At 43.6% G+C, this 72,089-nt stretch overlaps 1 pseudogene across 1 annotated transcript; it reads right to left on the bottom strand.

The window, feature by feature from the left end:
• Positions 1-3,263: 3,263 nt before the first annotated feature.
• LOC147892589 (ABC transporter F family member 5-like) lies at positions 3,264-55,116 on the bottom strand (annotated as a pseudogene). Its single transcript, XR_015542311.1, has 9 exons — positions 54,307-55,116; positions 53,489-53,831; positions 52,037-52,180; positions 51,858-51,957; positions 50,750-50,826; positions 13,821-13,922; positions 13,510-13,638; positions 13,275-13,379; positions 3,264-3,664 (listed from the first exon to the last, which is right to left on the bottom strand). The product of XR_015542311.1 is annotated as an ABC transporter F family member 5-like (transcript).
• Between the last annotated feature and the right edge of the window lie 16,973 nt (positions 55,117-72,089).

Here is a 72,089-nt window from a genome sequence, read left to right on the forward strand (position 1 = left end):
GATACAGGGACTAGAACCCACTTCTTTTGAGCAAGCCATGGGAAACAGTGTTGGCTCTCGATTCCTCCATGAGGTTAGCAGCAGAGGGAGACGAGCAATGCTGGTATGCACAGACTCACAGATGGTTTATGAGACTAGGGTTCCACATCAATAGGATACCTCCTTTTCAATATAGTTTAGATGCCCCTCCGGTACTCCCACCCACCATCCCGATTGGGCCACATACCAACCAGGTCATTCGAGAGGATCTCCTACAGCTACATACCTTTAGGACCTAGTTGGAGCCGAGGGAGTTTCTAGTGAAGCTGAGTTTCTACAGAGATTACTATCTTCGCATTTCGGAGGAGGGATTCATCACACCACTAGGGTATACTGAGCTTCATATGCCTCACTCACTACGGATCTCCATCGGACAATTTCAGGTATCATCACACCGCCTCCGCAAAGAGAGCGGCAGAGCAGAGGGGATTCCTAGGGAGCATCGCTTATGTATATTGTGCGACTGTCAGGAGGTTGAGTCGGAGGAGCATTTTATTTTCAGGTGCCCAGTGTACTACGAGATCCGAGGTCGCTACCACTGCCTCTTCAGAGACGGCTCCGAGCTCCTTTCCAGATTCCTCGCCTACCTAGATCAGAGATGCCTCACGGCCTTCATTCATGAGGGAGTTCGACATAGAGAGAACTTACTCAGGCGACGGGGCTTGGCCACATCATCAGACACCTCTCAGAGCAGGATCATAGAGTTCTTCCCATTGAGTGACATTGATCGTCTAGCAGTCTCTAACCGCTGACGTGACAAAGACCCCGACCCGACAATCGCAGCATGACACACGAGACATTGAGGGGACACAGATCACTCTGGGGGACCTCCCATCATTGTTTAGACCCGGGATACGTCCCACGGGAGTCACGGTGGCTCTAGTCTTCTATTGAGCCTCGTCCAAGAGACCGAGATGCATGGTACCCCTTGACAGGCACCAGCGTCCCATCACCGGCTATGCACCAACCAGGGGGACATGACATACGGAGGATTCCGCTCCGCTCCAGTCCTTTTCTTTTCATTGTTACATCCAGATATATTTGATTATGTATGATCAGACTTACGATTCAACACGGGTGATGATGCTCGTTTTAGTAGCTCCACCCTTACTGTGATTTGTATCAAGTTTTCTTTTAGTCTCATAGACCCATCGGTCTTCCGAAGACTCTAATACTCTCAATTATAAATGGAATCTTTGTATAGAGAAAAGGATACTTGGGGTTCTAAAAGCCTTAATCTACACATAAAATACAAAATTTCAAAGTTATGGAATGGAAGTATGAGGAAATTTCTCTTTAGTATCTTAGTCTCCTAGTGGTCTTAGATGGATTTCTAGTGTGGGGCACTAATTTGGCAAAGGACTTGAACATTCAAAAAAGGTTTTGGGTAGGGGCAAGAGTGTAAACTACTTATCCTGTGCTTTTGCTTGAATTTGGAATGCTACCTCTTGAAAGGGAAGCACTTTGTCTTGATCACATACATAGTTAAATTTCAAAAAATCGACAACAATAGAATCTTGCTTAAAGTAATGAAAGTCACAAAGGAAAAAGGATGGTTTAGAGAAGCACACGTGGTGGAAAGATGTGGATATATATCGCGCCAATATTTACCTAAGAGAAAAGGGGCTATAAGAGAATTTGGGAAATAGAAAGCCAAGATTTATCCGAGATAAAAGGGGCTATAAGAGAATCAGGAAGTAGAAAGCCAAGATTTACCTGAAAGAAAAGGGGCTATAAGAGAATTTGGGAAGTAGAAAGTGGTGGATACACTATGGAAAGAATGCAAGGGAAGTTGGGGTTTTACAAGAGAGATAAACCGTATGCTGACATACAATGAGCTCCAAGACAACATGTCTATGTACAAGAGATAGGCCACATGTAGATTTAGAGTTAGCTCCCATGACTTGGAGACACAGACAAGTAGATGGAAGACATTCCTAGGCAAGAATGGACATGTAAGATCTATAATGATGGCTTGGCCACAATATTTGGTAGTGTTACAGATACTTAGATATCAGATCGGCATTGGGTATACATATACCTATATACCTAGATGAACCCAAGAACATTCCCAAACTCATCATCTAAAACACAACGATGTGCAGTTTCAATCTCATGATAGTCATAAGGTTGAAAACCATAAACTCCATCACGCAAAGCAGAGACTAGCTACTATGACATCCCCACTAACGTCATCACACATACAAATCCACACACCCACACATACTTAAGCATCCATTTATACAAGTCTTCATACTGAGTTTCTATAGGCACTCCGGAGGTCAAAGGCAAACTTAGCCATGACGAAGGCTAGCACTAAACAACACTAATTTTGATGATCTTTCTCTCCCAACACCACCAATTTTGATGAAGATGGTGGCTCACAGGAGAACACTCCTACCTTCTAGGAGTGAGCATTGCTTATACAACCATTGGAGGTGATGATCATGACCTCTTATAGAATCATCTATTTCATTGACCTCATTTACTAAAGTAGTTTTCTCTAGATGATTCGTTCCTTGTTTTGGCCACGAGGGGTGCACATTTAGAAAATTCTACATACACGAGGGGTGCACTTTTAGAAAATTCTACATACAACGTGCGTTCAAACTCATATTTAAAAACCCATCCGTAACCCCTTGATCTCCTTTTTATGCACGCCTCATGAATTTTGTGGATAATATTAATATCCCTTATTGTAAATGTACAATTTGGAAACATGGTATTTTCCTTACAAAACTCACACACACAACATACCGAATTCATTGCTACTTTTGCTAAAATTGGATCCTTCAAAATACATAAACATACCACAATATTGAAACAAATAAATAAACTCTTGTAAGTTCTATTGGCAATATTAGTGTGAGTGATACTTGCACCATAGGCATCTCATAGCTTAATATGCATTATGGAAAATATGTGTTGCTAATAAATAAGTCAACATCATGGCCTCTTTCAATATGCAAGTATGAATCTAATGTCCTTGATCTAAGAGTTTTCTATGCAATCACATGGTCCAAACTACATATTAATGTGACTTGGGTTTGCTTGCAAGCCTTGTTGTTACTCCACTTGTAAAGTTACTGACTATGACGTGTTTGAGAATCTTCCATTTTGTATCAAACATCACTATAAGAGAGAGAGAGAGAGAGAGAGATGAAATTCTCTATAATTGTGTTTTGAGGTTAAAACCTATAGAATTTGGATTTATCATTGTCCGTACAATAATAAATTCTGAATCATCCTTCAATTTGTAGCTGTCTGCAGCCCAAAAACATTGGAGCACAGCATATAATGGCAGAAAAATGGCAGAGAGAGTTCAGGAAATTGGTAGCGTTGAGATTCTATGTTGTAGAGAAGTACTTCTATCTGCTACCAGCCATTCATTTACATGTAATTGTAATATAATTATGTACAGAAAATGAAATGCTCTGTCTTTTTCTTTCAACAAACTATGTCATCATATCTTTCTAGTACAGTTCCTGTTCCAGATACAAAGATTACAATAGAATCTTATGTTACCCGATCAATTCCACCTCTTTGCATTTTTGCTGACCTTACCCTTAGCTTTACCCTGTTGGAAAGACTGGGCCTTCTGTTTCTTCTGTAGCTCCTTCTCGGCCTGTACAGAGTAGGAAGACCATGTTAGAGTATCTCATCCATCCAATGCATAGACCAAAAACATCAGACACTACTATGCAGCAGCAAAATCCATCAGTGTTTTGAGCAACTAAGTGGAGTCTGACCCATACTTATCAGGGGAACGCCATTCCCCTTCCGGACCGTCGAAACGTTCTTTACTGGAATTGAAGGTGACGTGGGACGTCCACAACATCCACCAGGTCAGGAACTCAAGGGACCACCAGTGTTCCCAGAATGCCTTGGCATTCCAGGTTCTAGGTCTGGCAATGCCATGGGATGGGGGTTAAAATGGCTGAATGTTGAAATGGCACTGTTTGTTGTTGCTCTTTGCTGTTGGACCCTCGTCTCAGCCTTCCCCTCCTCTCAGCCCTCTCACCCCACCCTTACTCTCTCAGCCACCCCTCTCAAACCTCTTCCCTCCTCTCACTGCTCAGCCCTCTCCTCTCAGCTCAAAGCTCAGAATTCCCTCCTCTCAGCCCCATGCTCTCTCGAGTGGTAAGTCTCAAGTCCCTCTTGGACCCTCCCACCTTCCTTGGAAGTTTGCAGGCTGCAGCAAATGTTGGGAGTCCTTTTGCTGCATTCTTTTGCAGCTCCCGACCATTCTTTCATCCTCTCTTTCAATGGCTCGTCCACACGGCATTCAGACCCAAAAGGAGGAGCATGCAAGTGGAAATATCACTTTTATAAAGCAACAAAAAGTGGAGGCACAAACCAATTGCAGGCTTATTTAATGGTTCCAATAGCATACCTTGCACATTTGAAGGTATGTTGGATAGTATTGGATCACCACCTGTGATTTTTGATCCTTCAGGTCGAGCATCACCAGTCCCCCAAGAGCAACATGTTCTTCCATGTGTGGTAGCACACCTGCTCCGATTTCCACATCTATTCCTGCCTCCTTGTTTGGGAGTGAAGTTTCATCTCCATATACAGGTGGGACTACCACTTTGCGAGCCCTGAGAGCCTTACAGGCGGGGATGGATGCATACCTGGGCCACGTTCTGGTCGCATGTGCCAGGGAATCAGCCTGCTGATGTTCTGCATAGGCAGCCCCTGGATCAGTCCTTTCTGCGCACTGTGGAGAGCAGGAGGGGGGCTAGTGTGGCCACCCTTTAGGGCTAGGCCCAAGCAGCCCTTTATAGGGTGAGGGAGGCCTGTTGGTCGGCTCATGGCAGGGCAGTAAGGATCGTCCCTTGTAGAGGGGCAGTCGGGCTAGGAGGCAGGGAGCTATAGCCCTCGTATAGGGCTATGCAGCAGTCCCTTCATTGAGCAGGCCAGGTCGGTCCACCTAGGGGCAAGAGTCAGCCCCCTAGAGCATAGGGTCGGCTCATTTGTACAGCCAATTAGGAAGGGGGAGCCAGGCTATCTATCAGTCCCTTATTGTTTTGGTATCTCATTGTGAGCATGAATCCCTATCTAAGTGCTTCCCATTCCTCAGCTGTCAACTTCTTCCATCCTTTCTGCTCAGCTGCCAAAGCCTTAGGCAGACTCTTATAGGTATGATCTCCAAATCTCTCCTCTTGGTCAAGCACCATCGGGATCCGTTCTTCCCAGGTCAACACATTCATCCTTCCACTGGTTATCAAGGACGAATAGAATCCACCATACTGAGAGGATAGCAGGGATAGTAGAGTTATGGCCAGGTCTCGGAAGATATCTGCTTACCTGCTTGGAGGATCTCCTGTTGAAGTTCCTGTAACTTGTTGATTTGTTACCACATCGATCAATACTTCTTGAGATCCAACAACCGCATCTAGACTTCCAAAGAGATCCTTTTCATGGGAGAGGTTTGATTGTACAAGGACGCCAACTGTTTCCAGATATTCTTGGCCACCATCATCGCCTCCTCACAAACATCTCCGAACAGCAGGTCTAAGCATCCTCTCTGTTGGCTCAACACCCCCTCGACACCTCAGGCCTCTAGCCAGCTGTGGCTCTGATACCATGTGAGAAGTGCAGTGGATCTGAACAGAAATGGAGAGAGAGAGAGAGAGAGAGAGAGAGAGAGAGAGAGAGAGAGAGCAAACCTACACACAAAACTGGAAAGGAGAGAAAGAGATGAGAGAATTGCAAGTGATCTCAAGTAAAACCCATGTCCAGTGGGGAAAACCCTGCTCTATAGCTAATAGCTACTATGATTGGTTTAAAACATAATCCTAGGTTAGATACAAGCTACGCCAAGTTAGCTCCAGAAGTAATAAGAGGTGAGTACAATGCCGACTCTATGTTCTTGTGTTGTCAGATAACTACCCCAGGGCATGAGGCCTGTGCAACATGGCTCCTGACCTTCACCTTTCCAAAATGGGTTATGTTTTTGTTCAACTTGCCCTCTCCCTGAACCTAAGAATAGGTATGCCCAACACTGAATTTGAAGAAATTGAAGTAATGAAAAATAACCAGACATTTTGCAGCCCTTGACAAATGACACACCTATTCGAATCAAAGTTATTTTCCTTCCCACAAAGATCCTTCCCCTTCATTAAGAAAATACATTAGGATCTGATATCAGGTGTCAGATACTAGGGGCTTTATTCTTGAGGCAAACCCATGCTTGTACCCAGGATCACATAGTACATTTCGAAATGTAGAAATGTCAGAGAAATTAGAAACATTACTTTCTGGCCCCAAAAATGATGCTAAGCATGAATAATTCTCAATTATACAGCTCTAGAAAATGGCATACAATGCATAGAACTATAAAAACCTAGGTCATATTCTATGCTTATTTGTCTACACATGTGAATTGTCATGAGATCAAGAAAGAAAGAAAGTTTATTAAAGTCTTCGAGAGACCATGAAGGTCTATGAGACTAAAGATAACTGATACAATGAGCATAACGGTGGTGGTCTCAAAACAGGCCAACCAACCGTTTCTACAAAAAAAAGAGAGGTTATGAAGGACTATGTGTCTAGTCCTGATACAAAAAATATGTGTCTACCTCCAGATGATACAAAGAAGAAGAAGGGGAGGGCACAAAAAAGTGGGATAGAGGGGGGAGATACAGTATACATGTGCAGGTGGTGATCGTCAGAGACCAATCATAGAGGGGCCATCAAATGGGAAGTCGGAAAAAACCCTGCGATAGATGATTGGCCTCTGATGTCACGCGGCCTAGTCGAGCTCGGTCGTCGGGGGCGGCGGGTGGCCCTGTGGATGAGGGCAACGGTAACCCCAGTGGGGCGGGCCGAGAGCAGAGACGAGATGTCATGGACCTGGATGTGTGAATCTGTCCGCTGACGCAGCTGTCGTGTTCAATGATTGAAATTAATGTTAAAAATACAGTGAAACCCAAAAATACAAATCAAGGGCAAAACCCATGCATGCATGCAGAGAAACGTTTCAAAAGGTTTGAAACAGTTCTCTCTCAAAGAAATGTGTTTTGTTTATAACTATGCATTACCGTAGATCACAATCTAACAGCCTACATACAATTAAATCATAGTTACATAGAGAACGCAGCCAAACAGACAGCAAAATCATGCCTCTAATATGTTCAAAAAATGGACAAAGTCATTGCAAAATTGACCTCGAATGGACTCCACACTACATCCTAAAGCTATTACAAATCTAGTAACAAAGTGGGCCTATCTGCTGCTACAACTTTAGTAACATAAGTGGGCCTATCTGCTGCTGCAAATTTAGTAACAACAGGGGGCCTACCTGCTGCTACACTTGCTGTACTCCTCTTGCTGCATGCCCTAAAGGACTTTTTATGGCTCTGTGAAAAAGTTTTTTTTTTAATTATGACTGATGATGCCCAACTGGGCCCCCCACAAGGCCAACCACATGTAATGGGAGAAGGGCAGACCCTGTCACCGACCTGTCCAAGCTACATAGCCGACCTGGCCTATCCTACCCTGTCCAGGGGCCTTTCCCACGTCTGCTTGGCTGGGTCTTCCATGCTGCAAATGTGGCAACCAGACCTGTCCATATCTGTTGCCCACATGCCAACCCATGTAGTGCTTCATGCTTATGCTGATAGATGGTATTCGCCCAAGGAGTTGTCTAAGGGAATGCGTGTGCTACCAAAGGATTCAAAGATGTTGCGGATGGGGTTGGTAGAAGTTATCCCCTAGGTACTGTGGACCGTTCTTAATCTTGAAAGATTAATGAGGTTGGATACAAACTAGAATTGCCTCCCACATGTAAAAGTTCACACAGTCTTTCATATCAGTAGGTTGAAAGAGGTGTTGGGGGCCGGAGATAGCAGTCTTGTCTTGCACCAAGAACTTGTGGAACTCACGAACTTAACCTATGTTCCGCACGAACCTGAAAGAGTTATCGATCTGGAAGTCAAGAACTTAACCTATGTTCTGCACGAACTTGAATGAGTTATAAATCTCAAGGAAACAAAACTCGGGAATACATTAATTCCAAAGTTCGAAGTTTAGTGGAAGGATAGGTCTCAGGAAGACTCAGCTTGGGACTCAATTGTTAGTTTGTAGAAGAACGTTTCCAACTTCGTTTAAGAGTAAACGCTTAAGAGAGGGAAAGAATGTTATGCACCTAGATGCTAATCCTTGGATTAGTGGGCTTTATCTAGGGCCTTGGGATTAAAGGAGACAAAATAACATGGGGCTAGAGGACTTCAAATAATGGCAAAGGGCCAATTTGCTATATCTAGCAAGGACGGTTTCTAGAAGCGGGATGCTCTTCTAGATATGTGAAACCGGCCTCTTGCAAGCTAAAGGGCAGTAAATATATATACCCAGATGAATATAGGAACGTTCCCAAACTCATCCTCTAAAAACACACAACTTAGTGCACTTTCAATCTCACGATAGTCACTCATAAAATTGAAAACCATAAACTTCATCATGCATAGCAAGGACTAGCTACTATGACATCCCCACTGACATCATCAGCGCCCAATAGTGGGTGTAGACCATAGTATAAAAATATGCTCTCACACATACAAATCCACACACCCACACATATTAGAGCAAGTTAAAGGACAGTAAACCATAACTAGCTTGACATCCACACTAATCACAGCCACAATGCATCATTTCCAGCCACTACTATTAGTTAAATACCACTGAGAAACAAACTTTAAAAAAACTGAAAAGGAGGCTAGAGTGCCCCTACTCATGAACCATACACACGAGACGCAGATTGGCCCCAAATGCTTTGGCGCACCTTTTGGTATTTATTTATCCCAGCAATGGAAACACTGATATCAGCCTCTAGCAAGCTAAAGGGCAATAAACCATAGCTAACTTGACATCCACACTAATCACAGCCACAATCATCATTTCCAGCCACTTCCATTACTTAAATACCACTGAGAAACAAACTTTAAAAACTGAAAGGGAGGCTAAAGTGCCCCTCCTTCATTTGCTCGTGATTGTAAGGTCATCTCTGCACTACTGGGGGCCTAGACAGAGGATAGGTGCGAAGCCACATCTCATCCCTCTTCCATGGACGGCAAGTAGAGTCATTCTAACCTTCATTTGGATTCCATTTATCATTTTTGAGGTGTATTATTGCTCTTTTGTGGTTCGAAGTTCTCTCTCGGCCATTCAAGCCGTGGACAAACACCCAAACACAAAGGGTATGCCTAGATTAGTGCGAAAGGGAGAGTGTTGTGGATTTCTTCCTGCCTTGAGGTTACTTGTGCAGTTCCAGATTTGTGTTGTTGCATTGTTGGGTTGTGGGACTGCCAAACCCTCTACAGAAAGCTGGATGCCTTGTGGAATGCATAGTCATCTTTTAGTTGGACATACACAGTGGGAAATGCCTTGCCTTGGCAATTGGGTGGTAGTGTGTGGAATTGGATGCCTATTGAATCCAAGAATTGGCTTAGACAACGAAATTGCCAAGGAAGCAAAGTGCAAGGGTGAGGCAGCATCTTTAGTGGCCAAGGCTATTGCATTGGAATTCTAGTGTGTTGACGCCGCTACAAGGTCTTGTCCGGATCACGAGCTTAAATTTTTGGTGGGAGTCTAATCTCTAGCATGCATGCTTGGGGGGTGTCTAGGAGATAAGTTGTCTGTTGATCTTTATTTTGTTTACCTTGTGCTGCTTGGAGTGTTAGCGCCACTACAAGGTCTGGTCCGGATCACGAGCTTAGAGTTTTGGTTCTATTCTAATGATGTATGTCATTCTTGGAGGCCAATGAAGACAATAATTGGAATTCTAGGACCAGCTCCTAGTGAAACATGGCAGATCACGAGATACTATGCTAAAGTTCCTATTGGACAATTACGGAGGTATGGATGCTGGAGCTATGGCCGTAGCCTTGTGGGAGTCCAATCTCTAGCACGTGTGCTTGGGGGGTGTCTGGGAGGTAAGTTGTTTGTTGATCTTTACTTTGTTTACCTTGTTGTGCTTGGAGTGTGTTTATGGTTAGAAAGAAAGAAAGAAAGAAAGTTTATTAAAGTCTTCGGGAGACCGTGAAGGTCTATGAGACTAAAGATAACTGATACAATGAGCATAACGGTGGTGGTCTCAAAACAGGCCAACCAACCGTTTCTACAAAAAAAGAGGTTATGAAGGACTATGTGTCTAGTCCTGATACAAAAAATATGTGTCTACCTCCAGATGATACAAAGAAGAAGAAGGGGGGGGCACAAAAAAGTGGGACAGAGGGGGGAGATACAGTATACACGTGCAGGTGGTGATCGTCAGAGACCAATCATAGAGGGGCCGTCAAATGGGAAGTCGGAAAAAACCCTGCGATAGATGATTGGCCTCTGACGTCACGCGGCCTAGTCGAGCTCGGTCGTCGGGGGTGGCGGGTGGCCCTGTGGATGAGGGCAACGGTAACCCCAGTGGGGCGGGCCGAGAGCAGAGACGAGATGTCATGGACCTGGATGTGTGAATCTGTCCGCTGACGCAGCTGTCGTGACTCTGGCTCTCGCTCACGTCCGCGTCGTCGGCTAGACTGAGAAGAGGTATTCTGTGGCTGAAAGAAGTCAGTGATAGGCCGTTGGATATCCTCACGCTGTGTGTGCTGCTCGTGTCGCCGTGCTCGGAGAGAAGTATCTCGGTGGCGGGTCATCTCATGTAAGAAAGCAGCAAGGCACCGCTGATCCGGGAATTGTAGCATGTGTGAGAGGGAGCCGAATCCGTTGCGGAAGAGGCAGTGGTATCGGCCTCGAATGGCATAATAGATAGGACATCTGAAAGCAAAATGCTCCTCCGACTCGATTTCCTGTAAGTCGCAAAGTGGGCAAAGGCGGTCCTCTCGTGGGATACCCTCTGCGCGTCCACTCTCGATCCGTAATCGATGTGACAAGACCCTAAACTGACCGAGGGAGATCCGGAGCGCATGTGGTAGATGAAGTTGTGTGTAACCCGGAGGTGTGATGAAGCCCTCCTGTGAGATCTGGAGGCAGTGTCGGCGGTAGAAGTCGAGCTTCACAGGAAGCTCGGAGTGAAGAAACCATGTCCGCCAGGTGTGGAGCTGGAGCAGATCCGCCCGAATGAGCCGGTTGACCTGCTGGTCAGTGGGGGAGAGAGGAGATGGTGGAGCGTCGAGGCTGTACTGAAAAAGGAGGCAACCGGTCTAAGTCGAGGCCCAGTCGGGTGAACCAACTGGAAAGACGACTATACCAGCATCGCTGGTCCCCATCAACGGATAAGGCCATAGAGGAGGGTAGGGCTAACCAAGGTAGGCGGAGACGACTGTCAGCAGAGGAGCCAAAATCCCTGACTCTGTGGAGGTAGGTGATAGCCTGAAAAGCCGCATCAAGCTATAGGGGTGAGGCGCCGAACTCTGCTAGAATGATCTGGTGTGGTACCGATGGTTTGCTACGGATCATCCGAGCAAACATCAGTATCTGCAGGCGCTCAACTCGAGCCCACTCTGTGTCTGAAAGGTCGACTCCCCACCAAGGGCTACCATACATGCCTGCTGGGTGGACCAAAGAATCAAAAAGGAGAGACTTGGTCCGCGGGTCCTGGAAGTGGGAGTGGTAGCACTGTCGCTCCAGCCTGGCAAGAGCGGCATATCCCCGACTGATCCTGGCCTGCATGGCCGGACGCATCGTGAAGATCGGGCCTGAGAAGACAACGCCCAAGTATGTGTAGGAGTCAACTATCTCAACAGGGTCGCCGGCAAAGAGGAACTGCTCTCGGTGCATAGCGGGCCTAGAAGTGTTGAAGATCATCACCTTGGTTTTCCCAAGATTGACCTTCAAGTCATGTGTATCACAGAAAGCCTGAAGTCCATCCAAGTGTCGCTGAAGACCTGTAGCAGAAGAGGATAGTAGTACTACATCGTCTGCATATAGGAGAATCTGAATGGCAGTCCCCACAAGAGAGCAGCCTGCACCTCCGAGTGTCCTGTTGGTGGTCTCGAGCTCGTCGATGTAGAGGCCAAATAGAGTCGGTGACAAGGGACATCCTTGTTTGACTCCGATAGTGCTCGTGATCTCTGGGGTCCAGCTGGTGCCAATCCTGACCTGCCCCGTCACCCGCTCATAGAGAGCTACTATTGCCCAGATAATCGCCGAGTCGTAGCCTAACTCCTGCAGACGTTTGATGAGTCGGACGCGGGGAACGGTGTCGAATGCCTTGCGAAAATCCACAAAGTAACAATATACTCTCTGTCTCCTGTGTCTGGCCTCCTCAATGATCCCTCTAAGTGTAAAAATGTGATTGTAAGTCGAGTGGTCCATCCTGAAGCCGGCCTGTCCGGATGCCCTGAGCCCCTGTATCTCTGCGCGAGCACTGACCTTGCCATCTAGCACTACATCGTCTGCGTATAGGAGAATCTGGATGGCAGTCCCCGCAAGAGAGAAGCCTGCACCTCCGAGTGTCCTGATGGTGGTCTCGAGCTCGTCGATGTAGAGGCCAAATGTAGAGGCCAAATAGAGTCGATGACAAGGGACATCCTTGTTTGACTCCGATAGTGCTCGTGATCTCTGGGATCCAGCTGGTGCCAATCCTGACCTGCCCCGTCACCCGCTCATAGAGAGCTACTACTGCCCAGATAATCGCCGAGTCGTAGCCTAACTCCTGCAGACGTCTGATGAGTCGGGCACGGGGAACGGTGTCGAATGCCTTGCGGAAATCCACAAAGCAACAATACTCTCTGTCTCCTGTGTCTGGCCTCCTCAATGATCCCTCTAAGTGTAAAAATGTGATCGTAAGTCGAGTGGTCCATCCTGAAGCCGGCCTGTTCGGATGCCCTGAGCCCCTGTATCTCTGCGCGAGCACTGACCTCGCCATCTAACACAGCAAAAAACATACATCTAGATGAATACAAAAACATGCTCCTAAACAGAAATAGTGCAGTTTGAACCTCATGGCAATCACACACAATGTTGAATATCATAAATTCGATCACGAATAGCAAAAGAACTCTTCCTATAAGACCCACGTCAACACCAAAAACAGCACCCAGTGGTGGGTATAGACCATAATATAAACATAAGCTTTTACACATACACATCCTAGAGCATTCATTTATACCTTCTATCGACCCAAAAAACATTTCCTCAATAAAAGAAACACCGCTAAGGCACTCCAACTTATACCATTCTCGAACCAAGTCTTTCCATAAACAATTTTAAAAAGAGGAAACATGGAATACATGGCTAAATCGCCATTTCAAAAAGATTTACGAACTTAGAGAGCAAACCTTAGACATTTTGGATTTGGCCTTCACAATAGGAGCTTTCGCATCAAGCTCTGCATCCCTTTCAAGCTCCTTTCTTCGAGCTTCTAAGTTTTGTTTGAGATAGTACTGCCAAAAACAAAGTCCACAGAATTTGTTCACCGGCACTACAGAACTAATTATAACAGAAAACTCTTCCATTACTGAAAAAGTACAATGCCAAAATCAAAATCATGATGTACAAAAGTTGATACTCTACATTATAGTCCCCTGCATAGTTCTGCAACTTTATCTCCTTGACCTCCACTACTCGATTAACTATTTGCCTCAAAAAGTATCTATCATGGGAAACAGCGATGACCGTACCCTGGTACTCTCTTATAGCGTCCTGCAGAAGCAAGTTAGAAAACAGGAAGATTGTATGAGAAAATAATAAGCTCAGTATGTTCTGTAACACTGAAGTCATTGGGAAGTATCTACTTAAAAGGAAATCACAAAATTAGCATTAAATACTATGTCAAGAGAAAGCCACAAGCTTCTTGCATAATAAACATAAAACTTAAACCACACCTCAAGCATTTCCTTTGAAGGGATGTCCAAATGATTTGTGGGTTCATCCAAAATAAGCATAGTAGATGGAGTGACCATAAACTTACAAAGAGCCAATCGTGCCTGCAGCAAATCCAATCAACTTGTACTTAACGGAAGTTTGTTTGAAATTAAAAACATATTGTGACCTAAGTATGAAGAATAGAAGATAAACAATTCCAAGAATAAATTTTGGAATGGAAGACAACAGGCATTCCAAATGAAGAGAGCAGAAATAGCCACACATCTCAACAATATATACCTAGATGAATCCAGGAACATTCCCAAACTCATCCTCTAAAAACACAACATAGTGCAGTTTCAATCTCATGAGAGTCACTCACAAGGTTGGAAACCATAAACTCCATCATGCATAGCAAGGACTAGCTACTATGACATCCCCACTGACGTCATCAGCGCCCAACAGTGGGTGTAGACCATAGTATAAAAATATGCTCTCACACATACAAATCCACACACCCACACATACTTGAGCATCCATTTATACAAAGTCTTCGTACTGAGTTTCTGTCGGCACTCCGGAGGTAAAGGGCAGACTCAGCCATGATGAAGGCTAGCACTAAAGGAGAAGGCTAATCAAAAGGTAGTCCAAAATCTCTTCATTCAAGCTACAACTGCTTGTGAAGTCTAAACATTTTCATTTTAGTCTCTCCTCAACGAGCATCTAAATCTAAATCTAGCTGATAGGGCAACGCACCATTTAAGATAGAAAGAATTATCACAATACCAGCAGGCCGCAACTTGGACGAAAACTTCACAAGGTGAAATTTGCATGTCCGCTAATACGGCAGAAGCATATACCTAGATGAATCCAGGAACATTCCCAAACTCATCCTCTAAAAACACAACATAGTGCAGTTTCAATCTCATGAGAGTCACTCACAAGGTTGAAAACCATAAACTCCATCATGCATAGCAGGGACTAGCTACTATGACATCCCCACTGACGTCATCAGCGCCCAACAGTGGGTGTAGACCATAGTATAAAAATATGCTCTCACACATACAAATCCACACACCCACACATACTTGAGCATCCATTTATACAAAGTCTTCGTACTGAGTTTCTGTCGGCACTCCTGAGGTGAAGGGCAGACTCAGCCATGATGAAGGCTAGCACTAAAGGAGAAGGCTAATCAAAAGGTAGTCCAAAATCTCTTCATTCAAGCTACAACTGCTTGTGAAGTCTAAACATTTTCATTTTAGTCTCTCCTCAACGAGCATCTAAATCTAAATCTAGCTGATAGGGCAACGCACCATTTAAGATAGAAAGAATTATCACAATACCAGCAGGCCGCAACTTGGACGAAAACTTCACAAGGTGAAATTTGCATGTCCGCTAATACGGCAGAAGCATATACCTAGATGAATCCAGGAACATTCCCAAACTCATCCTCTAAAAACACAACATAGTGCAGTTTCAATCTCATGAGAGTCACTCACAAGGTTGAAAACCATAAACTCCATCATGCATAGCAGGGACTAGCTACTATGACATCCCCACTGACGTCATCAGCGCCCAACAGTGGGTGTAGACCATAGTATAAAAATATGCTCTCACACATACAAATCCACACACCCACACATACTTGAGCATCCATTTATACAAAGTCTTCGTACTGAGTTTCTGTCGGCACTCCTGAGGTGAAGGGCAGACTCAGCCATGATGAAGGCTAGCACTAAAGGAGAAGGCTAATCAAAAGGTAGTCCAAAATCTCTTCATTCAAGCTACAACTGCTTGTGAAGTCTAAACATTTTCATTTTAGTCTCTCCTCAACGAGCATCTAAATCTAAATCTAGCTGATGGGGCAACGCACCATTTAAGATAGAAAGAATTATCACAATACCAGCAGGCCGCAACTTGGACGAAAACTTCACAAGGTGAAATTTGCATGTCTGCTAATACGGCAGAAGCATATACCTAGATGAATCCAGGAACATTCCCAAACTCATCCTCTAAAAACACATCTCAACAAGACCAATAATACAACAAAAAGATTACTGCTGGACTCTAGTTTTGCATTGTGCTTAGATTCGCACAAGAGAATAATAAAGACCTATAACCTAATGAAATATTTACCACATGAAAAAACACATTAAGCTATCCAATAGTGAAAATGCAAGACTAAGCCACACCATATAAAACCGAAAAATTTTGAGAATGTGAAGACCAAAATAGAAATAAGTACTGAGATAACACTCAAGATCCTACAAACAGATTCAATTTCAAAGTGAAAATATCTGATAAGAAAGAAGGTATCAACTTGCTTTTCAAGCCTTTCTAGATACTTTAAAATTGCTCATCTAGAAAATCACAAACCACAACCCATGTGTAGCAGCGGGTTGTACTTGCAGCGGCCTGTATAAGACTGCTGGTGAGAATAAGGGTCATTCTTGAAAACCATTGCACAAGACAAACTGAGCCATATACAAGAGTTCAACAGTATTGATATATATTTCTGATATTTCCATTGGCATTTGATCGTGAGAACTTCGATTGCTGCAGTTGATATCGTAAGAGAAGATCCTTTCATTTGATGTGGTATTGATATGTAAACTTTACAAGTTTGTGGTGGAATCTAGGTTATAAGAATGATCTATTACGTGCAAAATACAATCTAAAAGCCAACAGATTGGAGGCTCATTACACTCATGCCTATCATCTCTAAGCTGATTGCTAAGATGACAGTAAAGCTGCGGGCATTCTAGCTGGTGATAATACAAATGAATGGACACTCTCTTGCTCAGTTTGTCAAGGCTGTCTCTCAGTGCCTTGCTTATGTGATAGCTATGCTTCAATATACGGATCATTAAATACCTATTGGTGCATTGTACGGGTTAGAGATAGGTGGAGGAAGGCCACTATTTGTGCAAGCTTTTGCCGATAACTCTTCTTCACTCCTTCGAAGGCTGAAAGAGATATTTCATGCCTTATGTGTGCTATGTTTGGCAGCTAGATTGCGGGTTAACTTCGAAAAGTCCAAGCTTCTTCCATTGCATGGAAAAGATTGGCATCACATTTTATGGCCTTGGGAAATAATTTCACTTACTCAGCTTTTGCGTCATCTTGATTACCGTTTGGGGTGGACATATACTCATCGCAAGCAAATAGACTATGTGCTTTCCAAGATGAAAAGAAATTGGAATACTGGAAGCTAGCTACTTGGCCCTTACATGTCCCTTTTTGCATCGTCCAATCATTTTGGTTGCCTATGTGCAGGTTTTATTTGCCTTTAATGATGTTTACCAAGTACAATATCACTCCTTTCATGTCCACTACTATGGAGCTTTTTTGGCTCTCATCATGGACATAAAGCTCTCACATTACATTCTTTGGATATCTATGCTCACCAAAGATGCATGGGGGATTGAATATTTATATGCATATTCTAGGACATAAGAAAAATGATGATTCAATTCATGCAGGGTGACCAGCCATGAGTGTACATGATACATCACTTGATTTTGCCTTTTATCTACAAAAGCTTCTGGTCATTGGCAACCCACTCAATGGGATTTTCTTCTAGGGCATATTTGATGGCTGGATTAAGGGTTGTCCCTTTGTCACTCGTATACTTTCTCATCTTAAAAACGGGCATGACAAAAAAGGCGAAATCTTCATGGTTTAAGACTTAGGGTCTTTTTCAAACGTTGATTTTTTCAAACATGTGGTTTTTCAAACTTCTGCATGCAAAGCAAAGTTTGATTGAAGTTTCCAAACGCCTTTTTTTCAAACATTTCCAGACGTTTGGTAAATCAATCAAACACGTTTGATAGTAACTATGAAGCACACATCACGGAGAGACATGGACATAGAAGCAATAATCTGAAGAGTCTATTGGAACAGCCAGCCCACAAGCTTGGAAGCTATATGAAAGCAAATACTCGCAACATAGAAAAGATTTGTGAGGATTGTCTATCACAGGATGTAAATGGCTACCATATAGTTTCATAGTGGTCACCAGTCCTTAGATCTTGTAGGGTCTCAAGAGGACTTTAATGCAGCCATATCATATCATCTCTATGTGTGTGTGTGTGTGTGTGTTTGTGAGTGCGCACGCGTGTGGAGAGAGAGAGAGAGAGAGAGAGAGAGAGAGAGAGATTACTCACATTACTATTCCAAAACCAATAATTCAGTTAAAAATAGTAGAATCATAAAACCCCCTATATGATCACCAAAGATTCAAAGACTCGTTAACGTTAAAAAAAGATTTCAATCACACACACAATAAAAAATTTCATAGTGAAAGAAAATACAGTCAAAAACCACAATTCATCTAAAGGAAAAATGAAAAATGAAGTCTAAACAAATTCATTTTAGTCTCTCCCAAATGAGCATCTAAAGGCACAGCAGCCCCAACAAAGGAAGAATTTATTTCTAATGCCTTAGAAGAAGAGAAGAGAAGAAACAATAAAGCTCTAAATGTCCTCGTCAGAGGCGTAGCAGTTGGGGACACTACGATGGTGGATGCCCTAGCATTGAGGGGGTCAATCTTACCTTCGAGGTCTACGAGTAGGATGACGTAACAACAAGACCTATGATAGTGAGATTCCGGACACTAGCAGACACGTCTACCTTCATGAGCACACAGGCACCCTCGAAGGGGACTCGGACATACTTGGATGATGACCTCACGCTTTTGCAACAAGAGCACAGAACAGAAGGGATGACTCGAGTGCTAGCTGCAAGGCAGAAGGGAAAACGGGCAGTATATCGAGACGGTAACCTAAACATTTGGGAGATGGCAGAAAGAGGTGAGAGGGCTACAGATACTGCATGATGGCGTCCCGCCTCAAAGACAGAGAAACACGACAGATTGGGCATGGCCTAATGGTACCCTATGGTCCAACTGAAGAGGTTTCTCAAAGCATATACAGATAGAGATTATTTTCTATGACAAGACACATGAGAGCCCAGAAAGAGGATTGCCTACTGTGAGAGGGTACACCTGGGAGTCAACTTATAGAAAAGAGATGAGGAGAGATACAGGGGCGCGAGGCTCTGGAGGCGTGGCTGTCCTCTTTAGATCACACCTCACACCACTGATATCCCTTATGCAGAAGGAGGAGCATGCAAGGCACGCATGGGTTCAGATTCACCTACATGATGCACAGCCGATATGTGCCGTGTGCTACTCTCCCCAGATACATCATCCTATCCGCGTGATGTCAAAGATCATTGCTCGCTAATCTGATGGTACAGATACTGCTATACGCTAATGACATAGTCCTCATATCCTCCACCACGGCACGTCTCCAAAAGCATCTAAAAGCCCTAGAGGTTTTTTGTAGGGAGAGGCACCTGACAGTCAACCTTGGCAAGACCAAGGTTATCATTTTCAATACCTCACGAGCAGTGCTTCATCGACATAGTTTCAGCTACCAAGGTGAGCGAGATTGTGCAGTCCTACACATACCTCAGAACAGTTTTCTCAGGCCCAATCATCAGTATAGTCCACGCAGCCAGAGGCTCTAGCTCGACTAGAGCGACAATGCTTTCAGGCACATTTCCAAGATCCCCATATGGGATAGCTCTTTGATACACTCGTGAGACCGACATCCATGTATGCAGCACTTTTTTTGGGGTGGTAACCTCTTAGCGACAGACTGGAAGAGAGTACAGAGATTGCTACTGGTTATGAATTCCTGGATGATCCGGAGATACCCCTCATTCCCCATTAAATTATACAGACAAGCAGAGTTCTATTGGCTATGACAAGCAATGGAAGCTCAAAAACAAGATGCTGTAATAGATTGCTGCAAAACTGAGAGTGGAGGCTCAAGGGAGAACCAACATAACAAAACCCTAGGGCTAACTGCCCTAACTGGACTAAGTGTCCTAACTGACCTAGATGGTACATAAACTAGTTGTATCAATAGTCCTAACTGACTATAACTAGGCCTACAAGGCACATACCAAGGTATAAGTGGCATCTATGGATAGCCCATGAGATGGCCTACAGACCCCTCTCCATGGTATGAGTTGAAGTATCCTGGACATAGCTCAAGATACCTAAATTCTAATGTCATGGTTGCACATGTTCGTCCCGTAGGGATATAGCAACCTATGACTGTACAGAGTACAACAGATCAAGTTACAAAAGGTACTAAGTTTAAAGCTTGCTGAAAAGCCTCAAACTTAGGTCGAGGTAGAGCCTTCGTAAAAAGATCTGCCAAGTTGTCTTCAGTGGAAACATAAGACAACTCAATATCACCTGCTGATAATCACTCTCTGACATAGTGATAGTGAACCTCAATATGCTTTGTGCGAGCATGGAAAACTGGATTCCATGCAACAGCCAAAGCACTCTAACTATCAATGAAGATGACAGTAGGAGCAGTTTGGCATGCACAAAGATCTGCAAGTAGCTTCTGAAGCCAAACACACTTCACTGTAGCTGTAAAAGCTACTCTGTACTCAACTTCATAGCTAGAAGTAGCAATTGTACTCTACTTCTTGCTGAACCAAGAAACACATGAAGTAACAAGCATAAAACAGTTGCCACTATGTGACACTCGAGTGTCCAAACAACCAGCCCAATCACTATCAGTGAATCCATGCATGACAAGTATCAGTCCCATAAAGAAGGCCTAAATGCTGAGTGCCTTTGAGATATCTGAAAACACGCTTCACGACATGCCAATGGTGCATAGATGGACTATGATATATCTGCTCAACTGTGAGACAACATACTGTAGATCAGGTCTAGCATGGCATAGGTGAATCAAACAACCAACTACCCGCTAATAGAGAGTGACATCACATGTACTGCTGCCATCCTCAGAAGAGAAGTGAAAACCAGTCTCTAATGGTGTGGATATTGGCTTGCAATCCTCAAACTGAAAACGCTGCAAAAGCTGTCCAATGTACTTGGATTGTGACATCAAAATGCCCCCCTCACTGCTAGCAAATTGGATGCCCAAATAGTAGTGCAGAAGACCAAGATCAGACATAGCAAATGTCTGCTGCAAATCAAGTTTAAAATCTGCAATTTGCTGAGCATGTGTCCCAGTCACAAGCATGTCATCCACATAAAGGACTAAAATCAGCAAATCTGTCACACGCTTGCAGATGTAGAGGGTAGCCTCTATAGGGCTGTTTTGAAAGCCAAGTGTGAGCAAATGAGTATGAATTCTCAAATACCAATCCCGAGATGCCTGCTTCAATCCATAAAGGGCCTTTTTCAAGTCGCATACCTTGCTTTCAAAACCTTCAACCTCAAAGCTAGGAGGTTGGGAAACATAGACCTCTTCCTGCAAATGCCATGAAGGAAAGTTGTCTTAATATCAAGCTGATGTATATGCCAATGAAAGTGGGCAGCAAAGGCAATAACAATGCGAATAGTGGTGATCCTGGAAGTGGGAGCAAAAGTCTCTTCAAAGTCAATGCCATGCTGCTGAGCATAGCCCTAAGCATCAAGACGGGCTTTGTAACGGTCCACTGAACCATCAGCTTTCCGTTTGATTTTGTAAACCCACTTAGTTCCAATGGCATTCTTACCGGGAGGCAAATCACACAACTTCCAAGTGTTATTCTGATGCATAGAATCCAATTCAGCTTGCATGGCCTTCATCCAACAATCCTTCTAAAAGGCATCTTCATGACATAAGGGCTCTTCATTGCATGCTGTAGCAACAAAACTAGCATGCTCTTTCTAGACAATTGCTCTCGTACGGGCTGGTAGAGGAGTGTCTTGTTTGCTGTCTTTTAATGTGTCAAGGAGCCAACCGGGTACCTTTTTGGGCTCCTGAATTTCTGCTCTTTCCTAGTCAAGAGCCCTGTGCAAATGATCCTAATCAATGAGAGGCATATCAGGCTGAATTTCTGGCTGCACATGTGGCTGCAAGACCAGCAGATGGAGGAGGTACTACCTCAAATGGAGCATCATCCCGAGCATTGGACGGAAACAAAGGCATCAAGCTGTCAAATATGTCAGGGGCATCAACAACTGGCTGTTTTTGACAGTCCAACAAAGGCATAGTGGAAGATTCATCAAACATAACATCCTGACTGACAAAACATTTGCCGTGCGGGGCTGATATAGCTTATAGACCTTGCTCTCTGAGCTATACCCAAGAAAAATACATGTGACAGCTTTATCATCCAACTTAGTACGTTTCTTTGAAGGTACATGAGCATAAGCTGAGCACCCAAAAGTCCTCATGTGGGAAATGTGAAGCTTACGACCCGTCCAAGCCTCATAAGGTGTGATAGTCTGCAATGCCTTTGTAGGACATCTATTCAAGATGTAATTTGCACACATGACCGCATCCAACCACAACTTATTAGGCAAATGTTTGCCTTTCAACATGCATCTAGCCATTTCCATCACCGATCTATTCTTCCGCTCAGCCACGGGATTCTGTTGAGAAGTATAAGGCACCGTGCATCGATGATTGATGCCACGGGAAGCCAAAAAAACAACAAACTCCTTCGACATGTATTCACCCCCCCTGTCTCTATTAAGGTGAGCAATGTGCAGCCGACTCTCATTCTCAGCCAAGGCAATAAAGTGCTTGAAGCATGAAGAAACTTCAGATTTGGATTTCAATGCGAAAATCCAGGTGTACCTGGTGAAATCGTCAATAAAAGTTAAAAAATAGTAGAACCCCCAAGCACTGCAACCCTCATGCGTCCACAAACATCACTATGAACCAGATAAAGCTTACGTGAAGCACCAACTCTCCCATCCTTAGGAAACGCAGCATGGTGCATCTTACCGAGCAAGTATGGTTCACAAACATGTTTGGTAGGCATATACATTTTGGGAAGAGCCATAACCATATCCTCCTCTCCAACATTGAGGTGTCCAAACCTCTCATGCCACAAATGAGTATTTGCCATGGTAGAATCAAGAGCAAAAGCATGTGCATCGGCAAGAGCAGCATCATCATCCTAACATCTATCATAAGCACCAAGTCTATAAAGACCTCTAGATAATGTGCCAGTCAAAACCACGGTAAAGGCATGTGTAGCATCATACACTGCACACCTAACACCATCAAAAAGAACCTGAAAGCCACATGTAGCAATGGCTGAAATAGAAACAAGGTTCTTACGATTGCCTAGAACATAAAGCACATGCTCTAGAGTAACAATACCACCAAAGACAAAAGTAAGAGCAACTTGCTCAATAACTTTCACGGTATATGATGCATTATTGGCACATGTGACACTGCCCCCCTGAGATGTAAGCTCCAATGAGCTGAAACTTCCTGCAAGAAATGATGTGCTTGCTAGCACCACTATCAAAGAACCAGGCATCATGAACATCTGAAACTACCATACAAGCATCATGAACATTAGGATTATAGTGACATGTAACCAAGAAAGCCCAATGCTAGTCTTGTGCAAAATTAGCGTACTCATGTCGATCATCTGCACTAGAAGAACCAGATACTGCAAGACCATACTCTTTCTTCTTCTTTTCAGATGCTATGCGCTTCCTGTATTCATAAATATCATGCCCAGGTTTCCTGCAATAATTACATCTATTCTTCTTTTTGTTATCCCCTGAAGAAGAGGCACCATGTGAATGATCACCAAGGGAATGAGAGGGTTTTCCAACTCAAACCTTGCCTTGACCTTTGTGTTTGTAATGGGCAGCAAATGCTTGATCACTAGCCATAGAAGCATTGTGCATCCCAAACAAATCATCTTTGCCACCAGACCATGGTACTAAAATACAAGACAAATGTACCAACTGGCAAAGCAAATGAGAGAAAGGAAACCTCTCAAAATCAAGTAACAAAATCTGCCCAAGCTTCAAAGCTTATGACTGCAAGAGACTCTGCTGTCCCAAAGTGTACCTGTTGCAAAAAAATCCCCAAAGGAAACACGAGGCCTTTCCAAAATGCAAATGAAGCTAAAATTGGAAAGAGCCAATGTAACAACGGCTTACCCAAAGGACAGCAATGAAAGGCTCTGAATGCGAGCAACTGAGGGCGATCCGTACAGTCTGGAAATGACTTGTACATGTCACACATGTGAGCGCAGCAGTTCCGTACAGCATTGCGCATGCCTTCAATGTGTCCGTACAAGTGTACGGATTCCGTACAGCAGGCCATACAGTTGTACAAATCCCGTATCACAACAAAAACTCACACGTGTGGTCGAATTTACTGCAGCGAGCTGAAAGAACCTCCGAAATGCAGCTCCCTTCGCGGAGGTTGCACCAAATGTGGTCTTCTCGCATCAGAATGAGGGTTTTCATGACAGAAGTGCTTGGAGAGGTCTCTAACACTCGTGGGAGTGTGAAAACCAGCAAGACCAACAAGAATGAGGGCTCCATAGGCTGTCAAACAGCTTGGGAAAGTTGTCAATGGCTGAGGAAATGGATTCCCGACCTGCTCTGATACCACTATCAAAATGACAAGCAATGGAAGCTCAAAAATGGGAGCAAGAAGAAGAAAAACAAGATGCTGTAATAGATTGCTGCAAAACTGAGAGTGGAGTCTCAAGGGAGAGCCAACATAGCAAAACCATAGGGCTAACTTCCCTAACTGGACTAAGTGTCCTAACTGACCTAGATGGTACATAAACTAACTGTACCAATAGTCCTAACAGACTATAACTAGGCCTATAAGGCACATACCAAGGTATAAGTGGCATCTATGGATAGCCCATGAGATGGCCTACAAGTTCACCATGACAACTCTCAAGATTAATGCTATCATTCAAACAGTGACATATATTCACATGGGTTTTGACTCTATCTAGCTGGAGATTGCCGAGATTGGCACTAGAGTCGTCGCAACAATACATCTTGGTATGCATGTGTTTTCAGATGGTTTGATTTTGATAGCCAGGGTGTCCAAATGGATCGACTCCCACTCTTTCAGTACATTCTGGATGCCTTGTCCTCTTTGCTCCCACGAGATGAGATCAACCGTATCATACAATTACAACTTTACAGGGCACAGACTTAGGTCCCCACCAAGACCCAATTCTACGGTGACCATTTCCTTAAGAGTATCAAAGGACAAGCTGATCATCAGACCCTCATACCTGGAGGACAGACGCATCTCACATCCATTTAGGACTGCTATTGGACAAATGAGAGTCTCGTCCCGTCAACTGGGATCAGTGTCGGTCTTTATCTGATGGAGATACAACATCGAGAGACTCTTCTAAGACATATTAGACAGTGCCAACTAGAGACAAATGCAATCCAGCGGCATGTCACAAATTTCAATGCCAGTCCCGGGACATAGTGGAGTAGAGGAGGAGGAGAATGATATGCTAGCAAAATGGACTAGTGGGAGGAGACGGCATGGAGCGGTGGAGCAGAGAGTTGCTAGACTACGCACCATGGAGGTCCAGCCTATCACAGCCTTTCTTCGAGGTGAGTGCCAATGTCAAGGGGTCATTCTCAACATGGCGCACCAAATACAAAGATCTTGGAGACGCCACCCCCCAAGCCACTGCGTGAGAAAACACGACAGATGCAGCTTCGAGATATCCCCGCATCTCATAGGAGAGCCACCATGGCACCTAGATATGCTTTTTGAGTCTCTTGAGTTCCATGTGTGTACTAGTCTTAAGTTATCTTTTTCTTTGAGATTTCTTAGAACTCTACAGGGGTCTTAGCGAACCCCTTGCTTCAGCCCACTGCGCTTGTATGGGTCACTCTACTTTGTATCATAGGCCCGCAAGGCCTTCCGAAGACGTTAATGCATCTCTTTCTTTCTCTCTCTCTCTCTCTCTCTCTCTCTCTCTCTCTGTGTGCCTCACACCCACTCCTGGTTTAGAGAGGTTATGCACACTATACCATCATGGCACAATAGAGTGTGAGCAGCACTCCTTTTTGGAAATGCGATGCCTACTCAAGCATTAGATATAATTTCAAGGCTATCATCTCAGTGTAGGCCATCTCTTGGTGATTCTAGTGATGCCCTATAGGCCATGGTATGTGCCTTGTAGGCATAAGTATTAGTGCCTTTTAGGCCACATAGGACACTTAGTTCTATGTGACACCTAGGACACTTAGTCCTAGATCTAGGTACAAGTACTTTGTATGCTTCATTTTCTTCTACTCTAGTTGACGTGACGGCTCATCATCTATCAAATCTTTTGCACCTTGCTCTCTCTCTATCATCTAACAATCCTACAGTGGTATTAGAGCTAGATTTGACTCGCCTTCCTACCCCGGACCTTCATTTCTCCCTGCACTCCTTTCCGTACAATCCGTACGACTGTATGGATGACCGTACTCAGCCTGCACGCAGGACGACCGTACCGCGCCGTACATCTCTCCGTACAGGTGTACGAAAGATCTAGTACATGTTCTGTACTGCATTCTGTACCTGCATCGCCGTACCTGCACGTGGGAGCATACCTGCTTCGTATTTGTGCTGTACAGCTCCGTACCTGAGCAGCTATACAGATCCGTACTTGCGTCGTTGTACAGCCGTATATATTTCGTACAAAAGTACGAAAGGTCTTGTTATTGGTGTCGTACACTCTCCGTATAGCCGTAAGCTGTATTCCATACTTGCGTCTTCGTACAGTCACGTGTGCACATACCAGGCTACCGTATAGCTCCGTACAACTGTCGTACATTTCTGTATACCGTACACTGTGTTCCATACAACATACATGCTCTGTACAATTTTCGTACAGCGTACCTCCTCAATACAACTTCCATACAGCATACCTGGCCCGTACTTGCTTCCGTACATCCGTACATTAGATTCCGTACTAACATTCGTACTGTTCGATACATCTGTTCTGTACCTACGCCGTACATTGTACCTGCACAGTACTTGTTCTAGGATTTATTTGGAAAGCCTACATTTTGAGGTCCATACTCTTGGACAGTACATTTGGGTCAGATTGTAGGACATTGAGTCACTTTTGCAAGACATTGAGTCAGATTTTCAGACATTGAGTCTTTTCTAAAGGACATTGAGTCCCATTATCATACATTGGGTCACTTTTGCAAAAATCTAAGAAAAATTTGGGGGTTTTCTACATTTGCCCTCTTTTTGGCCTATTTGCCCTCATTAAATTTAGGGCTTTTGCCAGATTTGCTATTTTTGCACTGAACATTGCCTGCCACAGTCACATTTGGGTCAAATCTGCATTTGCCCTTTGATTTGGATTGGAAATTTGAAAATATTTGTTGTCATTTTTGGACAGCCAGCTCTTTGCAGTGATAGCCTTGAGGCTTTTGAGTTTTCAGATCTCTTTTAGGGTATCACATTTGCTATGACTAGGAACAATCAAGATTTGGCATTCTTCGTGAAGATGATAAGTTGGATGGCACCCACTATCCGATGTGGTCTTATCTCATAAAACATATTCTTGTTGCAAAGCATTTGTGATATATTGTTTCTAGGGTTGATCTGAGGCCAACCAACGCTACAGTGGTTGCCTCTTCCTAATGCCTTATCTTCTAGCACTCCTACTGCTGCTCCCCCAACTCAGGAGCAGTCAAGATGGGATGCAAGAGATGCAAATGCACATTCATGTATTGCTTTATCATCCAAGAGAATCATTATTCCACACATCCGGTCTTGGAGGACAGCGGGACAAATTGGCTTCTCTCTATCAGATTCGCAATGAGGCACATGTTGCATATTTGAGAAGGCAATTCCAGGAAGTCAGTATGAATGAAGGTGATTCTATCGATGCATACCTGACAAAGGTCAAGGACCTCATAGAACAACTTGCCAAGATTGATGAGGTGGTGCCAAATTCACAGCTTCTCAGTACCACACTGAATGGATTGCCAGTTACATATCAAGGGTTTGCTACAACCCTTCGATTAGTGGCCATGGGTAATCCAAACCACTATTCTTTTGATCACCTAGTTACTTTGCTTTTGCAAGAAGAGCAAAGTTGTGCTAATCGACAAGCCATTATTCCTGATCATGCATTTGCTTCACAGCAGACAGGAAGAGGCAAGCCTTCCAAGCCTATTGACAAGCCTAAATTTGCGCATAGCAGCTGCAATTCCTCCCATGCATCTAAAAATACAGCAGATAAGTCAAAGAAGAAAAGATGCAACTATTGTCGCAAGCCTGGACATGACATTTCAAAATGCAAGAAGCGCATTGCTTCAGAGAACAAGAAAGCAAGATTGACAGATAATGCCTCACATGCTATTGAATCCCATGAGCCAACAGATGCTTCACATGCACATGCTCTCCAGGATGATTGGGCATGGGCTGTCCATTGCTCATTTGATCCCTCCAAAGCTGATGCACTCTTTACTGCTAATGATGCTCAGTCTTGGTATTTTGATAGTGGTGCTTCCAAGCACGTCACATCTTGCGGGCAGTTGTTTCATTCTTTAGCTGATGCACCTCGAGCGGGAATTATCACATGTGCTAATAATGCTTCCTATGCTGTAAAAGGAATTGGAGATGTGCAGCTCACATCCATTTCAAGCCATCCTGTCACTTTGACAAATGTTCTTTTTGTGCCTGGAATTGAAGTCAACTTGATTTCAATTTCAGCAATTGCCACTTCAGGTTTCAGAGTGATTTTGGATGGCTACAGATGCCTAGTTTATGATCTTCGTGATGACAATGCCATAGTTCTCACTGGCACTTTGCAAAAGGGACTTTATCACCTTGATCATCACTCAACTGCACTTTCTATTGAAGCATTTGCTATTTCAGATTCACAGCTTGCTGAAACTCATCTTTGGCATCAGAGAATGGGTCATCTCGATTATAGAGCTCTTGCAAAGCTAAATTCACATCAGATGGCAAATGATGTACCTCATACTCACACAGTTTCCAAACATGTGTGTGAGGGTTGTCTTTTGGGTAAGATGCATCAGTTTCCTTTTCAAAAGAATTGTCCAAAACTCTCACAAAGGAAATTGCAGCTAGTGCACAGTGATGTCTGTGGCCCAATGAGGACAAATGCCATTGGGGGGTACAAGTATTTCATGACTCTCATTGATGACTTCACAAGATATTGCTGGGTATATCCTTTAAAAGCCAAATCTGAAGTTTTCTTATGCTTTCAGAGATGGCAAAATATGGTTGAGAATGAATCAGGATGCAAGCTTGTCACCCTCAACACAGCTAAGGGGGGAGAGTATATGTCAAAGGAGTTTGATGCATTTTTGTCTTCACGAGGCATTGTTCACTCATGCACTACTCCTAACACTCCTCAACAGAATCCTGTTTCTGAAAGGAAAAACAAGTCCACAATGGAGATGGCCAGATGCATGCTTAAGACCAAGTCTTTGCCCAATAAATTTTGGCTTGATGCAGTGATGTGTGCCAACTATGTGCTGAATAGATCACCTACACGGGCATTGAAGACTGTTACACCTTATGAAGCATGGAAAGGCAGGAAGCCTTCACTTTCACACATGAGAGTTTTTGCGTCTCTTGCATATGTTCATGTGCCATCTCAGCTGAGACATAAGCTTGATGACAAAGCCATCAAATGCATATTTATTGGTTACAGCCAGGAGAGCAGAGGGTATAGGTTATACCAAGCAAATACTCGGAAGATTATTGTTAGTAGAGATCTAATCGTTGCTGAACATTCAGCTTCTCCTCTTGTGGACTGCAAAGCTAAGCCAGATGCTGACATGTTTGATGCCTTTGAATCTTGGTTACCTCTACCATCCTCAGAAGAGGACTTTGACCAGCAACATGAGCCTCCTGCAAGCCCTCCAACCAGCAATGATCAGCCAGTACCCCATGCTGATTTGCAGGTTTCTCTTCCAGCACAAAATGATCCCACTATTCATGATGCAGTAATTGAAGAAAGAGCTGTAAATAGACGGCAAAGGCAGGTTCCCAGATGGCTTCTTGATACATTGAGGGACAAAGGCAGGTTCCCAGATGGCTTCTTGATACATTGAGGGACAGCAAACAAGATCAGCCTTTTGCTGCCCGGACAAGATCAGGAAATAGACAGATGCATGGTCACTTTCTTGAGTTTGCACTCCTTGCTACAGCTTGCAATGAAGAGCCTTTGTCCCATAAAGATGCTTTTGTCAACAAAGAGTGGATGGATGCAATGAAAGCTGACTTACAATCCATTGCTAAAAATGACACATGGGAATTAGTACATGGGAATTAGTAGATCTCCCTCCCGGCAAGCATGCAATTGGTACCTGATGGGTCTACAAATTAAAAAGGAAATCTGATGGCAGCATAGATCGATACACTTGTTGCCAAAGGGTATGCCCAACAACAAGGCATTGACTTTGAGGAGACATTTGCTCCCACATCCAAGATTACTACCATTAGATGTGTCATTGCTATTGCAGCCCATCATCATTGGCAAGTGTACCAACTTGACATCAGACTCCTTTTCTTCATGGGGATCTGCAGGAAGAAGTCTATGTCACACAACCTCCTGGCTTTAAGGTTGTTAAGTCTGAAAACAAGGTATGCCGGCTTAGAAAAGCCCTTTATGGTTTGAAGCAAAGGCACCCAGGGCATGGTATGCCAAAATTCATGCACACTTACTATCTCTTGGTTTTTAGAATAGTCCCACAGAACCCACTCTTTATGTCCGTGGGAGTGGATCTGATTTTTTAGTGCTGATTTTATATGTGGATGATATGCTCATCACGGGCCGAGATACTCAGCACATTGCAGCTTTCAAGACTGATTCGCAGCAGATTTTTGAAATGTCAGACAGCTCCACTATTATTTGGGCATTCAGTTTGCTCATGTTGAGGGGGGTATCATGATGTCACAGTCCAAGTATATTGAACAGCTCCTTGATCGTTTTCAGTTCGAGGATTGCAAGCCAATCTCTACTCTAGTGGACCCTGGCTTCAAATTCTCAGCTCATGATGGGAGCCCACCATGTGATATCACTCTTTATCAGCAAGCTGTTGGATGCCTTATTTATTTATGTCACACCAGACCTGACTTACAGTATGCAGTATCTCAGCTCAGCAGATTCATGCACATGCCCAGTTCACAGCATTGGCAAGCAGTGAAGAGAGTCTTCAAATATCTCATAGGCACTCAGGATTTAGCCCTCTTCTATGGTAATCAGGGTTCACTTACCATGCATGCTTACATGGATAGTGACTGGGCAGGATGTTCCGACACCAGAGTGTCACATACCGGCAATTGTTTTTTGCTTGGTAATTCATGTATCTCTTGGCTTAGCAAGAAGCAACCAACAATTGCCAGATCTAGTTGAGGCTCAGTACAAGGCAGCTTTCACCGCTACAGTAGAGTGTGTTTGGCTTCGACAGTTACTTACAGATCTTGGCATTCGCCACATCCTCCACTATGGTCTACACTGACAGCCAGAGTGCTTTGGCCATTGCGCGTAACCCAGTGTTTCATGCGCGTACCAAGCATATTGAAGTTCACTATCATTATGTTCTGGAGCGGTTGTCAGCAGGAGACATAGAGTTGTCCTATCTTCCCACAGAGGACAACATAGAAGATATGTTTACAAAGGCACTTCCTCGTCCCAAGTTCGAAGTCTTCCGACAAGCTTTACACTTGGTTCCCTTTGTTACATGATCTTGTTAGAATTATAGATATAATTCAGCAGTGACCAATGTAATTTAATAAGCTAGTTAGGGGCACTTTTCCCTCTTTAAGAGGTTTTCCCCCCTAACCGCAGTTAGTCCACTAACTATGGTTAGTGACTACTAAGGTTTTGTCACTAGGACAAAACCTTATCTCACTCCTTCAATTGTATCACTCTCACACTCATCTATTTGCAACTAAGCTTTCAGCTCTCTCTCTCTCCCGTTTCTTGCTCTCACTGGTGCTCTCTCTCTTTCTCACATTTGGTATCAGAGCGGGTTCTTCCTACTCTTGCTCCTGCTGCACATTCACCTCCAGCTCTAGCCCAACAGCTCCCTGCTCCAATCGCTCGTCGTCCGTACAGATCGTCCGTACAATATGTACGGACTAATTCCGTACAGTCCCGCACTGTACCTGCGCTGCCTTTTGTACTGCTCCATACAGCTACTTCCGCAGCTCCCGTCCGTACTGCACCAGCCGTACGCCGTACAAAGTGTCAGCTCCCGCCCGTACTGTATCTTCTGCATCGCCGTTCAGCCGCCATACAACCTGCGTCGACTGATTCCGTACCAACCGTCCGTACTTGTACTGGCATTCTGTACCGTCGCACATGTGCCATACTTTCGTTGTACTACTGCCATACAACAATACAATTATTGTACCGTCTGTACTTTGCACGTGCAAACCATACATCTAGTACGTCGTTCGTACCAGTAACTAGTTCATCAGTCGTCCATACAATTGCAGGAGATGAACCGTCTGTACAACCGTACCAGCAGGCCCGTACAAAGAGTCAACGCCATACTGCCCGTACAATGCTGAACCTGCTTCATGCATCGGTTGTTTTCTTTGCAGGGTCTTTTTCAACAAAGGATTCTTTGCAAGTGTAGTTTGCACTTTGCATTTTGTGGATTGGACAAGTGTTGCAGGCAGATTCAGAGGTTTAGCCCAAAATTTTGGGGCTTTCTGCTAAAATTGCAAAATTTGGGGCTTTCTGTGCTTTTGTCCCTTTCTGGTTGCAATTTCAAGCTCGAAATTTGGGGCTTTCAGTTTTGCAGTACAATTTCTTGCAGAAATTTGGGGATTTTGTGATTACACTGCAATTTCGTAGTGAAATTTGGGGCTTTTGCAGACAGAGCGCAATTTTTACAACATTTGGGGCTTTTGGTCAATTTGCCCCTTTCTGGTTGCAATTTCAAGCCTATTTTGGGGCTTTTGTGTTGGGAGAGCAATTTTGGAGATTTCAGTTCACACTGCCTTTCTGTAAGTGTTTTGCAGCACTTTTGGCAGATTTTGGGAGAGTTTTGATGCTTTGACAGATTTCTGACAGAGAAATTGCAGAAATCTAAGTTGCATTTTCAGCCAGTGCTTGGCTGTGTTTTTTGGGAGTTGTGCATTTCATTCCCAACAAGGGAATTCAGTTTTCTATTTGCTGTAATCTCTTTCTCAAACATGGCCCAGCAAAATCAGAATGATTTCCAGTTCAGTGGTCTTTCACAGGAAGACAAGTTGGATGGTACCAACTACTCCCTCTGGAGTTTTATGGTACGCAATATTTTGATTTCTCGTAATTTGTGGGATTATGTGAATGGGGATGAGATCCGACCAGCAAGTACGGCACCTAATACCCCTCCCCAGCAAGGAGGAGAAAGAGGTCGTGCACAGGGTGCAATTGTAGGACAGGTTGGTGGTGCAGCTGTAGCCACCACTCCAGAACAAAAGAGATGGGATTCACGGGATGCCTTAGCTTTGTCACGCATCTCTCTTTCAGTGAAAAGATTTATCATTCTGCATATCCTGTCGTGTAAGACCTCGAAGGCAGCATGGGATATCTTAGAAAGCATGTATGCAGCCTAGAATGATGCAAGGGTATCTTTCTTGAAAAGAGAGGTAAGTAATACACATATGGAAGAGGGTGACTCCATGTCAGTCCACCTCACAAAGCTACAGGATCTCAGAGAGCAATTATTAAACATTGATGAGATTATTCATGATTCAGAGATGATTACCACCACTCTAAATTCTCTTCCTGAGACTTATCTCAGCTTTCATACCTCGCTGAACTTATCATTGAGGGGGGGTGCAAATCCTCTCACTTTTCATGAGTTGATAGGACTTCTGCTTCAGGAAGAGCAGACAAGGAAAAACTTGGCTTCACGTGCAGGTGAACAAGCTATGCTCTCAAAGTTCACGTCAAAAGGAAAGGGACAGGGAAAGACATCACTAAATCAGCCTTCCAGTGGGTCAGGACAGCCTTCACAAAAGGCTAAGAATGATGCTAGTAAGCCCAAGAAGAAGGGTTTTTGTCATTACTGCAAAAAGCCAGGTCATCACATTGCAGAATGCAGGAAAAGGCTTGCAAAAGAGAAGAAAAACAGCTCCGGTATGGCTGTTTCAGATTCAGCTCCTCATGCATCTGACAGTGGGGATGTTGCAGCCAACTTTGTTGGACAGGATTATGCCTTTTTATCTTGCATTTCAAATTCTAGGCTGGCTGCTCCAGATGCTCGGGATAGTACAGCCACTTGTAATGATGATACATATGCCTTTTTGACTTGCAGTTATGATCCTTCCACGGATGCATCAGCTTTCAGTGTCAATGAAACACTGAATGCTTGGTATTTTGACAGCGGTGCCTCCAAGCATATCACTTCTAGGAAGTGTCTCTTCACTTCCTTGCATCCACCTCCCGTTGGTAAGAAAGTCACTTGGGCCAACAACTCGTCATATTCAGTACGTGGTACAGGAGAAGTTGAGCTTACCACCATTGATGGCTCAGTTTTCAGACTTTCAGATGTCTTGTATGTGCTTGGTATCACCAAGAATCTCCTTTCAATGTCCACTCTTAACAGGGCTGGATTTCACGTCATCTTTGAGAATGACAAATGTGTTGTCCGAGACAAAGAAAATGATTATGCCTTGAGATTATCTGATACTCTGCTGCGTGGGCTTTTTTTGCTTGATCTTTCTGAGAAAAGAGCAGCCCATGCTCTTGTAGTTTCTACTCCTACTGCTGCCATGCAGAATGCAGGGTTATGGCATGCCAAATATGGCCACATGCATTACAACAGCTTGATGACACTTCAGAAGCACTCTATGGTTGATGCATTGCCACCTCTTGAGATACCTCCTCCACATGCCTGTGAAGGGTGCATTTTAGGCAACATGCACAGATTCCCCTTCAAAAAGGATGGTTCAGTTAAAGCTGTCCGAAAATTACAGCTTATACACAATGATGTATGTGGTCCCATGAGGACTCCATCATTGGGTGGTCATCTCTACTTTGTTACTTTTATTGATGATTACTCCAATTTCACTTGGGTCTTTGGGCTGAAGCGCAAATCAGAAGTGTTCATGGTGTTTAAACACTTTTCAGCCATGGTTGAAAATGAATTTGGACTCAAGATACAGACATTGCGCACAGATAGAGGTGGGGAATACTTGTCTGCAGATTTTGATGCTTTTCTGAAAGACAAGGGTATTGTGCATCAGCTCACAGTGAGGCTAACCCCTCAGCAAAATGGCAAAGCTGAGAGAAAAAATAGAACTCTTGGGAAGATGGACAGATGTATGCTGAAAAGCAAACACATGCCTCACAAATTCTGGCTTGAAGGTCTAATGTGTGCCAACTACATCTTAAATCGGTCTCCCACTAAGGCTTTGAAAACAAAAACTCCCTATGAAGTCTGGAAATGGGAGAAAGCCTTCAGTGGATCATTTTCGTGTCTTTGGATGCCTTGCATATGCTCATGTGCCAGTTGAATTTCGGCATAAGTTGTCAGATAAGGCAATTAAGTGCATATTTGTTGGGTACAGTGCAGAAAGCAAGGGGTACCGTCTCTACAATCTTGCTACACGCAAGATCATTGTCAGTAGAGATGTGATATTTGCAAAAAATTCAGCTCACACTCAGGCTGAATTTCATATGCCTTCTTCTTCAGAGGATGTTTTTGACGGGTTGCTACCCATTGCCTTGGATTCCCCTGCTGATATTTCTGATGCAAATCAGAATTTACAGCCACCTCCCGATGCTCCAGTTCAGCCACAGGATGTCTTGCCACCTCCACAGGCAGTGGAACAGGTGGTTCAGCAAGAAATTGCAAACATACATGCAGCAAAAACAGTCCCAAACTGGCTGTTACAAACTCTCAGGGAGAGTAAGATTGATGCTCCATTACCTGGCAGGACTCGCAGTGCAGTAAGGCACATGGAAGGTGCTAATTCAGTGGAATCAACATATGCAAGTACTCTTCTCGATGAGGAGGAGCCTGCAACATTCGAAGAAGCAAAGGACAATGTGCATTGGATGAATGCCATGCACGATTAATTGCAGTCCATTCAGAAAGATCAGACTTGGGATGTCATAGACTTGCCACCAGGTAAACACGCCATTGGTACACGATGGATTTTCAAGGTGAAACGGAAGCCAAATGGCTCCATTGACAGATACAAGGCAAGGCTGGTTGCCAAAGGCTATGCTCCAATTTTTGGTATCAAGCTTTGAACTCTACATCTCATTCTTGTGTGACCTAGGGGATGCCGATGCCAATAAACCGTTGCAGGGAAGGTATCCTTTACTAGTGCTATGGGAAAAGGAACAAATACTGGGATTACAATTTTTTGGATTGTCTTGAAGAGAGCATGTTGCCTCTTTTTAGTGTGGACCCTTCATCCCGATCCAAGTTTCTCTATGGTCTTAGCATCCTGTGGACTACCATGCAGGCAGCCACTTGTACAGTAGCAAAAGGGGGAGCTGCTTGGGGCTGGTCCGGCAAGCCCAAGGGCTTGTGTTGGCAATATGGCAGCATAGGGCCAAACACACTCACTCCACACATGCAAGGACTGAGATACAAGAAGAAAAATCACTCTTCATGGTTGCCTCCTAGCAGCCCTAGAGTTGGCTGTTATGCTTAGGCATATGACAAGAACATGTGCCATCACAAGATTCGATGACAAAGCACAAATGTCATTTCATAGGATTACAGTGTTGGCATATGCAGAGCATGCCATGCGTCACAAGCACTGGGTGCGGGTCCCAAACCGCCCCATAGCCACACTGCCTCCTCAACCCCGAAAAGGTTGACCAAGGGATATGAGGAGTGAGAGGGAAGGAAAGAGGGAGAAGTACAACGGGGAGAGAGTGAGAGAGAGGAGTGACACCAAAGATGCGGGTGTGAAGTGATGAGCCACACCACAAACTCATAAGTTTTATTAGGATTAGGTTTTTCACCCTATGACTGTCTTAAGAAGACAGTCATAGGTGTCATATCTTTAATAAAGGGGTGGCAATGTGCCTTTACCCCAACAACCTCCCACCTAAAGGCCAATGTGCCTAAAGGGGAGAAAAGAATAAAAATTACAGCAATATACAATTACTGTATACAAGACCATAAAATAAGAATGGTCTCATCCTAATCCCATGACGTGGCGGCAATGTGCAAACCGCTCTGTAGGCAAGCTCTTAGTGAGCAAATCTGCAGGATTATCATCAGTATGCACTTTCACAAGCTCAAGTCGCTTGTCTTCCAGTACTTCCCTGATGAAATGATATTTCACATCTATGTGCTTGGTCTTTTGATGAAAGACCGGATTCTTTGCCAACATGATAGCACTCTGACTATCACAATGCAAAACTGGCATATCTCCTCTAATGCCCAAATCTCCTACCAGCCGAGTAAGCCATATTGCTTCCTTGCAAGCCTCAGTGGCTGCAACATATTCAGCTTCAGTAGTTGACAGTGCAACGCATTTCTGCAACCGAGACACCCATGATATAGCACCTCCTGCAAATGTGAAAATATAACCGGTAGTAGACTTCCGGTTATCTGCATTCCCTGCATAGTCTGAATCTGTAAAACCATGCACCAATGCATCCTGCCTACCATAGCATATGCACAAGTCTTTGGTATCCTTGAGATACCTCAGGACACCTTTCACTGCTTCCCAGTGCCGCTTGCCTGGATTTGCCATATACCTGCTGATGACTCCCACCGCAAAAGCAATATCCGGACGAGTGGCAACCATGGCATACATCAAAGAACCAACTGCAGATGCATACGGAACCGTGGCCATTTCAGCCTTATCATCATCTGATCTGGGACTGTCCTTACTGCTGAGTTTTAAATGTGGAGGCAACGGGGTACTAATAGACTTCCCCCCCTCCATTTTAAACCTCTGCAGTACTTTGTCAATGTACTCCTTCTGTGACAGAAACAAAAGTCCCTTGAACCTATCACGAGTAATCCGCATGCCAAGAATATGGTTTGCATCACCCAAGTCTTTCATGTCAAAAGACTTATGCAGTTGTTTCTTCAAAGCACTAATCTCATGCTGAGATTTACTGGCAATTAGCATGTCATCCACATATAGAATGAGTAGCATCAAACTGCCATCCTTTGCCCGTTTGGTGTACAAGCAATGATCGGTCTCACATCTATGATACCCTTGGGACTGCATGAAGGCATCAAACTTCTTGTACCATTCTCTTGGTGCCTGCTTGAGTCCATACAAGCTCCTCTTGAGCTTACACACAAGCTGCTCTTTCCCTTTAACAGCATATCCCTCTGGCTGACTCATATAGATCTCATCATGGAGATCTCCATGAAGAAAAGCAGTCTTCACATCCATCTGACATAAATCCATGTCCTCATGAGCAACAAGAGCTAACACTGCTCTCAAAGTAGTCATCTTGACTACAGGGGAAAAGATCTAATCAAAGTCAATGCCTTTCTCCTGCTTAAATCCCTTGGCAACCAATCTGGCCTTATACCTCGGTAAAGCATTTGAATCCACTTTGACTTTGTAAACCCACTTGCATGGCAAAGCCTTTCTGCCTGCAGGTAGCTGCACCAAGTCCCATGTATCATTTTGAAGTAGGGAGTCCATTTCTGACTGCATGGCTCTCTCCCACTTCCTTTTCTCTGTTCTTCCCATAGCTTCCTTGAAGCTGGAAGGCTCACCACAATCTGTCAGCATAATAAAATCAGCCACATTATTGGCTCCTGGAACAAACCTGTCAGGAGGCCGTTGTACACAGGTGCTCCTCCTAACAAAATGTTCCGGATTAGGCTGCTGTCTAGCCTGTTCGTCATGCATGACGGGTGGCTGTACCACCATATCTGGCTGTTCTACAGCCCCATTTGCTGGCATATTCAGTGGTGCATCATTGGCAAAATTATCTAGCTGATTTTCAGCCTGTATACCCTCTTGAACAGGGTTATCTGCAGCAGCCTGCTGCTGCATATTAATGGGCATTCTTTGCTGTCCGACATCATCATAAACAACCCTCCTGTATTCCACAGGTTGCACGGGTTCTTTGTGTACACTATCCTCCTTAAAGATGACATCATTGCTGCGTATAATCTTCCGTTTAACGGGATCCCATAACCTGTACCCCATTTCACCTTCGTCACCATAACCCATAAAGATGCATCTGGAAGACTTTGGATCCAGTTTGGTGCGCAGTTCTTTGCGTATATGAGCAAAGCACTCGCAGCCAAACACACGTTAGTGCTTATATGAAGGTGGCTTGCCAAACCACACCTCCTCTGGCACTTTCAACTCCAAAGCCTTGTTCGGCGACCTGTTAATTATGTGAACTGCTGTTTGCACGGCTTCTGCCCAAAAGCCATGGGGCAATGCAGCATAAGACAACATACATCGAACCTTCTCCTGAATAGTTCGATTCATCCGCTCACTCACACCATTTTGAGATGCATTATGAGGGGCTGTGAGTTCCTGTTTAATGCCCTTAGCTTCGCAAAACTGCACAAAAGCATGTGACACATACTCACCCCCATTATCGGATCTGAGGCATTTCAGCCTGCGACCTGTCCGATTCTCAACCTGAGCGACAAACTTCTTGAAAGCATCTAAGGCATCGCTCTTATGCTTCAAGAAATAGACCCACACTTTGCGTGTGGCATCATCAATAAAAGTAATGAAATACTTTGCACCCCCCAGTGATAGCTGTGGCATCTCACACAAATCAATGTGCACTAGATCAAGCGGTGCTCTATTTTGGGGAGTTCTCCTCTTATGAGGAGTCATAGAATGCTTGCCAAATATGCAATGATCACAAGTAGGCAAATCTGAAAATGAAAGAGATGGCAGATAACCCAAACGTGACAGTTCTTGCATTCCTTTAACGGACATGTGTCCCAACCGGCTATGCCACAATGAAACCTTTGGCAGCTCGGTTATGGCAACAACATGATTACCTACACTGGAAACATAAAGAGGGTACAAGGTATCACTCTTAAAACCCTCAGCCACTACAACCTGGCCATCAGTAATCACCCATTTGGAATCCCCAAATGTGGTGTGGTAACCACTGTTACGCTCTAGCCGAGGTAGCATGACCTCGGAAGAATCAGTCGACATTTCCCTTATAGGATCTATCTCTGTAATATATGTGTTTGCGCTTCATGTAAATGATCGGGAGGGATTTAATGTCAAGGTCCTAGGTGAGGGCTGATAGCACCAGACTAGATAGATCTGAGACCAAGGGCCTAGTGCTAAGATTGTGCCTAGGGGCAAGGAATTAAATGCATCCCAAGAGAGGGGTGAAATGTTGCATTAGGAAGGCCCTATATGGATGACATGTGGCATCTAGATCTATCTAGGGAATTGGGGTTTGCTAAGGCTAGAGAGAGAAGAGAAGAAAATGATTCATGTGATTTTCAACGCAGATCTCTGTCTACCTCGTGAGCCTTAGCAAGAATTGGCTGGGAGGTGAAACATGGTGCTGCTCCCGTGATCTGCAGTAGAGGCTAGAATAGCTAGAGAGTTTAACAATTGGTATCAGAGCAGGTTACGAAGGGGAAAGGTGTGGAGCGTTGGTGGCGAATCACCCGTCGGTGACGACGAATAGCGAGAAGGGATCTGTGGGTTTGGACGAGAAGTCCAACGTGAGCGTGGAGCTGGAGATAAAAACAAATTGGTATCCAAGTACGGAAGCGCTTTCACGTAGGTTTTGTACTGTTCGAATCCGATGAGCAGATTGCGCTGGCGAAAGAGAAGTTGGATGGGCTGCGAGTTCATTAGAAACAATTAAAGGTTGCGGATGTCTCTAACCTGAGCATGGGAGAAAAAACAGGGTAAAAATAAGGCAAGCCTTTCAACGGATGTGGAACGCGGGATTGAAACCGCTAGAAAACCCACCGATATTTGTGACGTCGTGACGCCGCTCAGGAAACTGTCCTATCAAGAGCAGCTAGAAAGGAAAAGGGCTGAGATTGAAAAAGTCCTTAAGAAACTGGTGCGCAATGTCCGAAAAGCTATCTCCCCAAACGTCTCTCTTCCTGCTTGGATTACCGAGGCAAGGATCCAAGGCCTGTGGCAGAGGAAGCCGTTAACGAGGAAGAAGAGGAGACTGGGAGGAAATTCCGTCAAGCATGAACGAAAGCGTGAAGCGGCTAGCAGGCGTGGAGCACGGGGAGAACGTGACATGATACGTGGACTGTTCGTTCGACGTCGGTCTACGCAATAAAAACAGTTGACCTCCAGGTTCTAAGTCGTTGCTGGAACGAGGGATCCCGTAAGAGCCCGTGGAGAGCTGTTGGTAACAGTTGTCGACTGCTTCCCTGGCGCATATGTAATCAGAGATTACGGATGACTATGAGGCTAGGTGACAGGTTGACGATCGAGATCTGAGAGCAGGCCGTACGTGCAGGCTGCAAGCTGCGGGGAGTTTCCAGGGAGCACTTTATCTATTTTCCCCTTTGGTTTTCGTTATTCCTGTTTTGTCAGAAGCAGTTAGACTTTTGTGGTTTTAGCAGAGGTCGCAGTTTATGATGCTATAGCAAGGACAGATTATGCTTGAGGATATGCCTGTATACTTCAGTCTGAGTTAATTTGCAGGAATTTCCCTAGTATAGGGAAAAGCGCCATCTGTGATATATGCCTGCATTAAATGCTAGATTAGTGTGAATGTGGGATTGCAGGAATTCCCTAGTATAGGGAATTGTGCCAGAGTGTCAGTACACTGAATTGTGTCAGCTTGTGAATACAGTGTTCTAGAGGTGTTTTATAAAAAAATTAAAAAATTTAAAAAAAAAAAACCCCAAAACAAAACACCTATTGAACTGAATGGAAGCAGAAGAAGGGGCTTCCAAGAGGGACCCTGGTGAATCAGGAGTCCGACCGACCCAGCAGGGATCGCGCCCAATAGCTCACACTTTATCTGGCAGGATTGCATTGCTGGAGGATGCCTTGCAACAGTTGTTAGCGCAGCAATTACAAGCCAACGCAGGGCAATCTGAACTTAGGAGAGCGTTACAGAGTATGTCTGCCAGACCTTCTCGAGAGGAGAAGGGAAAGGCTCCAATGGAACTGGAGTCTAGTGTCCATACGGTCGAGCCTAGAAAGGCTAAAGTGCCAAATATTGTGAATTACAGACCGGAAAAGTATTCTAGTCGGATGAACGACCGTAGCTCCGATGTCATTGAGACCTGGTTACACAAATGGGACGAGGCGTTCGCCATTTGTGAGATCAGAAATGACATCAAAAAGATCCGCGAGGCCACCCACATGTTTAGTGAGGCAGCGGATCGGTGGTGGATTAAACAACAAAAAGATGGCATAGCATCCACTACCTGGGAGGGGTTTAAAAGAGAGTTCAGGAAACACTTCTTACCTCCTGACGAAGCATCCCGAGCTTGGGATCAATATAGGAACCTTCGTCAGAGAAATTTATCAGTGGCAGAATACACTGATAAGTTTCGAGAGAGTGTAATGAAGGTTGATGAACCCCTGCCTCAATCAATCCAAGTGAAAGATTTCATATTTGGATTGAATGATCGAATAAAAATGGAAGTTCGGGCTAAGTATGCGAACACGCTAGATGATGCAATAGCTATAGCCCTGAACTACGAGGATGCCAAGGGCAGCAAGCCAAGTGGGTTTGCACAGGTCGGAACCCAGTATGGGTATCCGAAGAAATCTGGGTTTAAGAAGAAGTGGGCTAGTAGAGGGAGTGGTTCGCAGCCGAGTGGTCAAGCCAAGCAGGCGAGACCGGCTGAAACTCCTAAACCAAGTACCACCATTGGAGTGAAGAGGAAAGTAACCCCAATGGCAGCCCGGGCTTGGTCTAAATCTCCCTTGAACCCAGAACAAAGGGAAAAAGCGAGGAGAGAAGGCTTGTGCTTTGGTTGCCTTCAACCTCATCAGTGGAGGGATTGTCCACGTAATAAAGATCGTCGGATGGCTGAGATGGTAATCTCAGAGTGCGACGTGGAGATGCAGGGAAGTCCCTGAGCGGAAGAGATGCAGATTCAGCTAGCGGGATCTTCTCAGAGGTTAGTACCTTGTTTGTTCTGTGTGTCTGTTGCTAAGTTAGTGACGAGTGTACCTGATAACATCCTATCTAAGCCCGCAGCAACGGGGTATACAGCCTTCAATGATACGGAGTTAATTAAAATGAAAGGGCAAGTGGCCAGTCATGATGTCATTGTGTTGTTTGACTCAGCGTCGACTCACAATCGTCGACTCACAATGTGATTAACTCCAAGCTCGTGAAGAGGCTGAAACTAAAGACAAGTCCATCTGACTATGCGTACACAGTCAGGATGGCAGATGGAAGTTCAACTGAAGTATGGGACCAAAGGGTTACCCAGTTGGAGCTTCGGATTCAGGACTATGCTGAGAAGCTTGATTTTGAAATGACCAAGCTTGCTCATGCGGATATAGCCCTGGGAATGGCGTGGCATTCTAGGAAGAATCCAGCCATTGATTGGAAAAAGCACGTATATCAATTCAAGATGAATGATGTGCTTTATGTCTTGCGAGGTGAAAAAGATATACCTCAGGGACCGTTGGTTTCCGTGATGGAAATCAGAAAGACTCAAGTAGAGTTTTTGTACCTTTGCATAGCATCGGTAGAGTCGGTGAATGATTCTTCGACTAGCACTGATGTTACGCAAAGTGCTGAGATGGCCAAGCTGGCTAATCTTATAACAGAGGAGTTCTCTGAATGTTTTAGGGATGAACTACCTTATGGGTTACCTCCAGAGCGGAAAGTTCAGCATAAGATTGAACTGATCCCGGGGGCAGAACCTGTAAATAGACCTCCCTATAGAATGAGTTTTACTGAAGAGGCGGAGGTGCGTAGACAATTGGAAGAATACCTCAAGTTGGGGCAGATTCAACCAAGTTTCTCACCTTTTGCTTCGCCAGTGATATTAAAGAGGAAAAAGGATGATACGTTTCGCCTCTGTATAGATTACAGAGCATTGAATAATATCACTGTTAAGCACAGGTATCCGATGGCTCGGATTGATGATTTGCTAGATGCATTACATGGAGCCGTGATTTTCAGTAAGATAGATCTTAAGTGTGGCTACCATCAGATCCGGATTAGAGCCGAGGATGTGCATAAAACCGCTTTCAGGAGCAGGTTTAGGTCATTATGAGTTTTTGGTAATGCCCTTTGGACTTACCAATGCTCCAGCGACCTTCGTCATGCTTATGAACGATTTACTACGTCCGTATATCGGAAAGTTCGTAGTACATTTCATTGACGACATCCTGATATTCAGTAAAAGTGTTACTGAACATCGTGAACACTTAAGGATAGTGTTCAGTACTTTGAGGAAAGCCAGTCTTTATGTGAATAAAAAGAAAACTATACTGTGTATGGTTAGGCTTGAATATTTAGGGTTCATAATTACTCCACAGGGGGTAGAAATGGATCCGAAGAAAGTGGCTGCGATACTAACTTGGCCAATCCCTCAGAGTCTGACCGCGTTGCGATCATTCTTGGGATTTGTCCAGTTTTATAGAAGGCATATCAAAGGATATTCCGGAATAGTATCGCCATTGACTGATCTGACCTCACATAAAGTACCTTTTATTTGGGGACAGAATCAACAGGAAAGTTTTAACACCATAAAACAAGCTGTGGTCTCAGGACCGGTGTTAAAAATAGTTGATCCCCAGAAACCGTTGTTCCTAGAAACCGATGCAAGTGGCATTGCGGTAGGAGCAGTCCTCCTTCAAGAGGGAAGGCCAGTAGCCTTTGAAAGCAAGAAGCTTTCTCCCTCTCAAAGGAATTGGCCAACTCATGAATTGGAGTTGTATGCAGTTATCCATGCTTTGAAAACATGGAGGCATTATCTGTATGGTTCAGAGTTTTATGTGGATGTAGATCATGATACTCTGAAACATTTTTGTAAACAACCTGACTTGAGGGGCCGCCAAGCTAGGTGGGCAGAGCTCATGCAGGAGTTTAATCTAACGATTCGGTACCGAAGAGGAAAGGACAATAAGGTAGCTGATGCGTTGTCTCGCATTATGCACAACCTGAGTTTCACGGTATTAGAGAGTGCTCTAATGACCGAGATTAGAGAAACTCAAAAGGTGGACGAGTTTGTCCAGAGCTTATGGCCTAAAGCTCATGTGTTAAAACCCGGGGAAAGTGAAATGGATGACCTGGCATCCAAGAAAGGCCAAACTTATGCAAGATATACCATAAGGGATGATATGCTAGTTAGAAATGGCAAGGTTGTAGTACCTGGTCAGAATGATCTCAGGCAGAGAGTCATTCGACAATGCCATGATAGCCCGTGTACGCGACATCCAGGAGTCGAGAAGACCTATGATCTCGTGAAGCGAGATTTCTTTTGGCCAAAGATGAAAAAGCATATTCATGAGTATGTGACACGGTGTTTCTCGTGTCAGGTAAGTAAGGCCGAGCGGGTGAAGCCACCCGGACTTTTACAGCCCTTGGAAATACCACTAAGTAAGTGGGAGAGCATTTCCATGGACTTTATTGTAGGGCTACCTGCAACATAAGGAGGGTATAATTCTATCCTTGTGGTGGTTGATCGTCTAACCAAGATGGCTCACTTCATTCCGACTAGAGAGTCTGTTAGTGCCCCGCAAGTGGCGGATTTGTTCATTAGACATATATTTCGTCTGCATGGATTGCCTAGATCCATAGTGTCAGACAGAGATGTTAGATTTACCGATCATTTTTGGACAGCGGTATTTGAGACACTAAGGACTGAGTTGGGAATGAGTAGTGGGGATCATCCTGAGACGGATGGTCAGACGGAGAGAGTCAACCAGACTTTAGAGGATATGCTGAGGGCATATGTGTCATTGAGGCAACATACATGGGACAAGTGGTTGCCATTGTTGGAGTTTGCCTACAATGATAGGAAACATTCATCTACCGGGTTCAGTCCGTTTGAGCTGAACTATGGTTATAGACCAGCCAATCCGACTATAGTTGGAGTACCTCAGAAAGTGCCTAGTGCCGCGAACTTTGTAGTTCAGATGCGGGAGATGCTGCCAGGCTATGGATAGAGCCAAGGTGTATGCGGATGAAAATCGGTCTATAAGAGTATTTGAAGAAGGAGAAAAAGTTTTTCTCAGAATTCCTTCGCACTCGAAGTCGTTGACTTCACGAGAGTGTGCTAAGTTATTACCTCGATACTGTGGGCCGTGGTTAATTCTAAAGAGAATAGGCAGTGTAGCCTATAAATTAGAATTGCCACAAGGGTGTAAGGTGCACCCGGTTTTTCATGTTTCACGTTTAAAGAAATTTTTACATACAGGTGACTCACTAATCGAAGGTGTGGTTTTGTTTCAAGAGATAGAGGATATTGCAAGGCGCAAACCAACAAGAATCCTGGATCGAGGAACAATGCAAATACGAAATCGAAAGATACCCACGGTGTTGGTTGCATGGCATGGTCAGCCTCTATCCGAAGCTACCTGGGAAACCGTATATCAGTTGCGGAGAGTGTTCCCAGACTTTATCATCGAGGACGCTTATGTTTGTCGGAAGAATCAGTCGACATTTCCCTTATAGGATCTATCTCTGTAATATATGTGTTTGCGCTTCATGTAAATGATCGGGAGGGATTTAATGTCAAGGTCCTAGGTGAGGGCTGATAGCACCAGACTAGATAGATCTGAGACCAAGGGCCTAGTGCTAAGATTGTGCCTAGGGGCAAGGAATTAAATGCATCCCAAGAGAGGGGTGAAATGTTGCATTAGGAAGGCCCTATATGGATGACATGTGGCATCTAGATCTATCTAGGGAATTGGGGTTTGCTAAGGCTAGAGAGAGAAGAGAAGAAAATGATTCATGTGATTTTCAACGCAGATCTCTGTCTGGCTCATGAGCCTTAGCAAGAATTGGCTGGGAGGTGAAACATGGTGTTGCTCCCGTGATCTGCAGTAGAGGCTAGAATAGCTAAAGAGTTTAACAACCACTGTCATCCAACAAGCCAGTGCTAATCAGATTTTTCTTGATTTGCGGCACATGGCGAACACCATCAAGCATAAATATGCGTCCATCAGGGAATACTATCTGTATACTGCCAATCCCTGCACTCTGACATGCATAGTTGTTCCCAAGGTGAACAACTCCATGAGTACCTATGTAGGAAGTAAACCACTCCTTATGAGGAGTAACATGAAAAGAAGCACCTGAATCCAAGAGCCAGGTGTGCATGTCATGGCCATCAATAACCAAAGTATGTGCAATTACAGCAGAAGAGCATAAAACATCATGTATGTCACTGTCACTGTCCTCTGCTGCAACATTCACTGCATCCAAGTCATCTACCTTGGCCTTGCCTTTGCCTTTGCTTCCACTACCTGCATCCTTTGCCTCAGTCTTCTTGGCTTTCTGATCCCGTATAAACTTGAAGCACTTAGACTTCACATGTCCCTTCTTGCCACAATAAAAGCATTCAATATCCTTTTTGCCACGGGACTGACTGCGGGATTTGGACTTACTAGCAGATCTCCCCTTCTGCTGAGTCCTGCCTCTTTCCTGTACCTGCAAAGCATTTGAAGACTTGCTGCCCGCATTATTCTTCCTGCTCATCTCCTCCATAAGGAGAGAGCTCTCTACATCAGCATATATAAGAGTGACATTTGAATTAGACAGGGTGGTCTTGAAAGTGTCCCAACTCTCAGGGAAGGTACACAACAAGAAAGTAGCCTTGAACTCCTCATCAAGGTTCAACCCCTGTGCAATCAGCTGTGTAAAGATGGCATTGAACTCACTCAAGTGTGAGGTCATAGCTGTACCTTCCTTCATGCGAATATCAACCAGCTTCTTCAACCAATAAACCTTACTGGCTGAACTCTTTTGGGCATACAATTCTGCTAGCCTCTGCCATAGGCCATAAGAGGTCTTTTCAGCCTGAACATTGAACACAAGAGAATCACTGAGAGTAAGCATGATAGCAGCCCTCGCGGACAAATCTAGCTCCTCCCACTCATCATCTGACATCCCAGATGGCTTGACACCCTTCACCCTTATGGCCTTAGAAATCTTCTTAAGCAGAAGTACATTCAAACACTGTTCTGCCCATAATGCATAATTGTGTGCCCCTTCCAATTTCTTTATGTTCAGAATTGATGATTCACTTCCCCCTGATGCCATATCAGATAAGGAAAGTACTTGACTCCCTGTAAGTCAAAAAAGACTGAATAAAATTCTGATTTCTCAGAAAAAACCTGCTCTATCAAGAGCCAGGAGCACTCACAATAGTGCTGTTTTTACTGTCAAAAAATCTGCAGCAAAACAGAATTGATGATTCACTTCCCCCTGATGCCATATCAGATAAGGAAAGTACTTGACTCCCTGTAAGTCAAAAAAGACTGAATAAAATTCTGATTTCTCAGAAAAAACCTGCTCTATCAAGAGCCAGGAGCACTCACAATAGTGCTGTTTTTACTGTCAAAAAATCTGCAGCAAAACAGAAAAATTTCCCTCCAGTTACTGTACCTTCTGACACACTGTACCGTGCTCAAATAGGCATAAAACAGTAATTTCAGAATGCTGCAGCTGTTCCACAAGTGCTTTAACAGTGCATCATCAGCTGACGAAACACAAAACACTGCTGTCCTGATCACTTCTCCCACCTCAGATGAGGTATTGCACTGATTTTATATGCATAAACCACTTGTCATACACTGTTTTGTTCACTGAAAAGAGGCTCCAGACACTTCAGCCTGTCACAAACCTGCAACAGAAAATGGGACAAATCCCAAGCAATCACCCTTCTGCCAAGGGGATAAAAGGCATCTGAAGGTCTCAAACAGTAACCCAAGTGCTCTCAAGCAAAATCTAGGCAAAAGCCCCTTGATTTGACACCTGTACCAAGTGAAAAACACCTCAACACTGAGGTAGCATACAAAATACAGCGCTCTCCTGGCACTTTCACCTGACAATGCAATGCATAAACAGCCCTGTGTACACAATAACACAGATCCCAACGTACAAACACTAAAGAGAGAATCTTTTGAGCACTGTCAACGATGGACAGTTAGGGACCGAGTAAACTCGATGCGCCCTGGCCAAGCGTGGCTCAACTGAGATTTTTCAAGGTGTCGTACACAAAATGTGACCTGCAGAAATGTCACTGAATACACTGTGGAAACAAGACCAATGTGGGCTCCCTGGCTCCACACTGCCTCAAGGCATACACTGCATAAACTTCCAGGCAAAAGCCCTTTGAAAATGTCACCCAAAAGCTGAGATTTGCACTCAGCAAAAGCATACAAGCCCTCTGCAAAATCAAGGCATTACCTTCCCGAAACAAGATAACTGTGCGACCACCACACACTGTGGTACTAGTCACCTCAAGCATGAGGGACAAGAGTGTACTTGCTGTACCTCAAAAAACACAGTTTTAAGAACTGAACAGCCGGGAATGCTCTCTCTTTTTCTTCTTTCCCCAAAGAAAAACTGCTGTACCAGCTGTACTTTCTATACCTGTGTACTTGTGCAAGGTACCACTGTACCTGCTGTACCTGTGCAGAGTACAGATCCAAAACTCCCTGACGCAACTCCCTGACGCAGAAAAAAAAAATTTGACAGGTACCTGTACGGCTTCCGTACGGACAGTACGGATTCCGTACGGCCGGTACGGATGGCTGTACGGAACGCTCCCGTACGGCTGCCCCGTGTGCTGCCTGGGTGCGCGCCGGTGCTGCGCACTGGCTGCGCCCGCTTGGTAGCGGGTAGCAGCTAAGCTAGCAGCAGCTAGCTGCTGCTGTTGCAGCTGCTAGCGCTACTCCGCGCCGCCCTGCTCTGCCCGCACACGCGCTGCCCCGCGCTGCTGCCCGCGCTATCCCGCTGCAGCCCGCGCTGCCTGCGCAGCAATGCCAAGCTCCGCCCACGTTGCCTGCACGCTGCTGAGGGCACGAGTCCCGAGGGGATAAGGTAGGGTAGAGGGAGAGGTAGGCAGGAGTGGGGAGGGAGAGATGAAGGCTCTGATACCAGTTGAGAGGGAAGGAAAGAGGGAGAAGTACAACGGGAAGAGAGTGAGAGAGAGGAGTGACACCAAAGATGTGGGTGTGAAGTGATGAGCCACACCACAAACTCATAAGTTTTATCAGGATTAGGTTTTTCACCCTATGACTGTCTTAAGACAGTCATAGGTGTCATATCTTTAATAAAGGGGTGGCAATGTGCCTTTACCCCAACAAGGAGGTCTTCATTAAGGCCTTTATATACAAGGCCACCAAGATTCCACATTGCTATATGGGATTAGTCTCCCCATATTACACATCCGCAGCGCAAGCCCCCCTCTTCATTTCTTATATTTAACCATGCTCCGAGGGGTGAAGGCCACCACCTCCAACACCCCCCTGTGGACGAACCCCAAGGTACAACTGACTAAACCAAAGGCAACCCCCAACCAAAGCAAGGAGGGGCCAACCAAACAAGGCACATGGGACAAATCAAAGTCCATGTAGCCACCAAAGATCAGCCTACACAAAAGCCCACGGGAGGCACATGCATGGAGCAAATTGAGAAGAGCCGCCACTGTCAAGTCGCAATTAATTGTCATCGTGGAACGTGATAGACTCCACACAGTGCCCAATGTCAAGCACGTGTGCAAAACCGCCGCCAGAACAGTCTGCACACAATGAACCTGCTCTGATACCATGTTGGCATGCACAAAGCGTAAGCGCCGGGTACGAGTCCCAAACCGCCCCATACACTACCTCCTCAATCCCAAAAAGGTCGACCAAGGGATATGAGGAGGTCTTCATTAAGGCCTTTATATACAAGGCCACCAAGATTCCATATTGCTATATGGGATTAGTCTCCCCATGTTACACGTGTACGTAGCACAGGCCCCCTCTTCATTTCTTCTATTTAACCATGCTGCGAGGGGTGAAGGCCGCCACCTCCAACATTACAGGCTATTTAATTTAGAAAGAAAGAAGAAATACATCAGCAGAGATTTTAGCATGCAGAAAATGATAATAGCAGCCATCAGATTTCACTTGATGAATAAACTCACACTTTACAAGAAAACAGCATGATGAAAAGGAAGAATTTGGAGAGCATACGTGCGCTGTAAGTGTGCATGTGTTTCTACTGCTAAAAGAGGCAAATAAAGTCACTGAAATAAATTGAGCGAAATAGGAACCTCATTTTGCTCAAAATAGTTAGGAACGACTTTGTGCTCACCGAGACGTATGTCACCAGATGTTGGTTCTTCCATGCCTAACAGTAATCGGAGCAGGGGACGAGCATTTTCTGAGCGAAATCTTCCGAGCGTCCGAGCGAAAGAAAAAAAAAGCTTCCAACTATGCATAAATATGGCAAAAATCGATCAGAAGAAAACATAGTTTCACTTAGAAATATGCAAAGTATTATAGCAATGCCTATTTTATACAAAAATCTTTAGGTGAATCTGTAGGAATGGTGAGAGCATAATGGGATGGCTTTTGAAGAAACCCACATGTAGAGTATATTTCTCTATGAAAATTCCCTTATGATCCTTCTTACAACTTTTACGTAATAGGGGGTGACATTGAAAACCCTCTCTCAACCTATCTTCATGAAAGAGTTTCTTCAAAGAAAACTCATTGAAGCAAGCCATCCAGGTAGTTTCGCCAGCGAAACCCCTTTGAAGCAAGTCTCCCAAGGTAGTTTCGCTGGCGAAACTACCTTGGACAGCACTTTTAAAAGTGACATAACTTTCATATCCAATGTCCAAATATAGTCATTCAACCACTCAAATTGATCGGAACACCCCATTTGAGCACATCTATGGAGTTATATTTTGGAAAATCTTTCATATATAGTATTAAATATTACATGTATTTTATGAGAGTGATATATAAGCCCAAGTTAATACTTATTTATAGTAATTTAAACTTCTTTAGAAACATGTCCATAAATATGCTATAAAAACACTAAAAAGATATTGTCATATGATATAAATGTGTTAATAAGTAATTATATATGCATAGTATTATTACATTGAGAGTGATTATGAGAAATGTTTCTTAAAGGAATCAACACTTTTTTAAGGTAATAATAGGGGTACAAAGGGATGTCTCTAAATAAGAAAATTATGTTGTGTAAAAATAAATGAGTGACTAGTCTATATATTTTTATGATAAAGGGATCTAGTTCTAGTGAAAATAAAAGTGTAAAAACCATGTTTCCTAAAGAAAAACATTTTTAAAAATCTCTTGAAAAACATGCTCGGATAAACTTGCTCATAGGTTTTTGCTCGTAAAATTGACGCATCCATCGGAGCAATGTGCTTTTCCCACAACCATTGGGTCCAATGATTACAAGTTTCTCACCTCTCTCAACAAGTAGATCAGCGTTCTTAAACAAGACCTGCATCAGTAAATCATGGCCCAGTTAGCACCAATCTGAACCAAGATGTGTACACCTTCCATGCAAAATGTAGCTCAACTTACTTTCTCTCATACTGCAAGCATAACTTCTTGACTTCAGCAACGATCCTGCCACTGCGCCCCAGTTCAGGGAAACGAAACTTGATCTGTTTGTGCTCAAAAGGCTTTTCGACTTGCTCTTCATTTTGGATCTTATCCAATTGCTACAACACACAAATGCCAACAAAGATGTCATTACCTGGATTCACAAACTCTGATGGGAAACCATACACTCACCTTCCTCGATATGCCGAAGGAAAGGCAAAATTAAGATCAAATTATTAGATCCAGCTTACTCAGCAATTGTGTTAAGGATTCAATATGATATACCTAGATGAATCCAGGAACATTCCCAAACTCATCCTCTAAAAACACAACATAGTGCAGTTTCAATCTCACGATAGTCACTCATAAGATTGAAAACCATAAACTCCATCACGCATAGCAAGGACTAGCTACTATGACATCCCCACTGACGTCATCAGCGCCCAACAGTGGGTGTAGACCATAGTATAAAAGTATGCTCTCACACATACAAATCCACACACCCATGCATACTCGAGCATCCATTTATACACAGTCTTCGTACTGAGTTTCTATCGGCACTCCAGAGATGAAGGGCAAACTCAGCCATGACAAAGGCTCGCAATAAAGGAGAAGGCTAATCAAAAAGTAGTCCAAATCTCTTCATTCAAGCTACAACTGCTTGTGAAGTCTAAACGATTTCATTTTAGTCTCTCCCAAATGAGCATCTAAATCTATATCTAGCTGATAGGGCAACGCACCATTTAAGATAGAAAGAATTATCGCAATACCAACATGCCGCAACTTGGACAAAAACTTCACAAGGTGAAATTTGCATGTCCGCTAACACGGCAGAAGCATATACCTAGATGAATCCAGGAACATTCCCAAACTCATCCTCTAAAAACACAACATAGTGCAGTTTCAATCTCGCGATAGTCACTCATAAGATTGAAAACCATAAACTCCATCACGGATAGCAGGGACTAGCTACTATGACATCCCCAGAACATGTGGGTATGTATAGCATCAAAACTTCCCAAACCACTGGCAGATCCCCAAAACTAAGCAACGTAGCATCAGCACAGCAAAGACATGCTTGCAATATTGACTCTCGCTACTTAAAATGTACATATGACATGAAAAATACAAAAACCATCCCCATACTTATTTATGTGGTATGACTCTCATTCCTTCTGCACACATAAACAGGTCAATCCTGGCAGCAGGCAATAGTCGATGTTGACTGTTATGATGGGTATCTGATGTCACTTATTGAAATATGTTTTGTTAGGAAACATAAAGTACCCGCAAATTTGAATTATGGGGCTTCCCTTGTCAAATTGAGATCCACAATAGCTGCAGAGGTCAGGAAGATAGATCTAATCTCTGAAATTGAACAAGGTTTGGGGCCGTACAAATGTCAAGTGTAGCAGTCCGTAGTATACCTTTTCAGCAGCTGTGGCTCGACCAGAATTTGCCCCACCAACTGAGACGCTGAATGATTTCTTTGGTTCTGGCTATCTCCTTTTGCTGCTTTTCCCATGCCATACGCTGGGCCTCAGCTCTTTCTGCCCTACCCTGCACATAATTACTGTAGCTCCCTTCGAATGTTTGCAACACTCCCAAATCTGTTTCAACAATTTTGGTGCAGAGTTGATCCAAAAAAGCTCTGTTATGTGAAACAATAACCATAGGCACATCCTGTCCTCTAAGATAACCTTCAAGCCACTCTATTGTATCAAGGTCCAAGTGATTTGTAGGCTCATCCAGTAATAGTAAATCTGGATCCTGGACCAGTAGAAAAATAGGTTGACAAGAAATTCTTGTAAGAAAGCACAAATATGAAAACCTTGAGACTTCCTTGATATGATGCCACACAGTTGAGATTCCAAACGTTAATGATTGAAAGACGTCTAGATTCCTAAGAAGCAGGAGCACTCGCAATGCTTCTGTGGACCACATCCTAAAACATACAAGGCACGTCATTTGGTGCAAGTCGCAACCACCTCACTGGACAGTGCTGCGAACCACAGGCTTAAAAGATATGTGTAATACATGACTTGCTGGTGATAGTTACTATCCACAGTCGCAAACCATCAACTCGATCATGCACGGCAGGGTTAAATACTTTACCATGCAATTCTACACAGATCAACATGCTATCAGGTGTAACTAAGTTCCTCTATGATATTGTGATATGTTACTAGCGACCAAATGACGCTTGCAGGAAACGGGACAACACAACGTCAAAATATCATCTAACCTGGAGAAGAATCTTGCCCAAAGACATCCGCATCTGCCATCCACCACTGAATGAAGCCACAAGCCTATCACTGTCTTCCTGAGTGAAGCCTAATTCAGGCATCATCTTGTTGATCTTTACATCCACATCATACAAATCTGCTGCCTGTGCTTTTTTTTGCAGTTCATCCAACTCATCTAAGAGCTTTCCCATGCGGTTCAAGTCCTCGGTAGAGGATTCCAGTGCTTTCTGCACTTCTTCGAGCCTGCCGGCAATGCTCATTTGCTCAGCGAATGCGCTCATGAACTCTTCTCTCACAGTGCGGGTAGGCACAACATCAAATTCTTGAGTAAGAAAAGATATTTTCATGTTCTGTTTAGCCTTCACAACATTGCCAGAGTCCGGCTCTTCTTCGCCAACGATTATCTTCAATTGTGTGGTCTTGCCAGCTCCGTTGACGCCTACAAGGCCCACCCTCTCACCCTTCTTGGCATCCCAAGTCACGTCTTTAAGGACTGTCGCTCCTTTAAAAGTCTTGCTTATATGCTCCAGCTTAACACCAGAAGAAACACTCGAAGCTCCGCTTGAACTTCGCTTCGAGACTTTGTTTTCCTCGTTAGACGAGAGACGAGTGTCGACCGCTGTTTGTACAGCTACAGCAGAAGTGCGAATTCTCCGATTCCTCTTTGTTCGGATCACTGAGACATTTTTCGATTCCAAGTTTGACGAGCTTGTATGGGCTTCCGTTGATCCCCAATGGGAGGATACCAAGAGTAAGCGCTTCCCCTGGAGCCTTTTTTCGTTGGCGAGCAGCTTGTAAAACGTTGGCATCCCATAGGCTCTGAGACTGTGACTATGAACATGAATATTGAATGGTGAGATTCTTAGCTTTGTTGAATCGTATTTTGTTCACCTTTTTCACATACGCGATCTCTACAGCACTATGCATCCTGCACCTCTCCAATTCGTGAGTCCCTTTGCAATTCAACAGTTTGGGGCTCTTGATTACAACTATTTGTGGCTTCTACTAATTTCTTTCTCCAACTGTTACGACTGCGGCACCCATTCTTCATCCCTTAACCTTCTCACCACGATTAGCTCTTACGTTCCTCCACAAGCTTGCTCGGCTACTTGCAATTGCAAGCCTTTGCTATTTGCACTAGTCTTTTCCTATGTTGCAAGTTTGCACGGTGTGTTGGTTTTTAGTTGGATCTTGCAGAGCCGCTCATCGCTGAAAATCATTTGGTTTTTGCATTAATGTTGTAGCACCTTATTTCAGGCAAAGGTGCTTTTGCTTGGTGCCTGGCTTACTGTTGGGTGTGACGAATTCATCGAGAGGCTTAAAACTGATCAAACCATTCATTGTTATACATTGCAATCCCCACATAACAACAAAAATTCAATTCCGCAAAAATGATTCGTCGGAGCAGGCCTATTGAATATAATTTAACTTGTTCTTCCTTTTTTTTTTTTCAAGAGAACATAGGTGATTCTCTAGTGAAAGAACTCTCCGCCTTCTCGAGTTGTCGGCACTCACCTCCTTGGCTCGTGCCTTTTCGATCTGAAAGAACTCTTCGGCTTCTCACGTTACCAGAATACCTTGCTTTTTCGAGAAACGAACGTTCACGCCTCGAAACCGATGTTGTTTTTGCAACTCTTAGATGCAGGCTCTGTTGAGAATGTGTATTGTGCAGCGAGGCAGTAGCGGCAACTTGGGTGGTTTGGGAATTCGCCCACTTGATCCATGTGCCTGTGTTCGATTCCCCTCCTCCCTATAAAGTGTAGGCCACAAGCAATTGTGCCACTCCTAGATGATCATGCTTGCATGGGTGGGTGCATGTGTGTGTGGTGGGGGGTGAGAGGGAAGGGGGGCCAGGTGGGGAGGGGGGGCAAGTAAGGCCCCCAAAAAAGAATATATTCAATGGAGCTCTCTGTGCACACATCATGTAATTTTGGATCTTATTATATATCTTTAACATTTTTCCTTCCATTTTAGCTATGGCCTATTGCAACCTTTCCTACACTATTTAAGACAAGATGAAAAGCATTCATGAGGCCTTCCCGTGGGAATTGGTCTCTTAACAAAAGAACCAACAAAGAAACCTCCAATCATACCCAGGGGAGTAAGGTTACAAGCACTGGGATAAAGTTGTTATTGCAATTTGAGCACCTTAATCACTAGTGCACGAAGTTCAACTTTGCAAGTACACACACTTATACAACCTTAGATGATCGTTACATGGGCTAAAATTTTGATAACTATCAAATCATGTATCTCAACATCTAACAACCTAGCAAGCCAACCTCAATTCCGAATGAACAATCTGACAAATCAAATGAAAAGACCAAAGAAAATCTTTGATGGCACCCACTCCATAGAAAGCATGTAGACTATTGCCACCATAAACTCCCAAGGCCTTCGTTGAGAGAGTATATGCTCTTCCATATCCACCAATTTTTCTTTTCTTTTTCAAGAGAAATAAAAATGCTCGCTCTACTAGAAAGAACTCTCTGGCTTCTCAAGGTTGTTGAAAAGCACCTCTCAGGCTGTTGCCATTTTTGTTGGAAAGAACTCTCTGGCTTCTTAGGTTAACAAATTCCCTACTTTTCTAACAAATGAACATTCACGTTGATAACAAAAGAAGATGGGAATGACTGGACTACCCTCAAGCAATCATAGCATGGCTCTAGTTTGACCAAACTTCACTCAAATGGTCTGCACTTAAACAATTCTCACAATTTCCAACTGAAACTTCAAATTTGAAAATGAAAAGGGACACCAATGGGATTAGTAACACAATGTGGTGCTCATGTAGATAGAACATATGCACCAGTATCCACAGTAGGTATCTAGAGCACGTGGACATCAAGGCAATCTCTCACACAATTTGCCTAAAAAGCGATCACACAAGATCTCACAGACACTTTCCCATCTCACAAAAATCCACGAAATTAGCCTCTTCAAACTGATAGAGTGACCACACGCCTTCTTATCATAGGTCCTATGATCCTCTAGAAACTAGCCCAGACCCCATGATCTTAATCGGCCCATCCTTTCGTTGATGGTGCAACTTTTTGGAAATCAAGCTTGGCCATCTCCTAGCTGTGGTGCAACCCTCAAAACAACCATGACTGCTCTCCAGTCCCTCTCTATTGGAAATAGCAAAAGCTCCCTTGCGGTTGAACTCTTGTGAAATCAAATTGGCATCCTCCTCCAGATTTCTCATGATGTGCCCCAAGATTCCAGCCAGTTCTCTCCAGCTATATCAATTGCTCTCTTGCATGCACGATCCATTCCCTAGAACTCTCCTGCAATTGTAATCTCCACGTGCCATCACCAACTCACAATCTAGAAGCATGGAGATGATAGTCACATAGACATCATGCATGCAATTGGCATGTCATTCTTGATTTTTCAGATTTATAGCCACGTAATCAGATTGATTTTACCACTCTTCCATTCCCTTCTCAAAATCTTAGGCCAAGACAATTAAATCTGGCTTCATAGACCTTAGACACCACCCCCACACACAAACTTCATGCAAGGCAATCAATCCATGAATGTCCACAAATGACCAGACTAAAATCAACGCAATTCCAATACATGGATGTTCACCTGACTCACAATAAGATGGAGCCCACACATGACAACGGATAACAATGATACACATGTCATCCCAAAACCAGCACCATGTCAGATTCGATACCATGATGATCTAGAGTGCCTGGTGCACCCACATTGCAACTCATCATCTCCTATAGGAGTCCTTGCAAAACATATTTTTATAACTTGGAATATTTACATTGGTCCATAATTACTTGCAAAAGAGCACCCACTAAATCCAAAAGCCCCCAGTTACACTAGCTATGAACATCTAAGTGTCTACCCCCTTTATAGATGAAGCCTTCTACTTTTTTTAGCCTATCATATTTTGCCCACCCACAGGTTGCAAACATTCATTTTTTGCAGCTCATTCATGAATATGTGCTTCAGCTCATATGAAATGTCTTCATCCATGAGATTCTCTAGCTTGCCTTCTATCATCACAGTAGGTCGACACAAACTCACTTGCATTATTGGGTGAAAGCATGCTACGGTGCATGTACTATTGGCTAGAATGTGGTAGTACTAAGTAGTGTGCGATATGGAGAGAGTTCTCGAATCGATGTGCAATAATATATTTATTGATTACAGATTCTCATGCACAAGATATTCTCACGTACGCATTCTCATGCTCATGCACACATTTTCACGCACTGCGTCTCCTCTCAGCTATTTCACTTTCGAACCTGCACTCTATCACTTCCACTTTCAAACTTCTGATTTCCAGCTTCCACTTTCGAACTTCTGAACTTCTGATTTCCACCTCGAATTTTCTGGCAGGACAATGCGGGTAGCTCTCTCATGAGTGCTCTCTCTCTCTCTCTCTCTCTCTCTCTTTGTTCTTCTCTTTTTCCCCATTCTCTATTTGTTCTTTGCTTTTCCACCATTCTCTAAATGCTTTGCCCCCATAATTCAATATTCAGACCTGCATGCAATTGTCTTTTACCATTCCTTCTGTCGACATGCAAACTTTTTGCTTTTGTTGTTGCTTTCTCTCTCTCTCTCTCTCTCTCTCTCTCTCTTTGTTATTTTACTCCGTTTCATCTTAATGTGAGTCCTAGTACTAAAATGTTACTCTCTTTGTAGTATAGTTGAAGACTGCCATGTCTCCAAGGAATCCCAAAGGCATCACATCTCCCGCCTCCAAGAAGCCTGTTGTCCTTTCTCCAAGAAGAAACACTCCATACAAGAAGTCTGCAACCAAATAGAAGGCAAAATCTATGGACAACGAAGCAGTTTCTATTCTGACTCCAACCAAAGAGAAGCCAAAGACTAAGGACAGCAAACCAATAGCAATTCCGATTGGAGTCAGTCTTGGATGGAGATTTTTCTTGAGAGCGAAGCTAGACTCGTATCTAGAGTTGGACACCTAGATCTGAGAAATATGGGAAAACAATGACAAAGAGAGCCGGCGTGGCTTTCATATAGGTCGGCTGAGGAAATCGTTGCTGAATGATTTTATGAAGATTTACTTAGGATTTACAATTGGGAAACAGTCACGAACAATGAAGTTGGTACAGTGTTGGTGTGGGCATGTGCTGCAGTAGATGTGGATTGGGATGACTTTGCCCAACATAGAGACGTGAATCTATGCTCATCTAGCTTGGACAGCACATGTGTTAAGCACAAACATGATGTAGGCACATCTACAGCAAAACGAGAGCTTGTAAGTTTATAGGATCAACAAAAGTTCAGCATGGAGCAAGAAGGTGTATTGCATGAGTAGAAGGGTATAGTGTCAAAGGAGAATGCAAGATTGCATGCAGATTTTGAGGCTGTTACTATAATTGAGGGCGAAGCCCTTGCAAAAGTTGAATCAATTGTACATACACTTAGCTGGGTGCGTAGTAAAGTAGACAATTTATTACATGGTAGTGTACTACAGGACGAGTTCTTAAAGGATGTAGTAAAACTTGAGGTAGAACTAGATGCAGCAAAAGTAATATTTGAATCAGCAAAAAGGTAGTGAAGCAGTGTTGGAGAGCACTACAAAGCAGGCTCAAGTTTTTTGAGCAACGTGCAGCATCTGATTGAGAAGCTCCTAAGTCAAGGTCCCGGAGTTTTGAATTTGGCACCAACTCACCATCCCATAGGCTCTGCAACAGTGACTATGAACATGAATATTGAATGGTGAGATTCTTAACTTCCATGTAGAAATCGATGTTTTAGTTTTTAGAGTTGGGTCCTCTTACAAGTAGTGTGTACTTAAGTACCCTTTCAATAAATGTGCAGGTGTGTTTTCTGTGGGCTTGGATTTTCTCAAGAAACTATTGACGTGCTTTTTGCACCATGCTTGCACACATACCACATCATGTGTGCAGCATTTCATTTTTCTGAGAACTTGCAATGTATTCATCCGTCGTGCAATGTATTGGTGTCAAATGCATGGTTGGCTGCCCTGGGCTTTAACAAAGCAGGTGTATTTTCTTCACTCTTTTTTTCTTATTACTTATTACTCAATAGAGTAATATAATATTGTACATGCTGAACATTTGAAGTCAGTTATTTAGTAATAAATAGTACTGTTTATGTGATTTAGCAATATTTAGGATTTAGAACTATTTGGCATTTAGCAATGTTTAACATTTTGCACTATTTAGCACTATTTAGCATTTAGTACTATTCAACACTATTTAGCATTCAGTAGTACTATTTAGCTTTTGGTACTATTTAGCACTATCTAGCACTGCTAGTATTGTGTGTTTCAACACTATTTGGCATTTAACACTATTTGGCATTTAGTACTATTCAGCACTATTTAGCATCAAGTACTATTTAGAATTTAGGACTATTCAGCATTTAGTAATGTTAGCACTACCTAGCATTTAGTACTATTTAGCATTTAGTACTAAAAGCATAAGCATTTAGTACTATTTGGCACTATCTAGCACTGCTAGTACAGTTGTATTTCAGCACCATCTAGCACTGCTACTAGTACTGTGTATTTAGTACTAAAAGGATAGCTAAAAAGACTAAATACTACTAAGCATTTAGTACTATTTAGCAATATCTAGCACTACTAGTACTGTGTGTTTCAACACTATTTAACATTTAACACTATTTGGCATTTAGTAGTATTTGGCATGTAGTACTATTCAGCACTATTTAGCATTTAGGACTGTTCAACATTTAGTAATATTAGCACCACCTAGCATGTAGCACTATATATCATTTAGTACTAAAAGGATAGCCGAAAAGGCTAAATAATACTAAGCATTTAGTACCATTTAGTAATATTTAGCATTTAATACTATTTAGTACTATTTAGCCTTTAGTACTATTTAGTTTTTAGAACTATAATTTAGTATTTAGTACTATTTAGCATTCAATACTATTTAGCATCTACTATTCAGTACTCTAAGTTAGCAGTTAGTACTATTTAATATGTAGCATTTAGTCCTATTTAGTAGTATCAGTAGTATTTAGTAGTATTTAGTACTATTTAGTATTAGTAGTATTTAGTACCTTAGTTAGCACTTAGTATTATGTAGCAGTATTAGGATTAGCATTAGTACTGTTTAGTACTTAGCAATATTAGTAGTATTTACCACTATTAGTAGCACTTAGTACTGTTTAGTACCAATCACATCTGGACTCCAACACAACCAATGGAAATATGGCCCTTGATGGGTCCCCTTTTGGGGCAAGGCTATGTTGGAATATGTCCCTTGCCCCTCAAGGGCCATATTTCCTTCAAGTTTAAATACTACTATTTTTTGATTATTGTCTATCTTTAAATAATCTATTTGCCTTTTGAAATCAGTTTCAAATAATTGTTCTTTTCCTTAAACAAACAGATAAAGACACCAAAATACCATGTCCAAAAAAGTTGAAGATTGGTACAAAGCAAGCTGAAGCTATTGAAAATGAGATGCAAAACTCTTAACATTTCAAATGTGTTCATAGACACCAAGAAAGAACAATAGGTAGAGGGGCATGCCTCGTGTGAAAAAGAAGACAATGAATAACTATTCGATGGAAGTTGGTTGAAAGATGACAACTCCTTGGAGGATGTTGGGAATCAAGACTATGACGAGGATGAAATGTTGGACAAAGTACAAAAGCAGCAAGCAGTGGCACAGGGGGACCTGAAAGTTGCAAAGGAGAGAGGTAGGACTGTTTTTTTTTCCTATGTGGCCAAAAGAGGGTATTTAATTTTATAAGTTCATGTTTTATCTATTTCATTTATTCATGTTTTATATATTGCATCTATTCATGTATTATATATTGTTTAGCAGATGAAAGTTTGCCAGTTAAGAAAGCTCTTACTAAGATGAAGCACCACATACAATACAAGAAGAAATTTGTTGTGCGGTCATTGTACAGAAGCAAGAATATAGAGGAAAAGGAGGGTATGCATTTTTTTGTGAAGATGCACATTTACAGTCTTCTGTGTATAGCACCTCAGACGCATTTCTGATCTGACTTTATTTGTTTATAGACAAGCTAACTGGAGACATCGAAGACAATCATCACTTGGATGAATATGATCTGCTGAACTTGGATAAAGAAAATCTGCAGCACATAGACAGGATTATAGAGGAAGCAATAGAAAGATTGGACATGCAGGACTTGCCAAGAAACCACAGCAAGGATGAAGACATAGGTGGCCGTGGGGAGTTGATTAGAAAGAACAGCAAGGGTGAACACATGGATAGTGGTGAAAAGCTTGACACAGATAGTAGTGAGAGAGTCACCGAGGCTACTCCTCCTTGAAATTAAGGAAGAATTCTGCTTGCAAAATCAGTCATCAACAATCAGTATTATTTAAACCTAGACAGCAAACAAAAAAACTATAAGTTATTTAAAAGTGCCATCATTATTTTTCTAAGTTCTATCACTCAATTACTAAGTCTTAACTGCTACTAGTAGTGCCAAATATCAGTAAGTGCTAGTTAGTACTAAATGCTAAATAGTACTAGGTGCTAAGTATTGTTGTAAATTCTAGATAGTACTAAATAGTAAATGCTAGATAGTACTAAATAGTAAATGCTAGATAGTACTAAATATGTTTACATAGTGCTAAGTGCTAAATATTTTACTAAATGCTAGATAGTACTAAGCACGAATATTACTAACTGCTAGTTTAGTACTACTAGTAAGTGCTAATATTACTAAGTGCTAAATAGTACTATTAGTAAGTGCTAATATTACTAAGTGCTAGATAGTACTACTAGTACTAAATATTAAGTGGTAATATTAGTAAGTGCAAATATTACCAGTGTTGGATAGTACTAAACTAGATAGTACTGGATAGGAAGTGTTAATATTAGTAAGTGCTAGATAGCAAGTGCTAATGTTACTAAATAGTAAATGCTTGATCTCTAGTACTATTAGTACTAAATATAGCAAGTGCTAGATGGTAAGTGTGATATTACTAGGTGCTATATAGTACTATTAGTATTGAATAGTAAGTGCTAATAGTAGCAGGGTTAGTGTAAGGAGAGAATGATTAGGCTCAAAGTCCTTCTCTAATACAAACAATTTTAAACATCACACACTACTAATTAACACTAAATAGTACTATTTAGTCATGACGCGTATTCTATTTAGTCATAATAAGTGATTTGAAAGAGCAAACAATACTATTTTGTCCTATCTTTATTCCTAGGACTGATTTCTAAAATATGGTCTATACTATAAATGTATTAAGTCCCTGGTGTAGTATTTAGTACTGTGATTCTATGATTTAGTGCTAAATTCGCTTCATATAGAGTCTATTATAGTGTTAAATGTTAGCTTTAACATCTGAACAATACTAATATTATTCCTGATAGGACTAAATAGATTTAAGGAGTACCAAATAATAGTGTGTAACTTGGGCTTCATTGAAAGAAGGAAGATGCACCTTTGTGAGCTCCAAGAAATGGGTGGGATGTATTGCATACTTTTTTGGGCCAAGCCTATGGCTACAAACATCGTTCTTGTTTGGGGAAACCCTGGTGTTGTCTTTCAAGTACTGGACAACACATTGAACAACCTCACAACTTAAGGAATAATGTCTACGCTTTCGACCTCCATCTGCCCATTTGAAGGAAGCTTGTTTTATGTCCATGCGATGTTTGTTCAGATTCCGTGCTTGAATTCCAAGGGCTTTAGCTACTTTGCTATCACTATATTTTTAAAATGCTGAAGTGTTAGCAATCATGTGGAGAGCTGCTCTCTTTGCAAGTAACTTATCAGCACATTTGTTTGCTATGGCGTTCTTTCTTGGTGGAAGGTCCGATAATTCCCAAGTGTTGTTCTTGTACAAAGCTTCCATTTGTTCATTCATAGCAGTTTGCCATTTTGGCTTGTCAACTACGTCTTCAAAGTACACGGGCTCCTCTATGGCCATGATGGTAGTCATAAGAGCATAATTGGTAGTTCCAACCTAAATTGCTTTGCCTTTTTGAGCATATGTCAATCAGACTAGTGCAAGAAGTCTAACCGGGTTGTTAGGGATGAGGCAAGTAAGTCTATGATTGTGGTGTCCTGGAATCTCAGAGGATGTTGTGGGCTTGTTAAGCATCATGGCTATTTTCTATGCTAAGGGATGCGAACCCCGATGTCATCCATCTACAAGAGGTGAAGTGGAGAGAGTTTGAGTATTTCTGGTTCCTTTTAGCAAGTTAGGGTTTCAGGCTTTTGTTAACTATCCAGTTAGGGGCAAGGAGGGTTCAAAAATTCTAGTAGGGAAGTCTCTAATAGCCCAAGAGCTTTCCATAGAAAGGTAGGTTGGTTCATAGCAGTGTTAGTTTTACTGTTGATGGTTTTGTTTTCAATATCCTTAGTGTCTCTGCTCTGAATCTTCCTAATGATAGGAGCGAGTATTGGTCTTCTAAATTGTCTATTCTTGGACTCTCACTCGCTTTTAGGGGGAGATTGGAACTTTATAGAGTTGGATGAGGATAGGTCGTGTCCAAGTTGTTCCCTGTCTGAGTCAAAAAAGGATGTTCAACTTTGCCTTAACCCTCAATCTTGCTGGTCTTGGAGGCTTCTCTGTGGGAAATGGTGGGAGAGAAAACAATTGTGCAGACGAAAGCTAAGGAGCTGAAGGATGCAAGAGACAAAAACTCAGTAAAAGCGATGGTATTGATTGATCGTCAATGGGCCTCTTATGTAAGAAGGCTTGAGTACATTGCAAGAATTCCAAGAAGGGCGAGTCTATTAGGACTCGCCCGTTTGCCAGCTAAGAGATGTGGCAGCTAACTAATAGGATCTATGAGGATCTCAATTGATGCAACAATTCCTCCCTCAGTTGAGAGTCGATGGAGTAACTGCAAGGTTAATGCCAGTACGTAGAAATTCAAAACATGATTTGGCGAATGGTTTGGTAAATAAATTAGCGAGCATATTCTCCATTGGGCAATACTATAGGTGCAGAGCTCTAGATTGGACGAGGTTGCCGATATAGTGGAATTGGATGTCCACATGCTTGCTCCATTTGTGGTGGCAGCCATTCTTGGTGAGGCAGATGCAGCCCTGGTTTTCGTTGTAGAGGACACTAGAATGAAATTGAATACGAAGCTCCTTAGACAAGGTTTAGAGCCAAACATGTTCTTTAGCCAAACTTTTGTGAAATAAAGGGCGACTGATTTTTGTTTAGTGCAAGACCAAGAAATTGGACCTCTTGCAAGTAGGCATACATACCCATTGGTGGAACGCCGATCATCCAAGTCCCCGGCCCAATCAGAATCAGCATATCCAAAGAGATGTGAAGTTTGTTCTGAGTATGTGATGTTGAAGGATGAGGTCCCTTTGAGCTACCTGAGTACATGCCTAGTAGAAATCCAATGTTCAAGACCGGGGTTGATCATGAACTGGGCAAGCTTTGTGATAGCAGTGGAGATGTCAGGGCGTGTACATACCATTGCGTACATGAGGGAGCCCACGAGGCTTCTGTAAGGGATGGTGTCCATGTTGTGATGCTCTTTAGTGGTTGAGAGAGACATGGTTGCAGAGAGTGGACATTAGGATCCATACGTGTGCTGAGGGGGACACAATCACCCATATTGTACTTTTGCAACCTTTGGTGGATATACCGTTGATGTAACAAGGTTTTGCCACATTGTCTATCATGATGGACCTCAATACCCAAGTAATAATGGAGGTCACCGGAATCCGTCATGGAGAATTCATGTTGCAGCTCTTGTTTGAATATCTCAAGGCATTGCAGCTCACTGCAAAGGATGATGAGGTTGTTCAATATAGAGTGCAATAGCAAGAAAGAATGCAGAGGCAGTGCAAAAATAAAGACTGGGATCACTGTAGCAGCGCTGGAAGCCCCGTTGTAGAAAATAGGAATTAATTTTGAGGTACCAAGACCGCGATGCTTGCTTGAGGCCATATAGGGCTTTGCGAAGCTTGCAGACTATTCTAGTTGGATGTGCATAACCGGGGGGCGATTGGAGGTAGATGTCTTCATTAAGGTCACCGTGGAGAAAAGCCATTTGGACGTCGAGCTGGTGGATGTGGAGGTGGTGAATGGTACCCCAAGCTAGAAGAAGGCAAATGGAGGAGATTCGAAGAACTGGAGCAAAGTTGTCCATGTAATCTATGCCTTGCTGTTGAGTAAACCCATGGGCAACGAGACACGCTTTGAAGTGGGAGATTGTGCCATCAGGGTGATATTTTATTTTGAGCACCCATTTACAACTAATGGGTGTGCGATTGGGTGGTAAAGGGACCACATCCCATGTGTGGTTCCATTAAATGGAAAGGAGTTCCACGCCCATGGCCGCTTCCCATTGTGCCCAGTGAGTAGAGGCTTGGGCCTCACGGAGGCTGGTCGATTCAGTCGAGTCTGGAGAACTAGTGAGGTAGACGTTCTCATCGAATTGGATCGGTGGGTTGCAGATGCGGGTGGAATGACGAACTGAGGGGGTCGAGTCGTCGGGTGGGAGGGAAGGGAGCTGGGAATGGAAAATGGGGGATGCAGGGGGTAATTCGAGGTCAACGTGTAGGGATAGGCCGAAGGAGATGCTCCTTTTGCCAAGTGGTGGAGGTGTGGGTAGTGCATGGGGAGGTGACATCGGCATGGGTGCTTTTCTAAGGCATTGGTGGAACTCGAGGTTAGAAGGGGGGTCATCCGTGGGAGTAGGAGGGAAAGATGGAGAAAGTGGAGGGGGGATAGGTGTAGATTCAGGTGTCAAGGAGGCAAGTGGCAGGGAGTGGGCAGTTGGCAGGGTAGTGCACATAAGTGGAAGGGGTGTGAGTTGAAGGTCGCCTGGGGGGGATGGATCTGTAGGTGACATTGTGGAGGGGGGGTGTCAATTCCACGAATAGGACATTGCGCGAGAATTGAAATTTGTGTCGGGTGGTAGATCTTGTAGCTGGGGCCATTAGACTCATAGCCAACAAAAATCCCTTCTTGGCCATGGGGGTCTAGTTTGCCTCGTTGCTCCTTTGGCACGTGTACAAAAACCTTACACCCAAAGATGCATTGTGTCTTGCGACTATGCATCAACTCATAAGGGGTCACTAAACCAATGGGGGTGGTCGGAATTTTGTTGACGAAGTAGAGTACTGTTGAGGCCACCTTTGCCCAACAAAAGGGGGGTCTGCTTAGGGGGTTGGGCGATGGTGAACTCCCTTTTGATCCCGACGGTGTGGCAAAAGTCATTGAAGGTGGTGCTTCGGTATTCACCGCCATTGTTAAGTGTAGTTGTTTGATGCGGTGCCTGATTTGATTCTCAAGCAGTGATTTGAATTCTTTGAGTTTTTCAAGGACTTCACTTTTGTGCGTGAGGAAGAAAATAAGGACAAAGTGCATGAAATCATCGATGAACGTTACAAATACCTGGACCCGCCAACAGAGTTGAGCTACATGGGGCCACATACATCACTATGAATGAGCTTGAGGATACCGACAGCACGATGGATCGGATGACGAGGGAATGGTTCCTTGTGTTGCTTCCTGTAGATGCACCCTTTGCAGATTGTGAGATTAGGGCTGCGTTGGTATTCGAAACCTTCTACCAGTTGATGTTTGGCCATAGTACATACACTCAAGTTTGGTAGTGTTTGTGTGTCCCAATCTTCTATGCTAGAGACAGTTGTGTCACACTCGGATGACTGCTGCAGGAGCGATGGTGGGCGAAGGATAAGCCATTGTGGCATCGAGTTGATATAATCCTCCCTAACGGATCCCTTGTGCAAAGACAACACCATTATGTAGAAGAAGGCAGTGCCCTCCCTTGAACTGGACTTCCAGCCCTTGGCTGTCAAGTATACCAGCAGAGAGTAGATTCTTGACGAGTTGGGGGACGTGTAGAACATCATGAATCACTGTGTGTTCTCCAGTGGGGAGGGAGATGTGGACCAAGCCCTTGCCGATCGCATCGATGGAGCCATTGTCTCTGATCACAACTGTCTTCACCCGTGGAAGAGTAGTATATGAAGAGAATGCGTGAATGTCGAAGACCATATGGCAACTGGCACCTGAATCAAGGTACTAGTGCCGATCAACAGTGTGAGCTTCTTCTGGTATCCCCTTGGATGCCAATGAATATTCTGTTTTGGAGTGTCAGATGCCTCGGGTGCTTTTGCCTGAAGTAAGATGAGGAGGGCTTTGGGTGGATTGAGGTCAATCTGAGTCTCAGACAGATGTGCATGCATCTAGTCTCACATGAGCATGTCCTCAGTTCTCTTGGGACATTCTTTAGCATAGTGCCCATGATCGTTGTAGTAATAGCAGATGGGTTTAGGCTTAGTACCTTTGTCATGGGAGATGCGTTTGGGATTATGCATGTTGTTGCCGAACTGGCTTGGTTGCTGTGGTTTCTTGTTGATGACTGGAGGACCTCCGACTAAAGCATGTTCTTCAACTGGGAACACGCTTTTCCTTCGTGCTTCTTCTTGAAGTAATCGATTGCTGACATTGGAAATGGTGAGAAGTCTCCTTTGCCTTCGATAGTCATGATGAGCGGGTCGTATAAGCTAGGCATGCTGCCTAAGATGGCGAAAGCCAACTGATTGATAGGAACTGGCATTCCATCCACTTCCAGTTGTTGAGCCAAGGCTTTGATCGTTTCCAGATGGGGGGCGACTGCTTCTCCTTCCTTTTGAGGGAGCCCAAGGTTCGTTTGAGCATGAGGATGCTTCCTACATTTTGCACTTCGTAGGTTTCTTTGAGAATCATCCAAGTGTGATGCACAGTGTCACATTCTTGGACTTGGCTGGTGGGTATGTCTCCGAAGGTCAAGCATATGATCATCTTGGCTTGTCATTCTCTTGCTAAGAAGATTGATGGATCTTCAATGCGAGTGGTGTTGATACAGATGGTCGTTGCTAGAGCAAGTGGAGGGGTCATCAAGACTGGAGGGATGCCTTGGAGGTTTGAATGGAAGGATTGGATATTAGAGTGTCTGAGGGCCAGAGTGCTTTAATGGCTAGGCCATTTAATCGGGATGAACTATTTGATGCCTTGAAGAAGATGAAGGACAGTTCCCTAGGTCTTGATGGCTTCCTAGCGAAGTTCTTTCCCTGCTTTTGGGACATGGTGGGGGCTGATCTAGTTGAGATGCTTAATGCCTTTGTAAGAAGGGGGTTCCTTTCAATAGATGTAAATGTAGGAGTAATGAAGCTTTTCCCTAAATGCTAGATCAAACTTCGGGTATAGGATGGAAGGCCCATTTCAATGCTGAATACATCATATAAAATCATGGCCAAGGCTATTGCTCTTTGTATTTGGGAGGTGTGTATACAGGTGGTTGATGGGGAACATAGCAGATTTATGAAGTCAAGAGAGATCTTTAACATCTTGAACATCTCGACTACCTTGGATTTTGTAGTGAAAACTGGTCAAAAGTGTATGCTATTTGGTTCGATTTAGATAAAACATATGTTAGGGTAAGATGGAAAATTATTCTAGAGGTTTTTGCCTGATTAGGGTTTGGAGATGGCTTTGTGTGGCAATGATATCCACTCTCTTTCAACAATTCTCTATTTGAATGGGGGCATGGTCAGGTGCTTTGATCTCCATCGTTCTATCTGACAAGGGTGCCCTATTCCTCTGTTATTGTTTGCAGTTTGTATGGTTCCTCTCATGTGTAGAAGGAAGTTTGAAGGGGGTTGTCTTGCTTGAGGGGGAATAGATATGCTCCCAAATTTTTGCAAATGATGTAATGGCTCTAGTATATGAGGATCATCAAAGTGTGCAATATCCGATGCTGGTTATGCAATATTTCTGTAGGGCCTCAGGGTCTAAGTGTGACTGGCATAAAACTTTGGGATGAGAACTAGTATGGATCCCCTCCCTCCATGGGCTAGCGATTTAGCACTGGGTTGGATTAAGCGAGGGGAGGTTGTGAGATATCTAGGTGCCCCAATCGGGTTAGGGGTGACTATGAAGCAAGGTTCAACTATTTTTTCGACAAGATTAAAGCTAAGTTCAAAGCATGGAGTGGGTTATGTTTGGGCTAGAATGCCAGATTACTGATTCTTAAGCATGTCCTTACTATTGCAACCACGTATGTGGCTAGTATTTGGAAATTTGAAAAATCCTTTGGATGCAAATTGAAAGGTTGCTCCAGTCCTTTCTCTAGTGGTAGGAGTAGAATGCATCAAGGAGGGTTCGGACTCCCTAACATGAGAGTGAAGAATCTGTCATTAATTGGGAAATGGTTGCGTACACTATTTTGAGATAAGTCCCCTTCAGTCAAATTGGTAAAATGGTTTATAGAACAAGGTCAAAGTGCTGGAGTAAGCTTTTGGACCTCCCTTTCTTGGTCTGATAGGCTTGTGTCTGAATTATTAATGAAAATCAAGAGATTTAACTTGGTGGCAGGATTATTTGGCAGTTTGGAAACTGTGTATAGAAATTGACTGGGAAAAGCATGCAGCTTTAAGGGGGGATGCTAGTTGACTAAATGAACTGAAAGAAGTGGGATAGGCCTAATTAGCAAAAAACTAATCTATCCATCCCTTAGGACCCTTGCAGGGCCAAAAAAGCAAACAAAAAGGAATGGTGTGGAGGAAGACTCTAGGCGATAAAGGGGAGAGAGAGAAAGAGAGGGGGGGGGAGAAAAGGTGGAGATGGTTTGTAAGAAGCCGAGAGAGAGAGAGAGAGAGAGAGAGAGAGAGAGAGAGAGAGTCAACCACTTTAAAGTCTGCGTCCAATGAAGAAGAATGAACATATTGTCCAATAGGAAAAATGCACTTCCAAAAATTCTAAAAATGCCTAATTTCTGTTTTGCCCAATTGAAGCCTTGTTAAGGCTACCTAGAGGGCAAGCAAAAAAAAAAAAAGCGTGGCATCGAGTATGACCCCCTAACATTGAAAAATCAAAAATTCCAATTGCATTATTTCCATATCTTCTTGTGATTCTAGCTTGTTTCCGTCCCTCTCCTCTTTGTTGCTAGCTTAGCTCTCCCCCTTCCTCCCTTCCCCTCACTTTTCTCCTCTCTCTAGCGTCTTCTTGCTACTCTCCCGTCTCTCTTCTCACTCTCTCCCTGCTCATCTCTTCTCACTCCTCTCCCCCTTTGACAACCCCTTAGCCCTTGCTCGACTTGCCTGAAAGCCAACGTTGTGTTGTATTTTCTCAAGTGCAGCAAGAAATTACAATTGTTTGAGCTGTCTGACTTGGTGGAGGGTGGTGACTTTGTGGAGAGAAAGGTGAGAAACACGATCGATTGAGGAAAAAAGCTTAGCAAATGTGAGAGGCAGTTGAGTGCGAGGGCGAGCCGAGCAACCTAGAGGAGATGGGAAGGAGAGGTGGGAACAAAGAAAGCGATAGGAGGGAAGTAGGGGAGATGGAAGGGAGAAACCGGAAATTGAAGATGTCACAGAGGTGAAGAGGAGCAACAAAGGAGGGAGACTCATGACAAAAAAGGAGGGGGAGGTTGAGGGCACCAAGGAGAGTATAGGCTTCGATTAATTGGGCTAATTAAGGAGGAGGCATACTAGCTCATTTTTGTGAGAAGGAACTCATTAATAGAATTGTATTTTTGTAAGCTATTAAAGGCCCCCAAATTGAATTTGGGCCCCTATTAATTAATTAGTTTGATGGCAAGGCAATGGCTTGAAATTGATTAATGTAAGCGAATTGAAGCGATGAAGAAACTAAAATCAAGAAGCTTCGATTCTAAAAAGCCACTCCATCTATTGGGAAGCTTCTTTGAGAAGATTCCTGTAATTAGTATAAATACCAAGGCAGGCTGGAGGGAGGAGAAGGCGCACTGTGAAAGCCTCCCAGTGAAGAAAGGAGAAATGAAAGGGG

This window comes from Dipteris shenzhenensis, chromosome 16, assembly GCF_047967505.1.
Source record: "Dipteris shenzhenensis isolate YYH24624 ecotype China chromosome 16, Dip_SZ_1.0, whole genome shotgun sequence".
Classification (NCBI taxonomy): domain Eukaryota; kingdom Viridiplantae; phylum Streptophyta; class Polypodiopsida; order Gleicheniales; family Dipteridaceae; genus Dipteris; species Dipteris shenzhenensis.